The sequence below is a fragment of the Apodemus sylvaticus genome, chromosome 11 (assembly GCF_947179515.1).
Source record: "Apodemus sylvaticus chromosome 11, mApoSyl1.1, whole genome shotgun sequence".
NCBI lineage: Eukaryota > Metazoa > Chordata > Mammalia > Rodentia > Muridae > Apodemus > Apodemus sylvaticus.
Genome location: NC_067482.1, coordinates 19519842 through 19591930, shown reverse-complemented (window position 1 = coordinate 19591930; position 72089 = coordinate 19519842). Strand labels below are relative to the sequence as shown.

The 72089-nt window shown below is 40.3% G+C and overlaps 1 non-coding gene across 1 annotated transcript; it reads left to right on the top strand.

Annotated features, from left to right (window-relative positions):
- The first annotated feature begins 30626 nt into the window (after nt 1-30626).
- On the top strand, nt 30627-30758 carry LOC127696897 (small nucleolar RNA SNORA17). Its single transcript, XR_007980345.1, has one exon. It is a non-coding gene; the product is annotated as a small nucleolar RNA SNORA17 (small nucleolar RNA).
- The last annotated feature ends 41331 nt before the right edge of the window (nt 30759-72089 follow it).

Sequence of the window (72089 nt, the reverse complement as noted above, 5' to 3'; positions counted from 1 at the left end):
CACACACACACACACACACACACACACACACACACACATACACTCACACTGTGTGCAAGATTCAAGAATAAAAGCAAATTTTGGCTGTAATCACAGCACTTGGGAGGCTGAAGCAGGAGGGCTGCAAGTTTTGAACGTCAAACTAAGCTACATAGCAAAGTCCATCTCAGGAAAGAAGGAAGGAAGGAAGGAAGAAGGGAGGGAGGAAGGAAGGTGGGAAGGAAGGAGGAACGGAGAGACAGAGGGAGGGAGGGAAGTGGGGACGGAGGGAGAGAGGGACTGAAGAAGAGAGGGAGGAGGGGGGACTGAGGGAGGGAGAGAAGGAACAGTAGCAGAGGAAGAGAGGGAGGAAGGGAGGAAGGGAGGTTGGGAAGATGTTTTTGTTGGTAAAGGGTCTGCCACATATGCCTGAGGAACTGAATTCAGATGCCCAGCGGAATAGATCTGAGTGGAATGTTTTAGATCTAATAGATCTAATTTAATGTTAGATTTAGATCTATCTAGATCTAATAGAATGTTATAGATCTGAGCGGAAAAGTTTTTCCAATGGAAATGTTACAGCTCTGAGGTCGGAGTTTCCCCGAGGCCAAGTGTTCCAGCTCTAACGGGAAAGGCTTTCTCAATGGAAGTGTTAGGGCTCAGGGGAGAGGTATCCTGGCAGAATGGAGCCAAGAAATATCACGAGGTCACACTGCACAACAAACTTCACGTGAGAGATTGATTTAGAGAGACGTAAGGTAGCATCTCTGCTTCAGATAGAAGCAGGATACTGGGCAGGAGACTGGCTTAGATGAGGGTTTTGTGGGAGGAGTTTTCCAGGGTGGGGATTGGTGAGATTTCAAGTCCAGGGCTTGAACCAAGCCGAGGCATAAGTGGGTTTTCCTGCTCAGGGATTGGTGAGTTTGGGTCAGGTATTTTCATCTGCAAGTGGGCTCAGACCTCTTCCCCTATACACCCAGCACTCATAAAACTCAGGTCAGTCTGTAGCCCTAGTTCTAAGAGGGCAGTGGAGACACCTGTGTCTCAGGAGCTCACTGACGGGCTAGCCTAGGCAAACCAGCACGCTCCAGGTTCAACGAAGAGACCAGATGCTGTCCCAGAAAATTAAGGTGTCCAACAATTGAGGCAGCTACTCGGTGTTGACTTCTACCCTACGCACGCACATGCCACACAGACACAGATATGCACACACACGCACACGCACGCACACGCACGCACGCGCATGCACGCACACGCACGCACACGCATGCACACTCATGCACACACATGCACAGCACACAAACAAAAAGATAAAAAGGGCTGAGTAAATACCCAAAACATAACAGCGAAAGCACAGACCACCGCAGACAAGGAAAACACTAGTTTAAGGAAAATTTCATAGAAGAAATGGCAGGAGTTGTCAACCTCTCTACCTCCCCGCAAATTACCAGAACAAAACAGTACAATTGAGGGGGTCCACAAACCTTGAAGGCTAAATTGTTTTAATGCTGTTACACTGTGCATGGCTTTGCTCACTGTCACTTCCAATTCTTTTGTGAACTGAGTTAATATTTACATAAAAACCATGTACACGGCTGTAGAGCAAGTGCATTATTAAATAAGGATGAAGAAGCTTAATGAAAACAACTTGCAAATAAAAACTATCAGTAACCAAACCAATGCTGCAAGTGGGTGTTTTAACATTAGGAGATCCACTAATAAGGTTTGTCAAAATAAGAAACAAACATACGACTGTCCGTATGACAGAGAGGCAATCATAAATTAATATGAATTTTGAAATCAGCGACTCTTGTGTTAGTTTTTAAAAGATCTATTTGTCGTCTCCAAAGCCAGCATCTTGCCTAACAGAGAGGTTGAGTGGTGCTCACACTGAAATGAAGAGCAGTCCAAAGAACACCCACTTGGTCTTACGTACTAATCCATTGATGTGGAGCCAATGTAATTAGAGAGAAATATGAGCCACAATCCAAAGGAGAGAATTAAGTTCTTTGTTTACAGAAGAAATGATTGCATATATAGTAGACTCATAATAAAAAGCCTTTCTACAAATAATAAAATATTTTTAAATAAAATTAACACAAAACCAATAACTTCCAAATGTATAAAAATTACCAGTTATCAGGTAATAGTGAAAAAGAACATCCCATTTTCACTAGAAATAAAAAGATAAAACTAAATAGGCACAGACTGGACAATGTGTAAAATCTACAGAAAGAATCTATGAAACACTGTAAGCCATAGGGATTATCAGGAGAAATGGGAAGGCAAATGTTCTTACCAGAGAGATTCAAAAATCATTAAAATATCAATTCTCTCTAATTTTTAAAATGTAACCCAAGTAAAATTCTTTAAAATCCATTTTTTTTAATAATAAGGCAAGGTGATTTTAGAGTTCAGGTATGAGACTAGATAAGAAACAATAGTCAGTAAAAAAAAAAATTAGGAAAAGTCAAACAAAGGCTGGGAGACCCATCAACTAACTAGTAAGCAAACTAACAATTATACAAGATTAATATACAAATAGAAAACTGTACAAACATAACATTTGATTCACATGAACATGTGTACATGAAATTAGTGTACAATAAGAAGGTACCTCAGAACACTAGGAAAGGAGAATATTCGAATAAGAAATAGACAGCTCTATAGGCCTGGAAAACTGGATCCACTCCTCACACCATACACCAACATGAATTCCAACAGAAGCCAGACACATAAATGTGAAATATTAGCCCCTGGGAGCCTGAATTAACTCCAAGTCCATCATAAAAATCAAAGAGAAGTAGCAAATTGGGAAAAATATTGGTAACCAATATTATAAAAATATAATATCATTTATGAACACTGAACTCCCAAGTTTAGGCAAATAAGGCCAATGGTAACAAAAACTGGGCAAAAGATGCATACCAACAGACAAGAGGAAAAAGTTACAGATGTATTGTCCCAAGTAGTGTTCCCCTCAAATTCATGGTCATTCAAAAACCTCAGGATCTGATGCTATTTGAAAGGAGCATGTCTGCAGCTGTGATTAATTAAGATGAGCCACTAATGGGCCCTACAGTCAGCTGGGCCCTACATCCAATGACTGGTGATCCAAGGGGAAGTCTATGTGCAGTCCTCTAAAGGTAACAGTGGCAAGAAGGCCTTCAATAGGGCGTACAGACAACACTGCACCTACTAATCAAGAATTAGAGGATGATAGCCTGAGGACAGCCACCACCAAGGGACATCTAGAAGAAAAAGCCTGCCAGCACCTGGGTGGAAAACTCCCTTCCTGCAGATCAGTCAGACAATAAATCTCTGTTGCTTGAAGACACCAGGTCTGTGGACAACTTGTATGTTAGCTTAGGAAATGAATACATGACCGTAACAATCAAAGAGAGACAAATTCAAATTTTATTTAGAATTCTCTTTACCACTGAAATGTCCTACTTCAATCAATACCACATATTGATAAGTAGCAACTTTCACCCATTGCCACCTCTGAACATAAACTGAAGATGAATTTGAAAAACTTTTTAAGCAGGTATATGCCATCTTTCCTGTCTCTAGATGATAATGGGAATGAATGGAAATCTGCAACTAATAGAAGTGGAGGGTGGCTCTTGAGGATGTGACAGAGACCTGGGATAGGGGAGACACCCAAGAATCAATGACTCACAGCAGTGGGAATTTGGAACCTGAAGAGGCCACTTCCTGTAGCCAGGCAGGAACCCCAGTAGAGCGACAGGGACGCCAACCCACCTATAAAACATTCCTCCACCCAAAATTTATTCTGTTTACAAGCGATGCAGGGACAGAGGTTGGAGCAGAGACTGATGGAATGGCCAGCCAATAATCAGCCCAACTTGAGACCCATACCATGGGCAAGCCCCAATCCCTACACTATTAATGATACTTGCTTATGCTTGCAGACAGGAGTCAAGCACAGCTGTCCTCTGAGAGACTCCACCCAGCGTCTGACTCAGACAGATGCAAACAGTGGATAGAGCTTGGGAACTCTTATAGAAGAATAAGAGCATGGATTAAGGGTCCCAAAAGGGATAGAACTCCACAGGAAGACCAGCAGAGTCAGCTAACCTAGACATTTAGAGCTCTCGGAGACTGACCCACCAACCATGCAAGGACTGGACCTAGCCCCACCCCATACACACATATATAGCACATGTGCAGCTCGGTCATGGGTCCCAAACAACTGGAGTGGGGCTGTCCCAAAATCTGTTGCCTATCTGTGGGATATGTTCCATCTTTGCTGCCTCATCTGGCTTCAGTGGGAGAAGATGCACCCAGCCCTGCAGAGACTTGATGTTCCAGGGTGGGGAGAAAGATTGAAAGAGGGTGTGACCACGAGGAGGAGCAGTGAGAGGACATAAAATTAAAGCAAAACAAAACAAAACAGGTACATGCATCACATCCCATCTATTCTATTCCTAGAACCTTAGAACAAGGGGGTAAAGTGTGCCCAAGCCAACAAATGGTATATTTGTCCATGGTAGGAAGACCAAATATTCATTCTATTAGCCATGGTACATCTGGGAGGGGCTGGGCAATTGGCTATATCCAAGGCAACTCCATTTGCTTCAGCTGTTGAGCTACAGAGTGCATGTTTGAACAACAGAGCACTTTCACAGCACTCATGACACTAGGTTCTAACCTCAGCAACACACACACATATGCGTAATTGGGAAACAAATTACTACTTCAGAATATGTACTGTTGGACAACTGGAGAATGTATGCAAACCAGAAATATAGATGTGGTGTGCATGAATCTGAGAAAGGAAGTGTGAAACCAGGGGTGGTGGCATGTGACTGAACTCTCAGTGAGCCACGAGGCTGAGGCAGGGGGATTGAATTTGAAGCCTGACTGGGAAACTTAGTGAGATTCATCTCAAAACAAAATAGGAGTGTGTGTGTGTGTGTGTGTGTGTGTGTGTGTGTGTGTGTGTGTGAGAGAGAGAGAGAGAGAGAGAGAGAGAGAGAGAGAGAGAGAGAAGGATGATGTGATAAAGCTTTGGTTTTACCACCTCAGGGGTCAATAGATTATTTAAAATGGACAGTGCTCCCAAGAGTGCTTTGTTACTGAAAAGTAGTAAAAAATGATTGTGCTATTTATAAATAAATCTTGTGTTTTGTATTTTAAAAGCAAGTTACTAGGCATGGAAGTTTATGACTGCAATATCAGCACTAAGCTGAGGAAGGAGAAACTAAGTTCAAGTCAAGTCAGTTCCCAAATTAAGTTCGCTCTCTCTGTCTCTCTGTCCCTGTCTCTCTGTTTCTCTCTGTGTCTTTGTCTCTCTGTCTCTCTCTGTCTCTCTGTCTCTCTCTCCCCTCTTGCTCTCAAATATAGAGATTTAACGTATGCTCAGAAGCAGTATTTCTTTCAATTACCTTCTAATACAGTGTCATCTTTGAAATAAATGTGCTCTTGGTCATGAACAGACAATGGGCTCAAGTTCCATTTTTAATAAGAAGCACTCTACAGAGAAAGACCACACTGCAATTGTCTTCAGACGGCCACACCCACCTCCAGACTGTGTGGGTCATAGTGCTATAAATACAACTAAAATTGCAGGCAGCATTTGAGAAGAAAATGCCTTCTCTGGGAATGTTAATTACAAATTTAAACTGATTTTTTTTTTTTGAAAAAGACAACATAGGGGCTGGGAACCTGTTGACTAGTTCCAGGATTGGCTGAAAGTCTCTCACTCTTTTCTAGTATATACTCTGTACATTCTTGAAATCTGCGATTTTGAAGCATAAATCTACCGCCTGGCCAATGCTTCATTTCTCAATAAAAGAAATACCAGTGGTCCATGTTTTAATGTACAGCAATGACGGTCACTTGTGAATGCACACATTCACACATATGTATTGGTTGAGTGTGACCACATTATGGGCAACTTGTTAAGGAAACACCATCTTGCCAGATACTGATAGGTGTATGGTCTGTTACAGTGATGCTGATCACAGAGCCATGGAATAGACTTAGTCTAAATGCTTTCCTAACCTGCCTTCTGTCTCCTCATCATCATTGTGGCTGCCTTCCTCAGTGTATCTCTGCTACCTCTCTATCAAATAATTCTGTGCAGTATTAAAAACATTACTAGCACACAGTTGTGTGTATAGGTATTTCTAAGCTGGCTCCTCCACATCGAATTTGATAAGTCTGAAATCATGGCATCCAAGCAGCTGAAGTCTCACTTGTAGATTCTGCTGAGGAAGAATGGGACCTTAAGCTTCTTCAGGTCATGGGGTAGACATCACTGCAGAGTCTATGTGGTCTGCACCTTGAAAACCAGCAAGTGAGAAAAAGATGGCGTCTTTATTACTTGTCATTTCTGACTTGCAAGAAAGGCCTATTTAATCTCTGTGTGTCTCTCCTCTGTCTCTGTCACTGTCTGTCTCTCTCTCTCTCGGTGCATGGTTATACAATAGTGCAGCACATTAGAGGTCATTCTGTGCTGTATCTGCTGCCATACAAGGGTCACCTTTTACCTCGGATTAATTATTCCAAGATTCTTGATGGGTGCCTCAATCCTGGATAATAGAAAATCCTGCAGGGGCTGGAGACATGGCACAGTGGTTAAGAGCACTGACTGTTCTTCCAAAGGTCCTGAGTTCAAATCCCAGCAGCTACATGGTGGCTCACAACCATCTGTAATGAGATCTGATGCCCTCTTCTGGAGTGTCTAAAGACAGCTACAGTGTACTTACACATAATAAATACATAAATCTTTAACAAAAGAAACAAGAAAGCCTGCATGTGCTTTGTTACACACACAGTTGGATGACTAACTTTCTCCTTCCCATCTAACTGAAGCATCCTATCCCTGTCTTTGGCACACCCCAGTTGCCAACATTATTACTCCCATGCTCTGGTATCACTATTAAAGAAGACACAGATTCAGTAAACACAAACCCCAGATACCACAGTAGTTGTTGTGCTAGCCTATAAGGTTCCATAGCGACCAATGAGTGAGTGGTGTACACAACCGAATCTCATCACATCTCAGGTAGGCTGGAGGAGGATGGCTAGAGACATCTCACTACTCTGAATAGCATGCGCTTTGAAGTTAATGAGTTATTTATTTCTAGGAATTTTCCACTTCACAGTTGTGGACAGTGCTGAGCATGGTCAGATGAAGCTGGGGAAACTGTGACTGTGAGTAAGGGAAAATGCTATATTCTCAAATAAAGATACACTAACCAAAATGCCATGCAGAAGACAGACACCCATTGCCTCCATTGGAATGCCACCTACAAAGCCACACTCTCGTGGTTTGAATATGCTTTGCCCAGGGAGGAGCACTATTTGGAAGTATGGCCTTGTAGGAGTAGGTGTGTCACTGTGTGTGGGGGCTTTAATACCCTTGTCCTAGCTGCCTGGGAGCCAGTATTCTGCTAGCAGCCTTCAGATGAAGATGCAAAACTCTCAGCTCCTTCTGCACCATGCCTTCCTGGATGCTGCCATGCTCCCACCTTGAAGATAATGGACTGAATCTCTGACCCTGTGAGCCAGCCCCAATTAAATGTTGTCCTTATGAGAGTTGCCTTGGTCACAATGTCTGTTCACAGGAGCAAAATCCTAAGACACACACCTACCAACTTTGTCCCTTACCATGTGTTCCCCTTTCTTCTATTATAATACTGAAAAGAAGCTGCAATTTTCCATAATGGACCACTCTCCTTACATCTGTTGACTCAGCAAATGACAACAGTATGGAGGAGCAGATTCGTTTCTAAAGGGAATTGGGCTCCTTGTGAGGACACCAGGCAGTGTTTTCTGTCCCTTTCTTCCAGTATGTATAGATAACATGAGGTGTGAGACTGGACATGTTGAACTTTATAAATGAAGTCCCCACTACTTAGAAGTAGAATCTGGTAGAAGAGTCTTATGAAGAGCAAACCAACAGCTCCTTAACACACCGCCATGGTAGGTGTTTTGCTCGTCGACTCTTCTGTCTATCTTTACTTAACTCATCCTTCAAAGAGAGATTCAGTGGGTCCCCACCACATTATCAGAGTTACAGGTGACTTGCTCTGCCATTTTTGTTATTTTCCTTACATGCTTTCCCTTCTTTAGTTTGGGTCTTCCATTATTGGTTAAGAGTAATAAAGCCTAAACTCTACTTGTCAAAAACATTGCCTGTGAAGATATGTGCTGTGAATGTGGTCCATGCTAGGGCCAACTGGAATAGTTCAAGATTTTAAAAAAATGGTGCATATTTCTCATAAACTCAAAACACAAATTCAAGACCACATAGCTTCTTCCTACCCATTTTTTTTTAGATCATTGGGTTCCCAGAGTAATGAGCCAAATAAGGTATCCCCTAAAATAGTCCTTTACCTGGCCATTTAGTAGCTAACTAAATAAAGCACTGTGGTCAATCCTGAGTTCTGAGATTTCAGTACCAAAGTTCTAGACATTCTTCCAGGCTCGAGATGAACACGCTGTTCCCCAACACCCTGGTCTATAAAACTTTGGACTCTACACTTCTCTCAATTCCAAAACAATAGACTAGGGAGATGATCATATTTTCCAGGCTCTGGATGTCCCCTCTGCTAGGTCATAGTAGTGTCTAAGGAACACAGACAAACATGGATCTAAGAAATGGATCAGGAAGGCTGCTAACAATCACAGTATCTCAGAAGTCCATATGTTTGTATTTCTATACCCACACTCTGTATTCTAAAGGGTAGATTATACTGAGATTTTTGTGACATTAGAAATAGAAATGATCCTTTAAGACTATAGTGAGCTCATGCTTAGAATTGAAATAAGGCACTGTTACTCAACAGAGACCCTGTGCAGAAGTAGCTGTGATCACCCGGACCTGCCCTGTCCTTGTCTCCTGTTACCTCTGCTGTTTTCTCTCTGTGCTACCCTTGGATTGTTCTCTTGGCTGCTCCTCTGGCGTCATCCTGTTCAGTCTCCAACAGTGTTCCAATTCTTGACTTTGGCTAGTTCTCTACTTGTGGACTGGACCTGATACCCGCTCTAGTTTTCCTGGGCTAATCTGGCAAGGCCCACTGTTTTGACCCTGGGTAACCCTATACCACCACAGTGCTTGATGGTATTCTCAAAACTAGCTTTGAGAAACAGGGAGTAGGAGAATGGAGAGAGGGCTCAGCATTTGCTACTCTTCCAGTCCCAGGTTTGATTCCTGTCACCCATGTGGCAACTTACAATAATCTGTAACTCAAGTTTCAGGAACTTCGACATCCTTTTCCAGCCTCTGCAGGCATACTATGTATGTAGTACATAGACATACATGTAGTCAAACGCCCTTAAACATACAATAAAAAAATAAAGACCAAGAAAATACTGAGGGCTTAACCATTTCATACTTTAATATCTCTGCAAACCCTTCCTAATTTTCTTGCCTTTTTTCAGATTTTAAAATAGATATCCTAATCTTTTTTGGTATTTATTTATTTAATATAAATGGGTGCTTTTCTGCCTGTCTGTCTGCACACCAGAAGAGGGCATCAGATCCCACTGGAATGCACTTATATATGGTTGTGAGCCACCACATGAGTGCTGGGAATTGAACCTAGGACCTCTGGAAGAGCCGTCAGTGCCGTTAACCACTGAGCCATCATTCCGGAATATAAATCCTGATATTAAATTCAGTGACTAATTAAGTAACAGAGGAGAAGGAAGCATTATTAGTAAACAAGAGTCAATATAGTTCAATAAATAAATACAATTTTGACTGAGTGCAGGAAGGTACTCATATTAGTGAGTGTTGACCTTTTTTCCTGGGTCACCTATTCAAATGCTACTCCTTTGGAAAGAGATACCCCCAAATTTATCTCACATAAGAGCATTCTTTCATCCTGTCAAGTAGATATACAAGATTAAACATCTCAGTAAATGACAAATTGATTATCCCCAGAGTCACTGTACCCCCAAGTTTGTGCTGTTATTAAGGGAGGCTGTGGCCAACTCCATCTTCCCCAGGAAGATCTTCCCACCCAGCCCTGAGCAGGGATCTGTCAAGCTGCCCCTCAGTTTATGAAAGTGCCTGAGGATACCTAAGCCCCAGCTTATCTACTAGATTCTTGTGGCACAACCAATGTTTATTCTAACAATAAAGACTAAAAATAGAAATGGAGGAGAAACGTTCTTTGACCTAGACTTACCTTCCTAATGGTCATTATTGTAATTAGAAGCAAAGCTTGAAGCCTTCCAGCTGCCAGGATGCTTAATATAGTGGATGTGTCTCTAGATGTCACCAGTTTTTGACGAAATAAGCTTATCCTTTCAAAAACATAGCCAGGGTTTCAGGAAGTCGGCCATGGTCATCTCCGCCTCAAGTGATTTCTAGGGGACCATTCAGTACTTATGAACCATGCTGCAGATCAAACTTGACTGTCTCTTCAACCAATCTGGGTTCCAAATGTTAATTGCAAACCTCTTGCATGTCACATCATGTCATCTCATCTTTTGAGTCTCTGTTCCATTTATTCATCTCTATCTCTATATACATATACATATGTATATATGTATGTCTTCATATATATATATATATATATGAAGCAAGAGAGACAGACAGACAGACAGAGAGAAACATAGATTCCTCAGTTAATTCTCCAAATGTAGGCTAGGTCCCTGACTGCAGTATTTCACAAAACTATTGAATGTGAAAGGGACAAGCGAAACACCCTTTGTCAGATCACAGATCAACCCTCTAGCAGCTTAGCTGCTTTCTCTTGCTACTGCAGAAATGTCTCCCAGTAGTTGATAAGAAAGCATGCTATGCTCACAGAGCTCAGTTCCCTCCGTCCACCTGGCCCCCACTCCCTAAGCTACTGCCTAGAAAGATGCCCTTGAGTTAGACCCTTTCCTGTGCCTTCCAGACTTCTCTCATAAAGCTTAGATCACATGAGTATCCAGTCCCTCCATCCAGAACCCTGCCCCTTATCTTACAGAAGTGAAGAGTCTCTCCCTCCAGGACCTCTGACATGCTATACATGGCGCCTTCCTTCTCCTAATGCTCTCCCTTTTCGGGGCCTCATCATTGCTGCCTCTAGTTGTGGGCTCATAACTTTCCCGATAAAGTTCTTCCAAAGGGTAATTTAGCTTCAGCTTCCATTCTGCGAACCAGAATTCATCTTTTATTAATAGCACATGTTTCATTTCTAACGTAATTAACAGCAGTAACACGTTTGGAGTCTATAGGAACTAAACAACTTATGTGTGGTTACACAGTGGGACTGTTGTTTTGTTGTGGTTGATATTTATATGTCTCCAAGTATTGTTTTGTAACTCTTAAAATTATAGAACAAAGGGCTATCAAGATGGCTAGGTGGGTAAACAAAGGTATTTGCTACTGACCTTGGTGACTTAAGTTTGTTCCTGGGAACCCACATGGTAGAAATAAAGAACCAATTTTATCAAGCTGTATTTGACATCCACACATGTGCCATGACATAAGTATACATAAAATACATAAATACATAAAAAATAAGTGTAATAAGATTTGTTTTAATTACAGATAGGAATACTTGACGCCTTAAAAGTTTCTCCATTCCCATCAAATATAGTCAAAGATAAGAGTATCCATTGCCTCCCAGAGAAATCCTAGCTCTAGAGAGCTCACAGCACCTGGCATTCTGACCAGTGGGACCCCACAGGATGGAACAGCACTTAATAGCTTATTTCTCAAGTTTTACGGTACTGGCCTTTAAACACTGCATGAGATACCCACAATGTCTCCAAAATTCATGAGTGATGTGATTATTACACTAATTTTTCAAGGGAAAAAAATCTAGAAAAAAAAAAGTACATTCAACTCTCAAAAGAGAACAAAAACCATCAGAATTTGGGGCACACACATTCAGATTTAAAATGACCTCACAATATTTCCTAGAAGGTAGGTGTGTATCCTACTTTGCAGTAGGATAACTTAAGAACCTACTGACAATCTTCCTATAATATTGTGTACCCGTTTTTTTTTTTTTTAAAGTGTGCCTCTGTTCTTCTAGAAACCCAAAGCCCCAGCAGTTCATGAAGGGAAGTTCTCTTATTTAAACTATTAAATTTCTAAAATTGTAAGATATTCTAGTGAAGTACTAGAACTACTCCCACTACTGTCATTTATAGAGAAAATAATTAATGAATATGTGATCTCCTTTTCATGTCGCAGGTACTGCAGCAGGAGCTGCTTCTGTAATGTGGCCAGAAGAGAGTAAATCCTGGTGTCTGGCAGGCACATAGCCTGAGAAATGAAAGGTGTCTGTCGTTTTACCTCAGCTTAACAAAAGTTGATCAAAAGTCTAGTTCTTCTTTTCATCTTATAGACAGAAATGAGAGTGTAGCAAAATTAGATGAGCATGTGCGTTTATGTGTATGCATATGCGTGTGTGTGTGTGTGTGTGTGTGTGTGTGAGAGAGAGAGAGAGAGAGATGGCCAAAGCAGGATACCAGGTGTATTCCTCTATCTCCACCTTGTTGCCTTGAGTCAGCATCTCTCACTGAACTTTACTGGCTTTCATGATCTTCATATATCTGTTCCCCAGCGCCAGGGTTACTAGCACATACTCTGCTTTTCATGTGGGCCGTGTAGATTTGAACTGAGATCCTTACGCTTGTCGGGCAGGCACTTTTAACAACCTAGCCATCTCTGCAACCCTCATCTTAAATGTTCTAAGTCATGCAAGCGAGTCTTTAAGGCAAAAGCCCCTACTACTCCTAATACAAACCCATGACTGTTGAGAATACATAGCATGACTTTCTTCGGATAGTGCCTGTGAAGACATCAAAGATAAACACACAGTGTTCAGTCTTTCTAAATCTTCTCTGAATATGTACAAAATTGAGTAAGGTGTGAGACAAGTATGTCTCCGCTTAAGAAATCTCCTTCTTTATCTTTTGATTCCTCAGTTACAGTTCTGCAGACTCTTGCCTTCCTGCACTAACAAACACTCTGGCAGTCACATTTTATTTATTTTGCACTGTTTTTAAAATTTTTTAAATATGCGTATCATTAAGTATTTTGGTGTTTCATAATGGCGCCTTTTAAAACTGAAGATTAAAATGTTCTTCCAAGGTGGAGTTAGCCTCAGCAAACAAAAACTCAAATTATAGACCACACAGTTAAATTTGAAATTCAGATGAACAATAAATAATTTTTTAGTATAAGTATGTCTATGCCATGTTTGGTGCATACTCGCTTTGAAAACAGACCCAGTCTTCTGGAGCTCAGATTACTGGATGCCTTGTATTTTAACTGGCAACTCTGGTCTCAGGACACAGGCTTAAATCACGAAGCCGCTACTTTCATTCTGTGTACTGGTCATTTCAGGGCACTGCGAGAAATGAACACTTGTTCCAGTCTGTTTGGAAGTTTTGGGGGCACACCGCTTCAATTGCTGCACAGCTTGCTGGGTCCCCTATAGTTATTTGCCATTACGGAGATTTGCAGCATATGTGGCCCTTGATCTGAACTGTAGTCAACTCAAAAACCTGTCTGTGATACTCTGTTATTTTCTGCTGTGCTGAAGCCAAGGTAATTATGGATTTCTCTAGAGGAAAACACATCCATTGATTTTAAGTTGTTTGGGAGAAGGTTAATTTAATGTAAGTTTCCTCCTGCTGCAATGACTGCTACTTTCTTTGACTCTACACAACAGTGGGGGGAGCAAACAAAAACGTCTTTTGTTGAGAAGTTAGTGGCGTTTTTCCTTTTGGGTTTGTTTAGCTTTAAGGAGGCAATTTTGGGAGAGGGGTTGGTGGGAAGCAGGGGAAGCTGGTGGAAACTGGAAGCAAAGTTTTATAACCTTAGGTCACTGGGCTTCTGAGGGGCAGGTTAACTTTTGGTTTGGGGATTTTTGCCCTCAAGAGCCCATCTGAGCCATCCACCACAGGCTAGACAGAAACATGAACACCCTTCTGTCACTCCGCTGATGTTGGCTCTCGAGCCTTCCTCAAACCATCTCCACAGGAAAGTATAATATTTGAACTTTTCACTCTTGGTTTCTTTTATTAGACAGCAGTGAAAGTAATCCTTGTACTAGATGCTGAAGAGAAAGATGTAAACCCCACTATTTATTCACCTTTGTGTCGTCCTATCCTGTTTAACAAAGTTTCTTTAAGGGATTCTTTTCTCTTGTCTGTTGTCAAAACATATTTAAAGAAGTCAACGATAAGGAAAATAGAAAGGATGGGTTGAGGAAGACCACCCAGGGAAAATGTTTTTATATGCTGTTAAATACTTTCCAGTCTTTAAACTCGGGTTTACTTATGACATGACAGACTAGAACTGAATCTCCCAAAACTTGAGAGAGACAGAGACAGAGACAGACAGAGAGAGAGAGAGACAGAGACAGAGAAGAAACTAACAAACCTGCATGCAGTCTTCTCACAGAAGTTGTAGAGAAATCTATATTTTATAACATTTCAGTTACATCTTAAAATGTTTTTCCATAAATACATATGTTTGACAACAGGGATTTATTTTAAGAAGGAAGCCTGTAATTAAATCTGTGTTCTCCTCTTTCCTGATCCTCTAGAGTCAAAGCAGTATCCAAATGCCAGAGAACCTCAGTGCACAGCAGCCAAACTGGGGCCGTCAAAAGCTGTTGTAGACTTTGTTTTCTAGAGCCGTGCTGAGAGTCCAATAAACTGAGCAGAAGATACAGCGATGTCTCCTATCACGCTCAGCCTCACACACATGGAGCTCATTCCGCTATCAGCATCACCTGGGTGCTGTTAATCCCCTGCCCCTAAAATGAAACGGCAGAAATATAGTAGGAGAGAGTGATAAATAAGTCCACAAATAATTTTTTGTTTTGTTAGTAATGTCTATATTGTTGATGTGTATATACACCACACACACACACACACACACACACACTTAGCAAACAAAAGATTAGTTTTCTCAGATTGAGTAAAGTTAGGAAAATTATCAAAGTCAATAGACACCAAACTGTGAAGTACAAATTATAATGGGATTTTTACAGTCAAAGGCTGAAGTTCTGGGAATTTTATAGTTCAAATCTAAGATGTATCCCCCTCTTCCCCAGTGTATTTGAGACAGTTTGAAAGGAACCTGTATCTCTAATTGGTATATAACAAGCGAACAGTGAGTGGCTGTCCCTTTATGATCACAATGACACAGCCTACAATAACTCAGAGAACACTCCTGGTGTACCTGAGCTCAGTCGCCTGCCCATTCCTCTGTCCTGTTTTCACTGTAAGACTGACACAGAAATTGTTGCACAGTTCAGGTCTGTGAAGAAAGCTGGACAGAAGTTCATAAAGTGAAGGAAGAGGAGATGAATACTTACACTTTGAAAATGGCCCTAACGGGCCCTCTTCCATCTTACTACTGGCCCTGAGTTACGATGGTCTGGCTAAGGCGTTTAATCGCAACGTTAGTTCTTGTGTGAAGAGATGCCACAGAGAAAATAAACTGTGGATTTTATATTTAGTTAAAATTCTGCTTTTATAAGATTACAACGCTGGCCCCTGAGAAAGCCACATACCAGACCTCTCTGAGCCTGTCCATTTAAATAGCTTCAGGTTACGTAGAATTAAATAAATAATAATCCTTATTTCCTTCTTGAAAAATGTATGAATAGTCTGGAAAATGGATGGAGGGTAAATTTTTATTTATATTTATTTATTTGTTTATTTGTTTTGTTCTTTTGAGACAGGATTTCTCTCTGTGGTTCTTGTTGTCCTGGAACTTGCTCTGCAAACCAGGCTGGCCTTGAACTCAGAGATCCATGCTGGGATTAAAGGTCTACACCATCACACCATGATTGAAGGGAGGTTTTTTTTTCCTTTTTTTTTTAATTGTAATACATTTAATTTTATTTTATGTATATTTCACATTTTTAAATTTATTTCTTTACACTCCATATTTTATTGTCCCCCCTGCCCCATACACCCTGTCTGTTCTTTTTTTGTTTTATTGATATATTTTTTATTTACATTTCAAATGTTTTCTCCTTTTCTGGGTCCCCACTCCCCGCAAGTCCCATAAGCCCTCTTCCCTCCCCCTGTTCCTCCATCTACCCCTTCCCGCTTCCCTGTTCTGGAATTCCCCTATACTCTTACACTGAGTCTTTCCAGAACCAGGGGCCACTCCTCCATTCTTTTTGGACATCATTTAATATGTGGATTATGTCTTGGGTATTCCATGTTTCTAGGCTAATATCCACTTATCAGTGAGTGCATACCATGATTGGTCTTTTGAGACTGGGTTACCTCACTTAGTATGATGTTCTCCAGCTCCATCCATTTGTTTAAGAATTTCATGAATTCATTGTTTCTAATGGCTGAATAGTACTCCATTGTGTAAATATATCACATTTTTTGTATCCATTCCTCTGTTGAAGGACACCTGGGTTCTTTCCAGCTTCTGGCTACTACAAATAGGGCTGCTATGAACATAGTGGAACATGTGTCCTTATTGCATGCTGAAGAATCCTCTGGGTATATGCCCAGGAGTGGTATAACAGGGTCCTCAGGAAGTGTCATGCCCAGTTTTCTGAGAAACTGCCAGACTGATTTCCAAAGTGGTTGCACCATCTTGCAATCCCACCAGCAGTGGAGGAGTGTTCCTCTTTCTCCACATCCCCGTCAACACCTGCTGTCTCCTGAGTTTTTGACCTTAGCCATTCTGACTGGTGTGACAGGTGAAATCTCAGGGTTGTTTTGATTTGCATTTCCCTAATGATTAATGATGTTGAACATTCCCTCTGTCTGTTCTATATCCCATATCTCCTCCCCACCCCCTGTCTGCATGTGGATGTCCCCACCCCTCAGCCCACCTGACCTCTAAACTCCTTGGGGACTCCAGTCTTTTGAGGGTTAGGTGCATCATCTCTGAATGAACACAGACCCGGCAGTCCTTAACTGTATATATGTTGGGGGCCTCATATCAACTGATGTATGCTGCCTGGTTGGTGGTCCAGTGTTTGAGAGATCTCGGGGGTCCAGATTAATTGAGACTGCTGGATCTCCTACAGGATTGCCCTTCTCCTCAGCTTCTTTCAGCCTTTCCCTAATTAAACAACAGGGGTCAGCTACTTCTGTCCATTGGTTGGTTGCAAATATCTGCATCTGACTCTTTCTGCTGCTTGTTGCGTCGTCCAGAGTGTGGTCATGCTAGGTCCCTTTTTGTGAGTGCTCCATAGCCTAAGTAATAGTGTCAGGCCTTGGGACCTCCCCTTGAGCTGGATCCCACTTTGGGCCTGTGGCTGGACCTTCTTTTACTCAGCTTCTCCCCATTTCCATCCCTGTAATTCTTTCAGACAGGAACACTTGGGTCAGAGTTGTGATTGTGGGATGGCTCCCCTCTCCTTCATTTGATGCCCTGTCTTCCTGTTGGAGGTGGGCTCTGTAAGTTCCCTCCTCCTACTGTCGGGCATTTCATCTAAAGTTCCTCCCTTTGAGTCCTGAGAGTCTTTCACCTCCTAGGTCTCTCCAGGAAGGGAGTTTTTACCAAGCATGTTTTTATCACTAATTTGTCAGTCTGTAATTACTATATGTACTATCTAATTTTTAAATGTCTTTTGTTTATTTATCAGTTGAAGCTGTACTGTTTTTCTCAATGGGTGAAACATACTCCCATAATTTTGTTTTATAATCTGTCCCTGCCTCGCATGGTATGTGGTAAAGACTGAAGGAATGCAGTTCAAGCCACACATAGGGGCAAAGACCTGTAGACTCTAAGAGGGTTAGCATGTTTCAGGTCAGCCTGAGCTACATAGCAAGTTCCAGGCGCTCCAGGGCTATGTAGCAAGACCCTGCCTCATGGAGGGGGGTGAGGCTTAAGTGATTTAATAAACAATTTATTAATCAGTCCCTTTCACCACTGTCTCCAAAGCACTTGACTTCTAAATTGCTATAAACAAGGCTGTCCGCTACTCCTGGGTCTCTGCCCATAGAGGCCAATGGCTCTGGAACTATTCAGATTTAAATTAAGTCATAGACCTATACCGGAAAGTCTGCACTTTCAAACCCACTACCCAGCCGGAACACTCACTACTTCCTGCTTTCTACAGAAGGGTCTCAGCCCATAGCACATTAATAAAGAGGACAAGCCTCCTAAGGAGCTTTGAAAGTCATCAGCCCTGACAAATCTCCACCTGTCTTTATCAGAAAAGTGTTATGTAGATTTCCAAGAGCAGGGTGGTGCTCTCAAAGGGGCTCTTTGCTAATTTTCCCATGATGCATTGCAGGCTGCAGGTTAAACGATGTAGCCTCTATTCTTAGACTATTCCCAAGATTCCACTCACTACCTAAAAGCCTCTTCCTTAGCATCTATCTACTTTCCTCTTGTTTATTTGCATTGAAATGTAGACAAGGTGGGCCAGTCATCTTTCCCCTCAGCACTGCCCCGTAAGCTTTAACAGAAATATTTGTAAGTTTAAAGGGGTTTTTAGAAGTTGTTTTTACAACTTGTTTCTGTTACCAGATTCTGATGGGGTCACAAGCAGAGCCACAAATGATCCTTGTTCCCATTGACATGTGAAATTGTTCTGGGAGACGGAACAATTTCTATCTAAAGCAGTTTAACGACGACATAACTCAGTACCGTCTATAACTCCATGCTGGAGTCAGGAACGTGGAGGGAAATTTGGAGAGGCATTCTGCAAATGTAAAGAGTGGAGAGAATGTGAACAATCCTGTAAAGGGCTACTGAGGCGGAAGTGAGGAGATTCAACAGGGGGTGCATCCGTTAAGGGAGGGAGAAACAGAAATGGATGAGTGTGGAGAGCGCCCAACAGGCTTCAGCAACTGGACCTGCTGGATCAAGAGTTCCTCTGATGGCCATCTCTAGCACTGGGCTGTGCCATCAGGCTGTGAGAGCAGCTGGATAAAGTGAGAGCTGCTACAAGCTCGACAGGAAAAAGAGGAAAGACTTTGAAGAGCACGTGGAAAAAGAGGAACCTGAAGGCAGGAAACCCAGTTAGGAAACCCAGTAATCTAAGAGGACTATGAAGGCCTGGAGTTGGCTGGTACTGGGAATAAATGAGAACCTGTAGCTTTATAAAGGTGGGAGGATGGGGGCAGGCCAATCCAGCAAAAGTATAAAATGCAGTAAGAGTCACGAACTGGCCTAATTCTCCTTACAAAACCCTAGAACACATGGGTCTTCCTGTAGCCACCCCAATTGCCACCAGTTCCCCCTCTCCATCCTATTAAAATCTGTTCATAATATTGTGAACCCCCACAACTGAGAAACTGTGTGTTTTTTTTTTTTCAGATTTCCAAGTGAATGCCACATAAAACCTCACTCCTGCAACACTGACAATGTGGCTTTTGATAGGCCAAGTTCACAATCTGTCTAGTCAGAAAGTGTCCAAGATAATGGTCTATCGGCTTCACATTCTCACCACGTGCCCCATTTATTCACAGCGCCATTAAAAATGTTCACTGTTCACTCCTGAAACCAACCTGCTATTGTAGGTTCCAGTGATGGGATCAATTATATGACTGCTTAAACCTCAAAGCTTTTCCTCACTAATGTCCTTACCAGCGTACATAAATAGGCAGGTCTTTTCTCGCTGGTTGAAGTAAACGCCTATGTTGTTCAAACCAGCATACTGTACATTCCTGTGTGATTTTATGTGTTTGATCATTGGACAGATGGAATATCTGCTTTTCACATTGGTATCAATTGAACGTGGGCAGTGCAAACTCTGCCCAAAGCCGACCTGTTTTGTTGGGCAGAAGTCATGGCTCCCTGCCCTGAGACAGCGCATTTCTTGGAAATGCTCATAGGATCTTCAGTTTCCCTTTTTGAGGTGTACAAGGAAAATATTGCCCTGGGGAAATATCAAAGGATTTCCTGACACTAGCCAAAGAAACAGGTGCATGCATATTTGGTGTGATAAAAATGGGATCTACAGCAGTGGCCATGATCCAAGGACATCAATTCCCCCCGCTCTGCAATTTCAGTGGTCCACTCAAAGAATTTCTATGTTCCATAATCACAGTTGCCATAATAAATTTGAATGTCTTTGTCTGGAATTCCAGTTCCTTCACAATCTGGCCTCAACCGACCTTTCCAATCATTTTGTGCACTACACCCATTTAAGATGTGCCAAGCTAAGCCAGTTACTGCTCCTCAGCCCAAGCCCTGCCTTTGTCTATACGCCTCGCTCACTACCCTGTAATCCAAAGGTCCTGAAAGTTGTGTTCCTTTAGTAATTTATGAAGACATTTCCACCCTTAACAGAAGCCAGCTTTGCCCCTCTTCCCTCGTGGTCCCTTGTATACATTTCTTCAATGCTACTTCCAATTTCCCTCTAGAGTCATGGCCAGTAATTTTACCTCCAGACTCTACTTCTGGGCAATCTGTGCCTGATTTGTCTTTGAGTGCTGCCACCCTCTGGTACCTATGACATGGTGGAAAATAGTCTTAGACGATTTAAGTTTATATCCAATTCTACTTCACCATGCTCAAGTGGCTTAACTTTTCTGGCTATTAATTCTTAAATTGAAATGCTTTCTAAAGATGTGATAAGGGCATAAAACCTATTTTCTGATCCACACAAGATTAGTTTAATGAACTTTGTAATATAGATTAATATTAACATATTACAAATTAATATTAATTAATATTGTAATAGATTAATTTAGATCTCAATGCCAAAAGAGCTGCTACAGGAAACAAATTTTGGCTTTGCCGGAGAGATGATTTACTTCACTGTACACCATCACACAATTGGACAGTTAACTTCACAATCAGGTCACCCTGACTTGGTCTTGATCATGGTCAAAGGACAATTTTAAAAGAAGGCAAACGATCACTCTTTGCAGATGATATGCTATTGTCTATGACAAATCTACATACATACTATTACATGCGAGATCCCAAAAATCTAACCAGAAAATGTCTCAAAATAATGAACACTTTCAGTTAACTGGGAAGATAAAAATCAGCTTAGAAACATCAATAACATTTCTGTACTCCAACAAAAACCACTGAGAAAGAGAACTGGATTCACCCCCATTAACAGTAGCATCAAAGACAATAAGATATTTTGAAATAAACTTAACCAAGGAGATAAAAAAAATCTCTACAATGAAAACTTCAGATCTCTGAAGAAAGACATTGAGAAAAACACTAGAAGATGTCTTGGTAAAATTAATACTGAGAAAATGGCCATCCTATAAGAACCAAGTTAAATATTCAAAACAATCCTAATCAAATCACCCACAATACTCTACATACTTTAATTAAAAAAAAAACTTTCAAAAATTCATATGGAACCAGAAAGACCCATGATAGCCAAAGTCTTCCTCATAAAGAAGAGGGATTAGCATGCTAAATTTCAAGATGTATTACTATATTATAATGCTACAGCAATAACATGGTAGTCACACAAGAACAAGTATGTAGAACAATGGAGTAAAACTGAAGGACAATGGATAAGTGCACAGAACTTCAGTCATATGATATTTGATAGAGGCCCAAACATGCATTGGACAAAAGACAGATGATTCAACAAATGTAAAATCTGGATGGATGTCCATATAACGGAATGAATAATTCACTCCATGTGGGCCAGTGAAACCAGTTTGGAAGCTGAAATACTAAGTTGCTAGAAGTAAAAAGAAAAAAAAAAAAAACAGACACTCCTCTGCAAGGTACAGGTGTAAGGAAGGTCTGAATAAGTCTCCATTTGCCGTGGAATTAAAGGCAGCAGTTGGCAGAAGGGACTTCATAAAGCTTAAAAACTGCTGCATACTTAAGGAAACAATCAAATGAGTAAAGAATAACCATGCATAGGAGAGAATCTTTGCCAGCTGAACGTCTGATAGAGAATTAATATTTGGAATATATAAAAATTTCAAAAAGTAAAAATACAACCCTAAACAATCTAAAAATTATTCTAAATGGAGAGTTCTTCAAAGAATAAATTAAAATCACTAATAAATATTTCAAAATGCTTTCACCATTCTTAGCAATTAGGAAAATTCAAATGGCATTGACTTTGAGATTTAATCTCACCTTAGTCAGAACAGAATGAGGATAATGATGATAAGAATGCAGGAAAAGGGAAACCTACCTTCTCTGTTGCGAATTGTTCTAGTCACTCTGTAAATCTGCGCCTTCAAAAAGCTAAAAAGTAAATCTACTCTATGATCCAGCTAGAACTCTCGTTGGCATGTCCAGAGCACACAGCATCCTACGCCATGGACACATGTTCAGCCATGTTCATTTCTGTTCTGCTCATAATAGTGAGGAATAGAAATGACCTAAATGTCCATCAACTGACAAATAGATGATGAAAATGTAGCACACCTCCTATGGAAGAAAACAAAATCATGAAATTTTCAGATAAATGGCAACAGACTATGTATATGATGTATATGTACATGAACATGTATATGTATATGTGTGTGTTTTATAAATAAATTATATAGATTGAATAGATTATAGATTAAAAAGATTTTGTTGAGTGGAGTCCAGACCAAGACAGAAAAATGACACACATTCTCTGTCATTTCTACTGCCTAGCTCCAAATCTTCAGATACGACTATCAACTTGGAATAATCACAGAAACCAGGGAAGAAGATTGGGACCATCACATGTTAGTGGTATGTGTGGGAAAGGGTGCTCTACAAAGGGTAGTAGCAGGACACAAGTGATATGAAGGGAGAAATGAAAAATGGAGAGGGGGACTTTAATTAGGGTATGGGTGAGGTCAGTACAGCAGGAGAGGGTATGAGAAAAGTCAAATAACACTGGAATGCTCGAAAGACATAAGAAATCATTTTACATTTACATTCACCTACAATTACATATAATAATTGCATATAATAAATATAAATATATATGTATATTTAAATAAAATCACACAACTTGGGGTAATAATCCTGTTTCCAAAATCCATAGACCACCTAACAAATTTCCCAATGCCAGGCCTGAGAATCAACCTTTCAAGTTGTTGGTCAGGGAAGTCTAAGACCCCCATGGCAATATAACCTATTGACATTGCCTTTGCTTGCATCCAAGTACTTGAAGTCTCTAATGCTGAAGATAACATGTGCTTCTGTCACAGTATAAAGCAGTAATAATACATACAAGCAAATAACTGAAAATATTATGAAAAAACACAGAAACATGGAGAAAGGGGTCAGTTGTTTAAAAAAAATATATATGCTCCACTATGTTCATAGCAGCCCTATTTATAACAGCCAGAAGTTGGAAAAAACCCAGATGCCCCTCAACGGAGGAATGGATACAGAAAATGTGGTATATATATATACACAATGGAGTACTATTCAGCCATTAGAAACAGTGAATTCATGAAATTCTTAGACAAATGGATGGAGCTGGAGAACATCATCCTAAGTGAGGTAACCCAGTCTCAAAAGAACACTTAGGGTATGCACTCATTGATAAGCAGATATTAGCCTAGAAGTTTGGAATACCCAAGACACAATCCACATATCAAATGATGTCCAAGAAGAAGGAAGGAGAGGCCCCTGGTCCTGGAAAGGCTCAGTGCAGCAGTGTAGGGGAGTACCAGAACAGGGAAGTGGGAAGGGGTAGATGGGGGAACAGGGGGAAGAGAGGGGGTTTATGGGACTTTCAGGGAGGGGGGATCCAGGAAAGGGGAAATCATTTGAAATGTAAATAAAGAATATAGCCAATAAAAAAATAAAAAAATAAAATCTGATAGAATTTTCCACTAAAAAAAAATTAAAAAACCAAATTTAAAGAAAACCATCAGTTTTGAAAAATGTTCCCCTCATGCAGTCTTAACTTTCCTCACAGTATCATCTCTGAACTTCAGAGCTCCTACATACCCTACTGGAAAACTGGCATACAGCTGGAGAAATTTCTCAGGTAGACATGTCCACCTTTGATTTTTTTTTTTAACAAAGATTCCATCTACAAAATTCATCCTCCAGAATTGTTCAATCTAGTTACAGAAAAAGTAAAAATAATGTCAGAAAATTTAAAGCACATTTATGCTTTTGTTTGAGGACAGTGTTCACACCAATCCTGGGCCACATGTGGCTGGTGGGCTGGAGGATGAACACATCTGTCTTGGGTTCTGAGACTTTTTTCCCTTCTTAGTATTGCTACCTGGAAACTAGCCTATAGTAACATCAGAGGAACCACAAAGGGACATCCAACTTGTCTCAGAGCCTCCTGCCTCTGAATGGTGCTGATAATTTTCAAGCCACAGTGCCACTGGAGGTATATATCTGAGATATCCTATTCTACCCAGCAAAATTCCTCTAGAATCCATGTCAACTCAACTTCCCAATCACCGCTCCCAATTGGCAACAGGAACAGTCCATGCCTGTGGCTTAGCTACCAGTTGTATGAGTAATGACTTTTATGATGCCACAGGCTGCTGAGTCCAAACAATATGGGCTGGTAAAAGAGCCCAGCCTCCACTGAAATTCACCCACCCACCCACAAACAGCACGTGAGCCTCACAGAGGGGAACTGAGGGCAGTGCTGCTTCATCAATACCAAGGCTAACGAGGTAAACCAACAAGGGAATCTAGAACTCTGTATGTTCTTTCTAAATGCAAAATGGCGAAGTGGACCAGGGACTTTCCAAAGTTTGTGTTGCCTGCCTCTGCTTCTGGCATGGGCTTTCTAAAGGTGTCATACCACATACTTGAGACCAGTTCTCTTTCCATTGCTAGTAGTATCAACCAGGACTTTCCTTGCAGCTGTCTGCTTGCCTTATGACATAGGCTATAATGCTGGGTCCAATGGGAGAGATACAGAAAGAGAGCTCAAGGTTAGAGCCTCTTTGACTACATTTCTATGGTCATTTCTAGGGTTTTTATTCCTGATATGGTCAACAACAAATGGCCTCTCTTTCCTCTGCTATGGCAGTCCTCTTATTCTGTTTCAGAGACGTTCAAGAACCATGAAGTACTGAAGCGATGAAGTACTATATGCTTTGATATGGCCACACATGTTAGGATCTCTCCTATGAGATTTGTGGATATATTTATATGTTCGCTTATGTGTGTATGCATGGGCATGTATAGGCCAGAAGTGTCAACATCTGTTGTCTTCCTCTCAACTCTTCACTTTATTTTCTAAGACAGGGTCTCTCATTGAGTCTGGAGCTTACTCTTTAGGTAGGTTGGATAGACAGCAAGACCCTGAGATTTGCCCATCTCTGTCCTCCAGTGCTGGGATTAGCAGTACAAGCTGCTGCATCAGGCTTTTTGCCTCAATATTAAGGATCTAAACTCAGGTCCTAATGCTTGCACTACTTGAGCCATTGTTACAGTCCTGCTATGAGATTTTTTTGACACAGGAATGTCCAGTCTAACACCTTAAAGTAAGAATATTGCATTATACCTAGAATATCCAGTTCGAGTTTCCCCCTTTCCCCTGATAGACCTAATATTACAGTTTTTCAGTGATAGAGATTGGATTAGGAATTGGGGTTGAGCCTTGGCATGACTAGTCAGGTGAAAGGGTTTATTTATGCTCTTTGTACTTAGACATAACACAACTACTGGAAATAATGTGTTATGTACATTGATTGATAACATTTCTGAAGTTCTTAGAATTTATACAGTTATTCCTAGAAAAAGTCTGAACCCAGCAAAGTAACAACTTGTACTTTGAGAAAGAAGGGATGCAAGTAGCTAAACATAACATCCTAACACTATGGCTTTGGGTAAGATGCTATGTAAGAAATCTGAGGACAAGTACCCAGCAATATGTGAGGGGGGTAGTTTATGATGGAGATAAGAAAAAAGAATGGGAAGAATGAGAAGAAAGGAGAGGCCACCAGTATGAAATCTGCAATCAGTTCATCAGCTGAAGACCATTCTCATTCCATCTTCTAAACAGTGACCATGCAATATTTGATACATGGAATTTAAAAGAATAACATAGCCTATACTTATATTTGCAGTCCTCCTTTAGGTAGAAAGCCCCATCCCACAGAGCTAACCCAATCCATTTTCCTGAGAACAGTTGCTTGGCCCCATCCTAGCCTGGGAACCTGTGCATGCCCTCCAACTCCACCAATCCCTGCTGCATGCACTTTGTCCCTTCTCTAGGCAGACATGAGACTTGCCTATCAACTACATCATCCCTGCTCTCGAGGAGTGCTCCTCTCCATGAAGGAGAACTTGGCCCATACCTGCTACACCACCTGTTCCTGAGACTTATCTGGGATCTATTCATCCCTCACATACCTTCCCCCTCCTTTCTAGGTAGAGATGCTGGGCTGACATCATTAACTCCATAAGCACCAAGATGAGATCAATAATCTAAACAGACTCATAACAAAGAGATTGGAACAATACAAATTCTTCTAACAACAAACAAAACAAAAAACAAAACAACAAAAAACTGGCCCAGATGGATTCACAATGAAATTCCAACAGACTTTCAAAAATCTACAACCAACACTTCTTAAGTTATTTAAAAATAGAAATAGAAGGATCACTTCCAAACTCATTCTATGAAGCCAGTATTTCTCTAATACAAGAAAATCAGGTAAGTACACACACCATAAAAGCTAGACTAATATTCCTGATGTACATACCAAAAAGATTAAGTTTTATCCCAAAAAGCCAGGATGATGCAACATACATTAGTTTATAATAATTATAATATTTTATAGTAATTATATAATTATTTTATAATAAATACAGTAAGTGATATAAATGGACCTAAAGAAAAAAAACCATGTGGTTACTCAAAATATGCTGAAAAGGTTTTTTGACAAATATAACATGTTTTATGATAAAAGTCCTAGAGAGAGTTTGACTTAAGGGAAATATACATTAACATAATAAAGCTTGTATATGACAAACTCACAACCAAGATCATCCTAAATGAAGAAAATCTCAAAGAAACCCAATGAAATCAGAAATGAGATAGAGCTACCCATGTCCTTACTCTTCTTCAATACAATACTTAAAGCACTAACTAGAACAATGATGCAAGATGGAAATTAAAGGAATACAAATAGGAAAAATTATTCCTATTAGCAGACAATATATTATACATAAAAGATCCCTGAGTTTCCACAAGAAAACATCTAGAAATGGCAATAACTTCATCAAAGTGGGAGCATAGCAACTCAACTTACAAAATTCAGCAGTATAATAAAGAAATCATTGACATCGTCCTGTCTACAGAAGACACAAAGTCAATAAATATCTTGGAATAAGCCTAACTCAGGAGGTGAAAGATCTCTACAATCAAAATCCAAAATCTCTGAAGGAAAATCAAGAAACAATTGGAAAACAGAAAGGTATGCCATGTTCATGGATCTGAAAAATTACTATTTAAAAAATGACCATCCAACAAAAGCAATTTACAAAGTCAATGGGATCTCAATCTAAATGCCCTCAACATTTCACACAGAAATTTAAAAAAACGATTTAAAGTTAATATAGAACCAGAAAAGACTTCAGAGAGGCAAAGCTATCCTTAGACTAAAGAAGACTGGAGAAATTAGCATTCCAGATTTTAAGATATATTGTAGACCTTTGGTAATTAAAAGTCAATAACATATTTTGGCACAAATATAAATTTGTATAACAATGAAATAAATAGAAGACCTAAACTTGTACACACACACACACACACACACACACACACACAATTATTCCTCTTAAGATGTCAACACTCTCCACTGTCTAACAAAAATCCCAGTACTAAACATAAAGAACTTTCATTCAAGTTGTTGTTTAGGATAGTCCAGCTGACTTCCAAAACTATAGAAGCTGTTGCTGCTGCCTTTGGTTGTCTGTCAAAGGGTGAAGGTAAGTCCATATTGCACACACATACACATAGGACAAAGGACTCAGATGATTCAAAGTAGACCTAACCTGAATGCCTCATTCATGTGGTCTATCTTCCATAGTACTAGAAAGTAATATTCAGGTTGCCAAGGAAGGGATGCAATCAATAGTCCTGTATATCCACCTGCGGTTCCTATGAACCACAAGAACCATCACGGCAAGAGATTCCTAAGGTACAATTCCTATTTTGGTGATAACCAACAGCTTTCTAATTGGATGTATGACAAACTCAACAGAAAGGAAACCATGCCTGGTACTGAAAGCTAGACAGTTACCTGTTATAAGTGAAATTATGGACCTTAGAACAGAAACTACTACTGCCAATTTAGTACTTGAGCATAATTCCTAACTATATTCCAAAATGCATCCTTATACTCACAGATAAGTATAGCTCTCATTCCTTATCAAGGGAACATTTCTGTGTAGCATTGGAAATTGTAACTTTTGTTTGTCAGATCTAATTGTCATCTCGGAGGGGTACTGCTAAATAAACTAACCTTTTCTAGCTCTTTCTGAACTTTGTCTGGCTGGTTCAACTCAGCTGCTCTCTGGATAAAAATCTCAGAAGGCTCTGCAATTCACAGAGGTTGCTCATTACAGCCATGCAAAGCAGTAGGCCATCTCCAGAAAACTTACCTGCATGCCTTCAGTCATTCCTAGATAGCCCCTGACAACAGACACACCCTTAATACCACCGCCTCTCCAAGTTGACTGATTCAAACAGGCTTCATTTGGCTTTTGTCTGAATTACTATGCTTGACCTCAAACTATCTCTGGCAATCTGTTCTTATCTTATGACTCTTTATTCCTTATTCTCTGGCTCATTCTGTCTTCACATGCAACCTGTCTCTGTAAAATTGTACCAGTAAAAACTGGTAAAAACTTCTCTGTCTCTCTCTCTTTCTCTCTCTCTCTCTCTCTCTCTCTCTCTCTCTCTCTCTCTCTCTCTCTCTCGTGTGTGTGTGTGTGTGTGTGTTTCTCCTTTTCCCTCTTCCCCTCTTCCCAACCCCTCCCCTCTCCCTCTGTGTCCCTCTCCCTGAACTGCTCTCTTAAATAGCTTCTCTTTCCTGTCTGTTCTCATGAGACTTGGGTGTATCCTACTTCCAACTCATCCTGTCAAATCTTTCTCTGATTCATCACTTTGTCTGTCCCTCGGGTAGACATCACTTTCAAACATGGTGCTGACTTCTAAAAACTAATTTTACCTTTATTGTTTGGGATTAAAAGTGTGTTCTAAGGATGAGCCTCTTGTCAGGAGCCATCTAGGGAAGAATAAAGGCATGCAAGTAAGTTTTCCTGAGATGGCCCACTGCTTTGCATGCCTGCAATGGCTAAGCTCTGAATTGCAGAGCCTTCAGAGATTTTGTTTTTATTCCAGGAATGCTTCTTGCTACTGATATGCCTTTCCTGTCACTGTTACATAGACTAACGATTCCTGGGCATTAGCACACCCTATTGGGAAGATTTTCTGCAGATCCATGTAGATGTGCTAACATGTACTAATGCTGTGTAGAGAAATTGATGATTTCATAATCCCTGATAATGAATTTATAGAATTCCTAAATTCATACACATAATCTCCAGTGCTCTGAAAAGCTGCAAATGGGGCTCTCTAACTTTTGTGTGTCATGGGCTAGTTACACTAGGATAAGAAATCAGGCTTGAAACAGACTTACAACCAAAAAAAAAAAACATTCATTCTAGGTCAGGTCTATCTAAGGATGAAGTCACAGGTGTGCACTATGATAATGAAGGTCATGTGAAGCTGTTGCTTTGAATTTATAATGAGTTTATAGAATGACACACTGCTTTGAACTTAGTATCTACATCCTCTGTAACTCCCCTTTTATGTAACATTTTTTTCTATGAGATAATTTTCTAAAGAACTTTTGTCTTAAAAGGTACAAAAAGGCTAGAGAGAAGGAATAAAGTGTGGCTTGGGGGGCTCTGTCCCCCATTTGGTATACACATATACCTAATGTATATCAATATATGTTAGTTTGTCTATACATATATGTGTAGGTATATTTGTATGTAATATAAATATGCATGAACACTTGTGGAGTAATGAGACAGGTAGTTGGGCCCAAATAGGATGTGTGTGTCTATGTATGTGTGCTTGAATTCGCCCTTTCTTCATCTTCTTTGCTCTCTGGTTCACAAAGAGTTAACAAGCTCCAAGCCTCTCACCTGCGCAGTGAGGGGCTCCCATGCCAAGAGACCAGAGCACTAGCAATTAGGCTCCTCCTAATTCCAGGCTGCTGCCAGCAAAAGTTTATTACCAGAAGCCTACTGCTTTTAGTCTCACACTAGCAAAGAGTTAAGAAAGGCAAATATTATTATAAGTAAGCAATTTTAGCCCCTGCAAAACTATGGGTTTTCCCCCTAAAATCTGCTGATCCTACACAATGCTATTTTCCTCAGTACCTGGTGTTGGGCTGGTTCCTGACAGTCAGTATTCCAGCCAGATCATACAGACAGACCTAGGTCTTTGATTGTGATTCCTTGTCAAAACAGCCATGTTGCTGGATTTAAATTCCTATACAGGATATTATAACAGAAAACTACAACTTGATACAATGCAGAGATTAACAGATAGTGGGAGGAATGACTATATCTACAACATAACCCCTATTTCTAAGGCCCAGGGATCATGGGAGTGGGGTGTAGAAAGATAGCAAGAGCAAAATGACAAAGAAGTCTGCTGTGTGATAGTGTCTCTAGTAATGGTTCTTTAAATAGAAAAGCTCAGACCAAAGGCACAGAGAATACCATCAATATCATAGAAAAAATTCCCTAGTCTAAGGAAAGCAATGTCTATCAAGATATAAGAGACACTGCTCCTAGAAGCATGGCAAGTATGGCTTCTGTGTCACATGAGCATCAGTAGGTGGCAGAGAGGAGAAAGGCTATGTCTGTTCTCAGTGTTCTGACCTTTGAACATCTGAAAGATTAGTAGCCTAACATTTCCTGAGAAAAGCGAGCCTCATGTAGACAACAGTTCTAAGACATAGAACAGGCTCCCAAGTTAGGAAGCAACCCAGAGACTACCTGGGACCACAGCCCCAGGTGGAAGACAACCACAAAACTGGCACCATGGGGCCCAGACAGGGAGCCATGGAGATAACCCCTGCCCAGTGTCATAATGCATCCCAATTCTGAGACCACTCCAGAGATGACCCCAGATATGCAGAGATCCCAGCCACCACTAAGAGGAGCAAGTAACTGGTGGAGAAATGGAAAAAGGAGAGACATGGAAGGATGTGGGCACAATGAAGAAAGGCAGAACTGGAGACTCAGAGGTAGTGAGGAACAGCCTGATTTGAGTAGGTAGCAATGCTGTGAGGGACCATGGTGGGGTGCTGCTACCTGGGGCCATGTCTGAGTCCATGACTTTGCATCAGCCAGAAGTCTGTTACCACCAAAGGCCAGATGGACATTCCTGATCTGGGCTGCTACAGGGGACATGCTGGTGTCTGAAGGCTGTGCAGAACTGGCTCCACTCCTAACCTGGGCATTGTGGGAGAGCTGGCCCTGGGAACTTGAGAGCAGGAGAGCTGACCCCACTCCTAGCCAGCTATACTCAGGAGAGCAGGCTGCTTGTTTCCTTTGTGGTGGCCTGCATGGAGGAGAAAGAAATACACCTCCATCCCCACCACTATCTGCTGCATGTGGAAGATCTGGCCCTTGGGTCACGAGAGCAGGAGAGCTGTCTCTGCCTTTTACCAGGCACAGCACTCAGGAGTGCAGCCCTGCACCTTCTCCTGGACAGCTCCATAAAGCTGACCCCAAGGGCATGACCATGGGAGAGGTGGCCCCACTATTTGTTTGCCATGTGGTGACATGGGTGAGGAAGAGACAGCCCCCACTTCTTATCCATTGCCACCTATAATAAACAGGAGAGTTTGCCCTGATGGAGTCATGAGAGAAGAGACATCTCTGCCCATGACCTGCAGCAGCACTGGAGAGAGCAGGCCCTGCATCTCACCTGCATAGTACAGTAGAGCTGGCTCTGGATGTGGGGTTCACAAGTGAGTGGCCCAAAGGTGTGTGCATGAGAAAGCTGGCCCTGCCTCTTGTGGTAGAGATCCCCTCCCCTCCCTTTTGCTCTGGCCAACAACTGCAAGGGTAGTGAGGGGAGAGCTGGCTCCAGTGGGGTCATGAGAGCAGGAGAACTGCCCCTACTCCCTCATCACTACAGCCCTCAGGAGAGCAGGCCCTACACCTCACCCAGGCTGCACAAAAGAGCTGAGCCTGATGGCAGGGTATTTGGTGAACAGGCTCTGAGGGAGTGAGTATGGGGGAGCTGGTCCTACAACTTGCCTACCTTTTGGCTACGTGGCCAAAGGAGACATGCCCACCCTAACCCTTGCCCATGGGAGGTAGGAAAGCTGGCCCTGGAATCTTGAGAGCAGGAGAGCTGTCCCAGCCCCTCATCTGTTGCAGTACTTGGGAGAGCAGGCTCTGTACTTTGCCTGAGCAGCACACTAGAGCTGGCCCTGTACATAGGGTTTGCTGGAGAGCCCACATCAAAACATGAGAGGAGGGGAGTCAGCAGGCTTTCAAGCTCAGATACCTGTCAGGCCTAGATCAAGGGCTTTGAATTTGTCCACCCCACCGCCTACCCCATAAATGAACTTCTGCAGTACACACAGGAGCCAGTCCTACAGATCTAAAACAGGACCTACATAACACAGGGCAACAACAGGATATCCAAAAGGAGTCCAGTGAGGTTCCAGTAATAAGTAGCAGAAGCCAGAGGCCTCATACCAGACCGACGAGTAATTGCAATGCACATTTGCAAGCAAAGAAATGTGGGCAAGAGGGTATACTGTGGGACATACTGTGCCACACTACAGCTTCCATAATGAGAATGGTTTTTTGTTGGTTATGAGGGACATTGTAAAGATGGAAGGTGGGTATGAAGGGAGGGGAAATAAGTGGAATTGGAGGTATATGATGTGAAATCCACAAAAAACAGGGGTTTTTTGAAGTTTTTTAAAAAGACATGAAATATGTACAACACCAAATAAGACCATAACTCTTAACATCATATAATAGTGAAGATATGTCCAGAGCAAAGAAAGGATTTTATAAGCAGTATGAGAAAGAACAATTCCTGTACAAAAGCAGAGTCATCAGAACAACAGCAAAGTTTCCAGTGGTGGCCATGAAAGCCATACCCAAGATATAATCTACATATTAAATGATGTCTAAGAGGAACAGAGGAGTGGCCCCTGGTTCTGGAAAGACTCAGTGCAGCAGTATAGGGGAATACCAGAACAGGGAAGCAGGAAGGGGTGGATGGGGGAATAGGGGGAGGGAAGAGGGCTTATGGGACTTTCAGGGAGTGGAGAGCCAGAAAAGGGGAAATCATTTGAAATGTAAATAAAAAACATATCGACTATAAATAAATAAATAAAATCCATTTTCTATAAGTTATAAAGGAACAAAGATGCCAGCTCACACTACTATACCCAGCAAAACTATCAGTCATAATCAAAGGAGAAAGGGAAGTTTCCCATGTTAAGAACATATTTAAGGAATTTATGACGACTAAGCCAGCTTGACAGAAGATGCAAGAAAGAACATTTAGCTGTTTAAAAAAAAAGGTAAGCAACAGTGGCCAGCACTTCTGGGGGTACATAGACAATCCATGTGCCACTGTCATAGTGCATAGTTATGAGTGACAGGGCATGGAAAGTGGGAAGTCTCTACCCAGGAAAGGAAGAGCTGGGGGGTAGCTCAGCAGTAGGATGCTTGCCTAGCAAGCATGAGATTTTGGGTGTGATCACCATGTTTGAAAAAAGTGAAAAGAAGGGAGTTCTAGTGTGTGTGCTTTTATTCCCAACTTTGAGGGGAAAAAAATCAAGAATTCTGCTAAGAGTTCTATTAAAGTATATTTTTATGTGTTCAAAATATTTTTTAGTGAAATTTAGTGGATTAACCTAAGGCAGCTACCTTCCACATGTGTGAAGTGCATATCTATGAATGTTTACATGTCTTTGACCTCTTTCACACATCTGCTCAGCCAACCTAAAAATAGCACAAGAATAAAATAGATATCTGCACTGCCCTGATGTTTAAGAGAACTAAGTTTCATGGTTCCCTTTGCCAATAATATCTTCACATCAGACTTGTATTGACGCTCACAAAGAAATTAGTGGATTAACCTAAGGCAGCTACCTTCCACATGTGTGAAGTGCATATCTATGAATGTTTACATGTCTTTGACCTCTTTCACACATCTGCTCAGCCAACCTAAAAATAGCACAAGAATAAAATAGATATCTGCACTGCCCTGATGTTTAAGAGAACTAAGTTTCATGGTTCCCTTTGCCAATAATATCTTCACATCAGACTTGTATTGACGCTCACGAAGATATTAGGGGTTTCTCTTCCACTCTCCTTTTATCTCTAGCAGGTATCTAACACTGTCAGACCACTTTTGTTAGGTGACTTTGCCTGCTAGGAGGAGTAGCATTGGAAACTGGTGCCTGCCTGGACCTCCTCGTAAGTTGAGCTAAGATACCAGGAATGTGCGTTGGAAGCTGCAGTGTGCTGAGCCAGTCCTGGAACTGGAGTCAACTTGTCTTCAAAAGGCAGAAAGCACGTTTGCTTCCAAATTCATGAGCTTTTTCACATTTAGCTTCCAAAGTCTCATTACAGTGACTCCTTTTGGAAAGCAAACTGCTGAACAATAAGCAACTCACCAGCCTCAGGAGACTAAGAAAAGTGTGAAAAGGTGCTCTGGCTTAGCCAAAGTGCAGTGGCTTGTTTCTCATAATCTACCAAAGAGTTAGAAATAGATGAAAAGTTCCCGTCTGTGCTTCAGAAGCACACGAAGAATAATGCAATGACATTTCTATTATACTGTTTCCGATGTTAAGAATTTCGACCTCTTTTTCCTTCCCTACTAGCAAACATGGCCTTTCTAAATCTATGTGCTGTCTAAATCTCATTAGATTGCCTCTTGTTTAACATGCATTATAGTCTCTGAAAACTGAACCTTCCAGGGTAGTTATTAGATGGAATTGGGCTGTGGGTTTCCTGGCATCTCTGTTCAAAACAGTACTGTTACTTTGAGAGGTGCTATTGGGAAAGATTGTATCCCTTTTGTAGGAATCTTTAAGACCTTTCTGGCATTTGCTGCAACTCTAAAGATAAGTGCTAGTCTGGATGTTCCTGCCTTTCTCCTCTGTATCCCTCCCTCAATCTGTCCACCTCTTTCCTTTCCTATTTCCCCCTTTCTCTTGCGTTTCTCCTCTTCCCTCCTTCTTCCTTCTTTTCCTCCTTCCTTTGCCTTCTCTTCTCATCTCTCCTTTCTCTTCCTGTCTCTCCCTTCCCTCCTCCCTCTCTTTCTCTCCTATTTTCTCTGTATTCCTGTATTTCTTTTTTCAAGCACTCATTATATACCCATTATTTGCAAGGTATTATGTGAGGTTCTGAAAAAGTACAGATGAATAAGTCATAATCCCACAATGTCAGCCATGATGGTCATTATCATAATTATGTACAACATAATAATGGCACAATAAAAGTACAGCTAATATAAAGACCTCAGAAGCCAGAGTGCCTGTGAGACATGCTCCAGGGGGCTTCATTAGAACTCTGGTTCTCTTTGTCTGATTTCCATGAGGATCAGTTAACCCCAAACTTCCTGGGAATTCTCTCCAAGATTAATTGGTCCCCAGGGCTAGATGAGAAATCAATAGCTGTAATGTCTCTAAAATTCTCTTACAACCAAATCTCTCCATTCTCTTTCTCACATTACCTCACACATTCCAAGGCATTTGATCTCAACCCAGAGGCCACTGTCCCCCCCTTTATTCATTCAGTGCCTCACAGCAGGCAAGAGGAGGAGGAAGACAGAAAACTTTTCAGTGGAAGCATCAAGCTGTCAGCCTGCTTCTGCCATCCCTCTGACCTGCTAATCCCCACCACAGCACACTTACCACCAAATGCCAGGGAGGGAGAGAAAACACAGCACACAAGAGGCTTCTCTAATTAAAAGCAAAACTCCTCAGCGCACGCACAACTTCCACACAATACAAAGGACACTGTGGGGCCACTGCCCCAAAGACCTCACAGCCAGGTTCCAGCAAGGGGAAGCAAAAATGCACATAGTGACAACTGTGCATTAGTCACGAGGGCCATATCGGGCACACCCTACGCTCTTCTGGTCAACCTTCAGATCTTCACTTCCACCTGCAATGCACCCATGTGCACACAGGATGATGACTCCAACCATTTTCCAGTAAAGAAAATGGAAGTGCCGGACAACTGCAGGTGTCAGAAGTAGAAAGCCATCTCAAGTAGCAGTAATTTGTTTTCAGACTCCATAGTTTTTTAATTTTTACTACATTCGGACCCCAGCTTCCTCTCCCTCCACTACTCCCACCAGCCCTCAGTCCCCAGACCCATTCCTTCCCCCCTCAGATTCCCTCCCATTGTTTATCTCCCCTAGAAAAGATCAGGTTTCCCAAGGACATCAACTGAACATGGCAGAGTCCCTGTTCTTAGACCCTGGGCATAACTATTGGCCAGATGAATGTGATATCATGTGCTTACTGAGTGTGTATAGTGTGTTAGCAAGTTAAAGAGCAAAATCTACCTTCTAATACTTCTTTTAGTACCTGAAGGTTCTAGTTCTAGAACCAGCCTTCACTTGCTCTGGCTAAGGAATACTCTTTTACATTGGTTACTTTGTGGCCATGATGCCATTTCATGCCCATCAGCATGAGATATGGCGGTGACCCTGCCCCAGATACTCTCCATTTTATTGCCATGTGGCAAATTTATTTGTTCCTAGGTAACCTTAAGTCTCTGAAAGATGATTTTGCAGCTTCTAATTTTTGCTTCTCAATTCAATATTCACTTTACTACAGCAGCCTTCCACAATACCAACAGAATCTAAAGAGGCCCCTGCATTGGCACTTTTAAATTTTTATTTTGGGCAAGGAAAATTTTGTAGGGACCATTCGAGGCATATGTAGGACATCTTTTAAAGAAAACATTTAATAATACACTGCCTTCTTGCACATATACACAAAGAGACTGAAGACTCCTAAGAATCAGTTGCATATCAGGTACGATGTAGGTCCCCACAGTGAAACCAAACTCTGTTAGCATTTTTGAGAAAAATATAGCATGCTAAAATGCTATCTGACAGTGTTTCTGGCATTCCAACTTTCTTTGGTGACTAAGTTTGGGTCTTGTGGGAGTTCATTATCTGTCAACAGAGACACTTGATAAATATGTGCCTAGCCTGGCGATCTGGGAGTTAAACCCTGCTGCACATTCCACAAGGTTTGGTACCACCCCCCACGACAAATTTGGCTATAAAGTCTGTGAGGTAGCCTCCTCCTGGAAGTCAGCTTTTCTAGTAATATAATAATTGATTAAGCATGTATTGTGGTGCATTTAATAACCGAGTGCCTTGATTTTCAGAACAAATGCTTGCTATTAAACCTGAATTGAATGTAATGTGTGCCAGGCTGCCAAAATCCAATGGGAACCCAAATGATTGTCCCCTCTATTGGAAATGATATCTGGCCTTTGATGGGATAGCCAGGTAAAATTACACACACACACACACACAAACGCAAAATACTCATACATACACTCATACTCACACATACTCACAGCACACACTCTCACACACATACACTCACACAAACACACACACACACACACACACACAACTCAGCAGGCAAGCATTTTGAGGTTCAGTGGCAACTTAGGAGGTGGTCTCTAGTGGACTTCCCTTTCCTTACAGAAGCAGAAATGACTGCCACATTCCAAACCAGAGGCCCAGTGCACTGTTCTTAAAGGCAGCTAATCGCAAATCCAATGCTCATAAAATGGGGATAAATTAGTTACATGTGTGGTGAAAAGGTTTTAGAATCCACAAATAATCCAGGAAACAACTAACACTTTCTATTATAATCATGTGGAAAGGTTGTACATTGTAAAAGCTGCCAACACAGAAAATGTGCTGGGCACCCTGTCTTCATATGTACTTCTCAGAAAAAATGGAAACAGTTAATGCAATTCAAAGATTTACATAGTTATTTATGTGTGTTATGTATGTATGTATGTATGTATGTATGTATGTGTACATGCATGCATGTACTGGTAGAGGCCAGAACAGAGTACCAAATAGCCTGGAGCTGGAGTCTGGGCTGTCAGAGCATTCCTAATGGGTCAGAGTCCAGGACATCACTGGAGAAATCATCTGAACAAGCGTTTGGGAGAGGCAAAAGCAAGAGGTGATTTTTTTGTTGTTGTTGTCTAAATCAACTGAATTTTTCATGTTCACATGAATACATTTGCACAGACTAACAGCCAGCACTTTGATATAAGACAAACACAATGAAACAGATAAAAATACCAATTCCCCTGAGAATGCACGCCTGGTGGGTGTTTCATCTAGCCTTCTTACATAAGCCACATCGATGGTTTTGATGAAGATTTCCAGTTTCTGGGTTTTTCAAATGGCATTTAAAAATCTTTAATGAAGTAAAACGCATGATAAAGCCTCCCAAATCACCATGGTTACAGTCTTTTCCAAATACTTTGATGAGCATAATGTGACATCATTTTTAGCTGTTTCTTTTTAAAGTTGTTCCAAAATATTTCACTTAATTTCCATATAAGTAAATACCTGTTGTCTGACACCCTCCATGCTTTGCTGCTTTGCAGAAATATTTGAGTTATATAATTATAGTAATGAATACAATTGGTGTGACCAAGAACATTCAAGATTGCAATTCAAAGTGGGTTCCCTGAATAAAGGACACCAGTCCTTAGCAATCTATAGGGCTCATACTCTACAAAGACCATTAGAGGTGCTTATTAATTAATTAAAATGGTTTAAACTAAAATTTACTAATTTTCCTAGTTTTCTTTCTGTTGATGTGGAGGAAAAGGTTTATTTCCTCTTATAGGCTGTAAATGTTTTATTTCCTGCAATGAAGGTATGAGATCAGAGCGGCACTCACACTGTGCAAATACACAAACAGGCCTGGAAGTTTCTATCCTACCTAACAATCTAATCTTCCAAGCTCACTGGTTCAATCTGACTTCTCTTGGCTTCTCACTCAGTTTCTCTGCTTGGCCTCACACTAACACCGGTAAGATGTTCTGATCTTCTGGTTCCTCATTCTCTCGCTTGTTCTGTCTTCACCTGTGTCTGACTTGCTCTCTGTGCAACCTGTCTCTGTAAAACTGCCACATACACACACACACACACACACACACACACACACACACGCACACGCACACGCACACGCACACGCACACGCACACGCACACGCACATGCACTGCCCACCCTCCCCCACTCTTTGCTCTGCTCCTAAGTAGCCTGCTCTTAAGTAGCCTTTCTTTCCTCTGCTGTTCCCCTGTTAGTTGGACATATCCTATCTCTGACTCATAATGTCAAATCTTTCTCTGATTTGTCACTTTGTCTGCCCATCAATTAGATATCACTTTCAAACATGGGTGCTTCCTTCTACAAACTAACCTTACATTTATCGTTAGGGATTAACAATGTGCTAAGGCAGCCTTATTTATAATAGCCAGAAGCTGGAAAGAATCCAGATGTCCCTCAAAGGAGGAATGGATACAGAAAATGTGGTATATTTACACAATGGAATACTACTCAGCAATTAGAAACAATGAATTCACAAAATTTTTAGGCAAATGGTTTGATCTGGAAAATATCATCCTAAGTGAGGTAACCCAATCACAAAAGAATACACATGGAATGCAATCTCTGATAAGTGGATATTAATTAGCCCAGAAGCTCTGAATACTCAAGGCACAAATCGCATAACAAATGACTCCCATGAAGAAGTATGGAGAGGGTCCTGATCCTGGAAAGGATTGATCTAGCATTGGAGGGGAATATAAGGACAGAGAAAAAGGAGGGAGGTGATTGGAGAATGGATGGAGAGAAGAAGGTTTATGGGACATATGGGGAGGGGGGATCTGGGAAAGGAGAAATCATTTGGAATGTAAACAAAGAATATAGAAAAATAAAAATATTAAAAAAAAGAACAATGTGCTAAGGCTAGCTCTATATTCCATATGGATCAATAAGTTTTCACAGAAGGAAGGCAGGACAAGAACTCAGGCAAACAGGAACTCTAGTGAAACAGAACCTTGAAGCAGAAACCATGGCAGGGGCTAGAGATGCTATTTTCTGGCTTACTACATAACTTATGCTCAGTTAGCTTTCTTATGCAGCCTTGGATTCCCGCAAGTGCCCCTCCCCCACAGCCTAGGGATGGTACTGACCACAGCGGGCTGGTTCCTTCTACATCAGTTAGAAAAATGCCCCCCCCCCACACACACACACATGTTCACAGTCAATCCTCTAGTTGTCACCCCCTTAGATGATTATAGGTGGTGTCAAAAGCTAGCCAAAGCTAACTAGGAGACCAATAAAACCAGTCTTAACTATGTTAAGAAGTTGGTATGGTGTTATCTAAGGTAGAATGTGATTGTTTTCTGTTTAATTTGCTTGTAAATTTTTCCAACATGAGAATTAAAACAGATTCTCTGTGTATTAAACTTTGAAGGGAGAGGAAGCTTGTGACAAAGGAGAAAGAAATTCTTAAATGTTAAAAACAAACAGGGAGATAGAGAGATGGCTTAGGAGTTAAGAGCCCTTGCTGCTTTTCCAGAAGCCCTGAATTACATTCCTAGCATCCACATGGCAGCTCACAGTCAGAATTCCAGGATCAAGCACCCTATCTCCCTCCCTCAGCCTCCAAAACTGCTGAGAGCACAAGTTTTCTGCCTTCATGCCTAACTGTAAATGATTTTATTCAAGCATAGAAAACAAAATACAGAAAGATGATTAGAGTGTTGGTGTTTTAGTATTCACTATCTTTGTTTAAAATATTTCTTAATTACAAGTTTTTTCATCTTTTAGCTTCTCATGGTAGCTGCATCTATAACACAGGTTGGGTTTGCAAATCCTGAATCTTTAACAATCAGCCCCTCCTCTCTGGCTTGGATTCTCTGGCATAGATAGAATAATTTATCCCCCTCTCCTCTCCAAGACTATAGTCTCTTGAAACCCATGTTACAAGAAAAAAGAATTCATGATCCAAAAGAAAGCTTTCAAGTTCCAAGGAGCTGTCAGAGCTTGCCCAGTTCAAAGAGGCCCAGAGCTCTTCCGTTGACCATACCATCTTCCTGTGGGCTCTACTTCCCTTGACAGATATTTCTTTGTTCTTTATCATGCTCAACTGTTTTGAAAAAAAATCTAAGAGATTCAGAAATATTTAACCATTTTAGGTAGCCAGTCTGGTAGATAACTGCCTGCAAGACAGAAATGAAAAATTCAAAAAAGCAATTGTGAATCATTCCAACTTTCTGTATGCCTAAGGAGGTTTGAGAGTGGAGTGAAAACCAACAAACTGACTGGGGGGGGGGAACAGCTAACAAGTGGAAAGGGGTCTTGACTGGACTCTGTCCTCAATAGGCCTTCCATTCCCAGGCACGCAGTGGCCTTCTGAGACACACGTCCACAGAGCCAAGGAAGACGGCTATCAGAGATCATCGTTGGAATCGCACTTCATGCTCAAAGACCCTGTGACCTGCAGGGCTTACCCAGACCTCCTCCTCAGGTTTTTGGTCTGAAGGTGGGCTGCTCTTATACTAAAGTCAGATGAGTAGCCAAGATTTTGTATTCAAAACCCAGAAATCCCCGGGAGCACACACACAAGACCACTAACAGCATGAGAGTCGTTATGGGAAGAAAGCAAGCACGCTGTGGACTAATTTCCATGCCATTTGTAGTCTGGCTAGGATCACCAAGTAATGTTCCAAATGAGCCTGGGAATAGTGACCTGAACAGAGAGGTCAACAAGTGACAAGTGCCAGTGTTCCCTTTCCTGGTGTCCATCTTCTCAGCATCACCCCAAAGTCACGGTGCCTCCCTTTCTGACGCAGTAGACCTGCGGACATTTGTCTTCAACCACTGAGGAGAAATGGTATGAACACAGCCGCAGTCACTGCTCCCTGACCCTGTCCTTTCTGCCACGTTCTCCAAGGCACTCGTCCCTAAAGACATTTTATTTTCAATTAAGTTGTTGTTACCTAAGAGACTCATTCTCCTTACACTCATGATCTATTAGTTGTTTAAACATGTTCTTTCCTTCTGATTCCCAGTGAAGCCTGAGTCCTTTAATAATTTAAAGTCCTACTTTAGTCTGCTTTCTCAGTGACAATAAACAGTCAGTCCCTGGCTACAGATGTGTCTCTTCAGTGTGCACCGCTCCACACAGGCACTGACAAGATTTCCACAAGCTTTCTGTGACTGCAGCTATAGCCAAGCCAGAGCCAAGTGCAGGCGCAGTGCAACCCTATGCTATTGGCTGATGGGTTTGTCTGTACTGGCTTAGGAAGGCTCACTGCATCTTACCACCGTGCTCCAAGTTCACCACTGCAGAGACACCAAAACCTTGATATGACAAAAGCAACTGAACCAGCTTGTGTTTCTCCTTTTGGGGACTATAGCTTTTAAATCACTGAGACGATTCCCTCGAAATCTCATATTTAGTCTTACCTTTACTTATTGAGTTACAGACTCAGGAAAGTGGGTGATTTTTAAAAATCTAGAGAGGCATTAAACTCTAAGCTGTAGAGTGTTTATGAGAATAAACAACTTCCTACATGGATGTAGATATGTGTATACGTAGAAATGTGTGTGTGTGTGCCAGCATACATGAATGTATTTCAGAGAAGTGGAAAAGTGCCACAAGAATGTCAGATAGGAGAAACTTTGGGGGCTGAATGTTACACAGTTCAGAGTGGGTATATATTTTATGAAATTCTCAATTAACTAACATTTTTAAAGAATGTACAAAAGGACATCAGTATCTGAAAGCTGGAGCAATGGGCATCTTGTTCTGTTCCTCCCATGATTGTTCTCACTGGCTCTACTGACCTTTCAAGAACCTCTGGGCTGTTCTCTTCTTAATACATCTCTGTTGTGTAATATCTCATGATTGAATTCCCCGGATGGATTTCCCCTGGAATGTTCTAGATGGTCAATTTCTTAAGGAATCTATTCCTCAATGTTATCGCTACACAGGAGCACTTGTCTTTTTCAAAATATGTTCTTATAAATCACCTGGGGGACCTGACTGTCACTAGTTGCTTTCCATCTGTAATGTCATCAATCAAGAACACCTGTCACCACCTGAGGCCATGCCTGGTCACATTTCCTTCTGTGCCCTCACAGATTTCCTTCAATCTCTTACTTACATGGGAAGATGGCAGAGGGGCCTTTCATGAGATTTCCTGCCACAGATAAACTCAGGCTGGGCGGTGGTGGCGCATGCCCTTAATCCCAGCATTTGGAAAGCTGGATCTCTGTGAGTTCAAGGACAACCTGGACAGAGTAAGTTCAAGGACAGTCAAAGCTACCCAGAAAACCACAAACAAACAAGCAACCCAGTTTCATCAATGAAGAGTGTGTTCATTTCTTTATGAGTTTCCCTTTGTCCTGCCTAGATTGCTCTGAATTATTGGTAAACATTTTGCTTGCGGTTTCTTTGCTTCATTATCTTAAATGGAAATTTAAAATGAATAGTAAAGAGGGTTGATTTTTTCCCTTATGAATCTGAAAGTAATGAAAATAAACTTAGGACATTTATGTTTCTTTGTTACCTGTGGGAACCAAGCAGGGTGATGAAGACTATATCTAATATTGTTATGGGATTCTAACATGGATATAAACTATGACTAAAATATTCATGTTTGGCAGCTTTTGAATGTGGTTTTTGCACTTGTGGCTAAAAATAAATAATTTCTATATCTTATACTATGAAATGTAATATATATAATATGTAGATATGTATTTCAAAGGTATTTCCTTAAAGGTTAAAAAAAAAAAAAGAATTGGGGCTGGAGAGATAGCTCAGCGGTTAAGAGCACTGACTGCTCTTCCGAAGGTCCTGAGTTCAAATCCCAGCAACCACATGGTGGCTCACAACCATCCGTAAAGAGATCTGACGCCCTCTTCTGGTGCGTCTGAAGACAGCTAAAGTGTACTTACATATAATAAATCTTAAAAAAAAAAAAAAAAAAAAAAAAAAGAATTTCCAAAAGAGCTAGGGAGGAGTATAAATGTATAAAATACACTAAGTATCCTCAAACCTAAGTCATTTAGGGTGAACATTTAAACATTATTTTAGAAAAATCAGTAGTAGAGGCAAGTAATAAATGACATCCTATCAACTCCTTCAGCCTGGAGGAGAGGGACCCTTGTCAGGCACTGCTTAGCATCTCCTGTGATGTGAGCCTTAGAGAGAAAAGCTAGATTTGTATTTCTGGCCTCAGAATTGTAGCTTCTTCTGAGAACACATCCACACTTGTTTTAAAGGAAGCTGGATGATACTCGTTTCCAACTGTACCCACGATACGTACTCCAAGTCAATGAAATTATCCTCTGTTAATATTTCTGCTAGCTCTTACATCTTCTCTTCCTCAAACTTTTATTACTTAGATACTGTCTTAGTTAGGGTTTCTCTTACTGTGAAGAGCAGAACAACAGCGTTTAACGGGGGGCTGGCTTATGGTTCAGAGGTCTAGTCCCCTGTCATCATGGTGGGAAGCATGGTAACACACGGAGAGCCATGGTGCTGGAGAGGTGTCTGAGAGTTCTACATCTGGAAGCACAGGCAGTAGGAAGAGAGGGACTCGAGGCCTGGCCTGCGCATTAGAAAGCCCGAAGCCCTCCTGCAGTGGCACAACACACTTCCTCCAACAAGGCCACACCTACTCCAAGAAGACCACAACTATTAATCCTGTCAAGAAGGACTGGAGAGATGGCTCAGCAGTTAAGAGCAATGACTGCTCTTCCAAAGGTCCTGAGTTCAATTCCCAGCAACCACATAGTAGCTCACAACTATCTGTAATGGGATCTGATGCCCTCTTCTGGTTTATTCATATACATAAAATAAATAAAGTTTTTGAAAACCCTGTCAAGAAGGACTACTTCCTAATGGCCAAGCACTCAAATACATGAGCATGTGGTGGCCATCCCCTATTCAAATTACCACAGACGCTTAAACAATTGTCTGACACAGTTTCCATGGCATTACCTGGTATAATGTCTGTAATTTTCCTCATCCTATTCTCCCAGTGTTTTGAATAGTATTGATCTTGGTGTGTGTGAAGATGCAGATGAAGATGCTATTATCTCCCCTCATTAATAATGTTTTGTTGTGTTCAAGTCTTCATCCATATCTCAGGCTTTAATTAGAACCAAGTCTCCACGTTGAAAAGACACACATTTTCCACTGCCTCCACAAAAGAATTCTGTTATTAATTAGTATATTTTATTAATATATATTAAATAATAAAATAAATAAATTGGCAGAGACTTACTTTATGCTCCCCATTTAACTCTATAATTAACTGTTTTGGTGTATCTATATTTAAAACCCTTACTCACTGGCCAAAAATCAATTTTTTCTTGCTTAGAAAAAAAAGGAAGGATATTAATTGGAACCAGTTAATTAAACTTACTATGCTAATATTATATCAAATGTTAAGATATACAACAAATGAGTTTTGAGAAACTCTACATAAGCCAGAATTCTGCCTAGGTTGAAATAACTTTGATTCTATTGACTCTTGTTAAAGATACATCCAGATACAAGCTGTATCTTGTTAAAGATACATCCAGAAATCAATCCTTCTTATCCAAATTATACAACGCCAACTTGTCTTTAATTCCAACAGCATCTATAATAGCCAAATGGTAGAGTCCAAAGAGACCTCTCTAGAGGTATATGTTATAGACTAAAAATTTCAAGGCAGACTAAATTTGCTAAAAATAAACTTTTAAAAGATACACATTTAGCAAGGTTTGTGTTCAAAATAGGACATAAAGAGATGGGGTAGTTGAGTAGGTTAGTAATGACTTGCATTATAAACATGTGGTCTCATGTTGGGCTGCCATCTTACAAAAGCCAGGCATGATTTCTTACCTGTTATCTAACCCTCATAGTGCTAAAAGGGGAATTGTCATCAATAAATAGTCTTACTCAATTGTTAACTCTATGTGTAACAATTTATTTACTGAGGAGGCAAGAGATCCCAGTGGTGCAATACTGGCAAATCTGTTATGGAGTAACCAGCTGCTTTTTGAAAATTGAATTTCATACTCTCAACAAGAGAGGATTCACATCTGCTATTGTAAATCCACTAAAAACAAAGAGAGATCATGGGCTTTTATAGTGAAGCAGCTGCTGTTGTTTTTCTGCGTGTAGCCCTCAACTACCTTCTAAGCATCTGTAATTATTCTCACGGGTCAATGCTGCTTCCAGCTTTGGTCAGCAAAACTTATTTTTACTGCAACTACAGGGACTGGGAATCACAACCAGTCAAATCACTGAGAATGAATGGGTGTCCAGAACAAATCAATGATGATTCTTGGTCAAGCTGTGGACAAGACATCTCTACCATCTCCCCTAAGGCTCAGGGAACATTGTGGAAGAAAGGATAGAAAGAATTTAAGAACTGGGGGATTTGGGAAGGGAAGAAGTATAGAACACAGACTGTCCATTTCCTTTACATACATTCAGTTTCATGATTATCAAAACAAGAGGATAAATACAATTATTTACCATGAGAGTAATAGTAATTTAGACATAAAGAAGTCAAATTTCTCTAAAATTTGAATTTGAAAATTGAATCTCATAATATTATAACTATGGAATTATATTGGCCAGAATATGTTCTAAAATTAGAAAATACTATTTCACGTAATTTCTACATTAAACAAAATATTTCAGAGCCCAAATAGCTGTCGACAGAGAGAGGAATATTAAGTCAATCTGGTTAAAGAGGAAAATTGTTTGGTATTTAAGATGCCTGATGCCCCTAATTTCTACTTTAACACTTTTTGGCCATTCTTGATTATTTTAACTCTAGGCATAACATTCGTATTGCATCATGCTATATTAATCATCTATTAGAATGTTATATCGGATACAAAGAGCAGAATTAAACAGAAGCCTACATCATAATGGCTGCTAAATTTGATATGACCTGGGGATTTCTTCCTTGATGGCTTTATCAACTTTTCTCCTGAAGATTACTCTCCTGACTCCCCAGCTCATTCTTTGTCAGACCCTGGGGAATGAACCCTCCTAGAGCCACTGAACACAGAAGAGCATTTTGCCTCCCTGTGTGCAGCTAGATTTGGCCAACAAGGGAAGCTGTGAACTAGTGTTCCCAGAGAAAAAGGAAAGCTGTGTCTGTGAAGCATGAGGTGGAGAGGGAGAATGCTGCAGGCCAAGAGTCAGATTGTACTGGGTTAGTGTTAGGCCCTTTGAGAGATAGTCATTGTCCACTCCATGTCAGATCTAACATACTTATACATAGAAGACTGTTACGATGAATTCTCAGCAGACCATTACCTCCCATCAATCCAAACCTTCAAATGCCATAACTATCCCCCATTTTGCTATAACTTACCCACCTAGAATATCCAGTGCATTGGTAAATATCTTGATTTATTATTTTCTTTGTTTTGTGCCTATTAAGTTGTGTTTTCTGATGACAACATCACTCGCTTCCGCCGTCTTCGTCTTCTTTGTCTTCTTCTTCTTCGTCTTCTTCTTCTTTGTCTTCTTCTTCTTCTTCTATCTTCCTCTTCTATTGTCTATTTTGTGTTGCCTAAAAATCATATCTTTTAACACTGTAAGATCATCGTGTATATAATGTCCTATAGTATGCATTTGAATTCTTATTGCATTGTATTTTATATAATTGGAGCTTACCCTGGCCTTTGTTGATTTTAGATGTTAGTTTTTGCCCTATGCATAAACTTACCTGGAATCAGCAAACCTTGTCCATACCTCCAGAGCACATCTGCAGCCTATCTATGACATGGCAAGAAAATGTAGGTGCTATTTGTTTTTAACCACTAAAGATTTGAGGGAGAGTTATGGTTACTAGCTGAAATACTCCCCAAAATGGTCTAGTTATAATCACTACCCTAATAGGTATTAGGCATAGGTCTCTCTTTTCACTTCTTTACCTTTGCTTCTTGGAGAAAAGCTCCAGGTCAGCTGTGTTTCTTTCCTATTCACAATTCTCTAAATGGCAGTTTCTTCTTTGTTGTTGTTGTTGTTGTTGTTGTTGTTCTTCTTCTTCTTCTTCTTCTTCTTCTTCTTCTTCTTCTTCTTCTTCTCTTCCTCCTCCTTTTCCTCCTCCTCCTTCTTCTCTCCTCCTCCTCTTCCTCCTCCTCCTTCCTTTTCCTCCTTCTCTTCAGCCTCTTCCACTGCATCCTTCCTCTTTCATGTGTAGTTCTCATGTGTATCTCTTTTAGACAGGTCTTGTTACATAATCCGAATGGGTCTTGAGCTCACCAAGCCCAGACAGGCCTCAAATGGAAGATCCCCCTGCCTCTGACATTGAGTGCATGGATTATAATTGTGCCTCTATGCCTGGCTTATCTTTGCTTTATTGGTAGATGTTCCTGGCACATTATATTCAAACCAAAATAGTTACTAAAAGGCTGTTTATGTTTTCCTGATTAAAATCAGTTGTATAATTTTTGAATGCTTAACAGAAGTCAATTTTAGTTCTGGGCTAGGACTCAGGGTTGGAGAGACTATTGAGGAGTTTTGTTGTTGAAATGTCTGTTTCTTTGATTGTTTGTTTGTTTGTTTAGAGTGTTCAGACTCTCTTAATATACCAATATAATAAGAAAAACAAAATGAATGGATAATTGTTAGAACAAGTGGAATGTTTCTTTCATTGAATGTAAATACTCTTTATAGGTCTGTGTGATACAAGTTTTTCCAGGTCTTACCAACTTGATAGCATGTTAATTTTAATGCCTTACTTTATAAAGAACCTTATCTTTCTTCGTGTTTGCATGTTTGTGTTAGAGAATCCCTTAGCTATACTGTTACAACACCCTGCACAGATCTTCCTTCTCTCTCATGCACTCAGCAGGGTCCACTGCAGACAAACTTGATTAAGACTGCTTTAACTTTGAAACTATGGATCCTAATGGCTGTACTAACACTGTTAACTCCAATCTTTCTGGTTTTACCCACCTCCATCTACCACATTTGAGCAGAGGAGGAGAGAAAAATATTCCTCATTGATTGCATCTATGCAGCCAAAGAAAAGTTTGAATCAGTCATGTCATACCCAAAGCTAAAGAGTTACAACAGACACCTTATTGTCTTCTTCATCTCATCCTCATTTTAAAATTTCTTCTGGCAACCAACTGCCTTCCATAATCATCATGTCATACAAATAGAATTCCAAGACCACACACTCTATTAGCTCATTAGGTCTTCCATTGTTTGCTCGAATCTCAGTGGTAGGTGTGACTCAGGCTCAAAGCAGGATAGGAATCCCTCTTGCCCTCTACTGCTGTTAGGAGGGCTTAAACATGCAGGTACTGTTGACCTCATGCAGATGCTATCCTTTCATCTTTATTTCCTTACCAAATGATCAGATCATCATAGACAGGGATAGATCAGAGTCCTTTCCAATATCTCATTAATGGCTTTAGTCATCATCCCTGTGTACTTCAACTATGAAGGAAGAAAGAAGCTCAAATAACCTCCCACATACCCACTCTCCAGAAAACCAGCCATGCTGGTCTAGTGTCTGGCAAGTGCAACATGTGATACCTATCTTATGATGAAACAAGAGAACGTCTACCCACTGACCCACTACTTCAGATTCAAGGGTTATTAAAGCAGCAAAGGTGGAAAAAGAAAAGGCTCTACAATGAAGCAGGAGTGACTGGTTCAAGTTGTGCGGTGTCCCAAAAATTTACACACACACACACACACACACACACACACACGAAGACAGTACCAAGACACTGTACCAAGCTCGCTTCTTTCTATAAACTCTTCTGTCTCTTCCTAGGCAGTGTCTGAGGCTCTCATATGATAGCAAATCACACACTCATAATTTCAGATGCTTTAGCTTCTGTTCACCATATCAAAGTACTCATATCTTGGTGACGATTCCCATTATAGCAACATTACAGGAGCGGAGGTGGGGGGGGGGAGATTTTCCTAACTCTCAGTCGGCCTTCTTTCTACCTTTTGCTCCCCAATGTTCAAGAATTTATGGTCAAAATAAAACAAAAAGTTTAAGTTTTTTAAAAATGGTGGAAGGAGGGGATGGTAGAGAGGGCTCAGTAGATAAGAACACCTGCAGCTTTTCTAGAGAACCTGGGTTCCATTCCCAGAACCCACACCAATCAGGAAGCTCACAGTCGCCTGTAACACCAGGTCCAAAGGGTCTGACACCTTTTCTGACCTCTTTGGGTACTGCATATAGTGCACAGAAACTCGTGCAGGGACACATACATACATACCCATAAATTAAAAAATAAATATATAAACCTAAAACAATGAAAGAAGAAGAAAACCTTTTCAATGAACTGAAAGACTAACAGTGTTTTTAAAATATGTTTTAGTTCTATGGCCTCAATTTATTGGGAGAACTTTGGGCTCCCACTGACTGAGGGGCTTGTTGAGGTCATATCTAGAGATAGACATAGATATCCATGTCACTGGATATCATCTTCAGATGACCTGCATCTGTGCATTTTGAAGCTCATTCCAGTTATTAATATGGCCACTTCAACAATCACCGCAGATGTTTACAGAACCTCCTGTAGAAACTAAATAAAGATGTAGTCTTGGGCTGTCTCTTTGACTCTTGTTCCCTAACCTGAAAGCCAAACAAAAAGAAGCCAAACAGGACTTATTAATATTCAGATAGGCATAAATCTATAACAGTTATGGGAGTGTTTCTGTGCATTTTCCATTCCAAATGGTTGACATTAGTTATCTATGGATTCTTAGGACATGCCTAAGAAATAAACACAATATCACCACATTATCTTAAGCCATTCAGGTGGCTGCAAGAAAATATTATAGACGGGTTGCTTATAAAAAAAAAACAGATCAAGATACTAGTGGGCCATTCATCTGCCTAAAAGATAAGAAAAACTCATTCTATTTAAAATTGTAAGAATCACATCAAATTATAAACTAAAGTACCTTACTAAGAATAAATGGTATGGAAGATATTCTTAGCTTTATGGGGTTCTCGTTTTGGTTAGAAGCCTAAAACATTCTATTAAAAATTGCTAATAGAATATGTCTAATTATCCATAAAGAAGAGGCATATGCCAGCAAGACATGCATTTCCTATATCACTATATTAAAATAGTGTATGTCTTTACAGAAACTTAAAAAAAGACAGACATTATAAGCAAATAAACAGGAACCAGGAAAACTTAGAAATAAGGCAAATAAAGAAAAGAAAGATTTGAAGAGAGCTGATAGAACACAGGAAAGAATTAGAAATGATATTAACTGTTTTTAAAGAATTAAATGCATTGAAAACAGAAATGAGTAAACACATGGTAAATATCTTAGAAACTAAAGAATGGGGAACCTCTTCAAGAAAAATAGCTGTGGAAGAAAGGTAGAGTTCGACATGGACACATAAACACAAAATTGAATTTGAAGGAAAAAATATTGAATATAATAACACCAAAAAATAAATAGAAAAAATTCCCAAAACAAAATAAATTAAAAACTGTATACTGAAAAGACATTGTTCACATCTGGTGAAACCAACTCCCATCAGAAATAACCAGAATGTTCTGCTAAAGCTATTGAACTTGCAGGGAAAAGGTGAGAATATCATTATATTTTACTACAAATTATAAATTCCAGACAACTATGCATACTAAATATAAACTTTTAAAGGAAATAAACTGTTTTATAGCAATTTAAGTTAGTATTCAAATACAAATCCCAAATCTTTTAGGAATAGTCAAGAATCCAGGCATTATTATGCCTGAGTAATCTACTAAAGAAGCTTCAACTAAAGGGTACAAAAGACTAAAAACCTGGGCTGGAGAGATGGCCCAGCAGTTCAGAGCATGGGACTGCACTTGCAAAGGGCCCAAGTTTGGTACCCAGCACCCAGACTATAACTGCGGTTCCAGAGAATCCGACCTCTCTGATGGCCATGGGCACCTGTACTCACATGCATACACCCACATACAGAACCCAAAGGCTCCTGGGATGGCGTTTAGAAAATTTACAGACCAATTTTATGATATTCTGGCTAGTGACAATAGAGATAATATGAATATCAATGCTGCTGATAACAACCAAAGTCCATGAATGTAAATATGCTTGGATTTATGCGTTTATTTTTATATGACTAAGAGACTCTGATGAGTTAATACAGGAAGACACTAAGCACCAAATTCATTCCTTTTGTAAGTAGGAAAACAAAAGAAGCAGGTGTGTATCATGTCTTTCTATATAAACTTTAAGCAAATACTTGATAAGGGGGGTTTCAACTAAAAGAAACATTCCAAAGGAAAATTGCTTTCATGTAAACTAAAGTAGGTATTGTAGACAATGGCCACCAACATGACACAAGGGCTACCAAACACTGTCAGAATTATGCTTAAAAACAAGGAAACACCTATTAAGTAGCCTCATAAATGTGTTTGTATTTGTGTGTGTGTATGTGTGTGTGCACATGCATGCACACACGCAGACATATCCTAAATGTTATTATTAGATTATTTTCATTAATTTTATTAAACCACTAATGGTTTAATAAAACCCATTAGTTTTTATTTTTATTTCATTTTATTAATGGTTTAATAAAATTATTAATAATTTAATTTTAATTGTTATAAATAATTTAAATTTGCAAATAATACTTATCAAACTATTGATAAAATTGACGGAGAGGTATGCTAGATGACACTTCAGGGATGCAAGTATCAAAACTCAGGTAATAGAAAACAAAGAAATATAAATCTGGTGTCTCCAATTAAAACATTTATAAAGGGATGGACTAAAAAATGCTATAAACCCAGCACCATGCATCAATTTTATTTGGATCCCAACTCAAGTAAGTAAAAGGCTTTCTGATGTTTAGCACTGTTTAAATTAACTTTTGTTTTTCCTTCAATTTTTATTTATACATATATGTTGCATTTTATTTATGAATCATATATATATATATGTATATATATATATGATTTCTTATATTTTTATCCCAGCCAATAAACATAAAATTGGTTACTTGCCTGATTACACTGAGAAATGACAGGCAAGATAATACATGAAAGAGAAACCCAACACATCATAACAGTAAGCAAGAATAACCCCACATCCGAGCTGCACAGTGACCCATTGGAATAGCTGCCAGAGTTAGTCTCACTTTACAGAAGAGAAATGGGGGACTGGAGAGATGGCTCAGTGGTTAAGAGCACTGACTGCTCAGTTCAAATCCCAACACCCACACGGTGGCTCACAACCATCTGTAACGAGGCCTGACACCCCCTGGAATGTCTGAAGACAGCCACAGTGTGCTTGCATATAATAAATAAATCTTTTTTAAAAGAAGAAGAGGAGGAGGGGGAGGCGGAGGAGGAGGAAGAGGAGAAACGGGGACAGCTCTACATTTCGGAACGTACCCTGGATGGATGCGTTAATGGTACAATGCAGCTCACGAGTCAATCCAACTGGCTTCATGGTCCGTGTGTGTTACAGCTCGTTATATTTTCCATGAGAAAAGCGAACCATACTTTCCTTCCACACACGTTACAGCACGGCACTTGTTACTGTAACTAACTTAGGCTCAGCTCTGCTCACCTCTCCTCTGTGACTGGCCTAAGCTCCCTCTTTAGTTCTACAACAAAGGAATTAGCAGCCAAAGGACTTCCAAGGGATGTTTTTAAGCTTTATTTTTATTACTTTAAGTTATGTGCATATCTGTATGTCCATGTCTGGGTATGTGCATGTGCATGCAGGTACCACGGGAGGTCAGAAGCCTCAGATTCCCTTCAGGGAGGAGTAAAGGCAGTTGTGAGTCCTGCCACATGGGTTCTGGGAACTGATTTGGGTCCTCTTAGTCATCTCTTCAACCCTGGAAAGTTTTAATCAATGAGTGAATGAGGAGGCGGACAGATTGTAGGAGCCAGAGGATCAGGGAGTTTGTTGTGAGATTGTGTCTCCTAGCAACATAAGCATCTATACCCATAAAATCTCACTAACGTGACTGCCCAAACATGAGCTGAACAAGGATGACACCAACAAACCTGCCAACTGGATGGAGAGAAGCCCAAAAGGTCTCAGCCCTACAAAAAGATAGGCAACAGAGTAAAGCTGGGAGCAGAAGAGGTAGTCCTCCCCAGGGAGAGTTGGTCCTCCCAGGGAGGGGATAGGAGAGGTGGTCCTCCCATGGAGGGGATAGGAGAGGTGGTCCTCCCCAGGGAGAGGATAGGAGAGGTGATCCTCCCCAAGGAGGGGATAGGAGAGGTGGTCCTCCCATGGAGGGGATAGGAGAGGTGGTCCTCCCCAGGGAGAGGATAGGAGAGGTAGTCCTCCCCAAGGAGGGGATAGGAGAGGTGGTCCTTCCCAGGGATAGGATAGGAGAGGTGGTCCTCCCCAAGGAGGGGATAGGAGAGGTAGTCCTCCCCGGGGAGGGGATAGGAGAGGTAGTCCTCCCCGGGGAGGGGATAGGAGAGGTGATCCTCCCCAAGGAGGGGATAGGAGAGGTGGTTCTCCCAAGGAAAGAGCATACCCATTGGCTGTCTAGTGTTAAAAGGTCAGCCATGAACAAATACATACAAGTGACATATGGACTCAACAGGCTATATTTTGGAATATATATTGTGGTGGTTTGAATATTTCCGGCCCAGGGAATGGCACTATTAAGAGGTGTGGCCTTGTTGGAGGAAGTGTGTCACAGAGGGGCCAAGCTTTGAGACCCTCCTCCTAGCTGCCCCTGAGACAGTTTCTCTGGACTACAATCAAATCAGGATGTAAGGCATCATCCACTAAATGATGAGTTTTTCTCTTATAGTTTTGGTTGTGAGCCTAGCCCTTTCAATGGCCGAGCCATCTCTCCATCCCAGCATGAGTTTTTCCTCATTGACTATTTTTGTTGTAAACTGTTTAGAGATATTGGTTGGAGTCTGAAAAAAGAACACATAAAATTGGGGCTATAAAGTGAATATGAAATGGAATGCCTGCTTTGAATAATCTACAGCATTCAAAGATACTTTGTGTCTGGCCATGCCTGGCTGTCTTTATACCATGGCCATGGTGGGAAACTAGGAATTCTTTTCATTTATAAATGCTGTTCACAGTTTCTATACTGTGGCTGTTATAACCCACAAATTCATATTTTCAAATCTTGATCCTTAAACTTACAGTATGAGGAGGCAGATGCTTTAAAGATAATTAATAAAGGCAGGGCCCTCATGAATGGGATTTATATCCTTATTAAAAAAAAAAAAAAAAGGAGTCTCCAGTTGTGTGCAGGTGGCGCCTTCCATCAGTTAGGAAACTGGCATTCACCAAACACAGCATCTGTTGGCGCCTTGGTCTTAGCCTCCCCAGCCTCCACCAGGAAGTTTATGCTGCATTCTAGCCTCTCGATTTAAGGATTTTTTTTGTTACAGCAGCCCAGACAGACCCAGACAGCAATGAATTCTTCTTGCTACTGATCTCAATTGAATTTAGTTTGCCGGAGGCTGAAACAAAACCAACAGTCCATGAAAACCAGGAACTAACTGTGCTTTTAAAGCTCCACATTCCCAGAAGGTGGCGCTATAATGAATATAGCCATGTACAGACTCCTGACACAGTGACCGAAGCGAGAAGTTTGGTCTTGTCCTGAATTATTTTTTATACATTAGTTCTCTTACTATACATCAAAGTCAATAGGTTTTTGCTTGTTTGTTTGTTTGTTTCAAAAACTTAGACTCATGCCTAGAAAAATGGATATTTTTGTTTGTTTCCTTTGGTTTTTCGAGACAGGGTTTCTCTGTGTAGCCCTGGCTGTCCTGGAACTCACTCTGTAGACCAGGCTAGCCTCGAACTCAGAAATCTGCCTGCCACCCCAGTGTTGGGATTAAAGGTGTGCACCACCACTGCCCGGATATTCTTTTTAAAGTACTGCAGTGACTGACTTTCTCCAGGGCTGGCTATCAGAGGCTAAGACTGGGGCACACCAAGGGGAGCTAGGAAGGAAATCAAAGCCTTGCATAAGGAGCTGTGGGAAGCCTCAGCACCCAATCCAGTGACAACGCTACCGGTGTGCAGCAGACATTTATCAAACAGCATATGTCTGTCCTTAGAGATAATTTTTGGAAATTATGAAATGTTTATCTCATGGCTAAAATGTATCGTTTTAAACGTGACCATGTTTTGGGTATGATTTGTTAGCAGAGCCTTGCCTCTGCTCCCGTTTCTTCCTATAAATTCAAGTGTACATGTGGAAAGTGTGAATGGATGCTTTGGTTGTTAAGGCCTCCTTTTGGCTATCTAATAAGAAACGCTTTTTATTTTCTTCCAATTTCTTCTTGTTAAAGGGAAGATCCTATTGAGAGAGGAGAGGACCTACCAGAAGTGCAGAGGAGAGCCAAGGTGGCCTCAGTTTCCCTTTCTGTCTTCAGGATAGCACAACATTGTCTGAACAGCTAGGAATACCATGCTGGCTTCACGTTACTTGAAGAGGTTCATTTCCCATGAAGCTGATAAAAATCTAACCTTCTCAGCTTCTCACCCACACAGCCCCATCCTAAACCCCTATGGAGAGCTTGTCTAAACTTGTCTCAAACTTACAAAATGGGTATAGGTGAGAATTTTAGGGCTTCTGGCTAAGATTTGCAGACAGATTTATTTCATTGTAGTCCGGTCCGGTTCAGTCAGTTCCGGTTAAGTCATCGGCAGCGAGGTTTCACATAGTCAAGGTGACTGTGCCTGACCCTGTAAGACCCTCCATACCTCATTACATCCTCATTCGCAGTGTTCCCATAGCAGACCTTTGAGGTGCTTGCTGTGCTCACACTGTAAATAGAACGCAGCAACCACAACTCCCGCCTATTCCTCTGACGTTTTATCTTCTGCTTTGCCTGTGTAGCACGCCCTGCCTCAGTTGCATTCCCCCAATTGTTTTGAGAGCATCCATTTGTTCTTTGTTCTTTCCTCCAGGTCACCTGTACGAAACCTAATGTGTTGGTGTTGGTGTTATTGATTTGACAGAAAAAAAAATAAGACAAAAATAACAAAGCTTGTATGTCACCACTTACAGATCAGCAACGACACAGTAATGACTCATCGACTCAAAAAAATATATACAATTAATCATGCAACAAAAAGGCACTAACATTTTATATCTCACATTTAAATGGCACATGAGGGGTTTTACACAAATGTCACAAAATATTCCGAAATTTTGTATGACTTTTCTAATAAATTCTGAAGATGAAATTTTCACAAACAAAATCTAAGAACACATCAAAACGACTATCCACCATGATCATGTAGGCTTCATCCCAGGGATATAGGGATAGTTCAATATACAGAAATCCATCAATGTAATCCACTACATAAACTCAAAGAAAAAAAACATGATCATTTCTCTAGATGGGGAGAAAGCATTTGACAAAATCTAAACCCCCTTCTTAATAAAAGTCTTGGAAAGATGAGAAATTCAAGGCCCATACCTAAACATAGTAAAAGCAATATACAGCAAACCAGTAGCTAACATCAAACTGAATGGAGAAAACATGAAAAAATCCCACTAAAATCAGGAACTAGACAAGGCTGCCCTCTCTCTCCCTATCTATTCAATATAGTACTCAAAGTCATAGCCAGTGCAATTAGACAACAAAAGGAGGTACAATGGATACAAATTGGAGAGGAAGAAGTCAAAATATTAGTATTTGCAGATGATATGATAGTATACTTAAGTGACCCCAAAAATTCCACCAGAGAACTCCAAAACCTGACAAAGAACTTCAGCAAAGTGGCTAGATATAAAATTAACTCAAACAAATCAATAGACTTCCTATACTCACAGGACAAACAGGCTGAGACAGAAATTAGTCAAGCAACAACCTTCACAATAGTCACAAATAATATTACATACCTTGGTGTGACACTAACCAAGCAAGTGAAAGATCTGTATGACAAAAAATTCAAGTCATTGAAGAAAGAAATTGAAGAACTCAGAAGATGGAAAGATCTCCCATGCTAGTGGATTGACAGGATTAATACAATAAAAATGGCCATCTTGCCAAAAGCAATCTACAGATTCAATGCAATCCCCATCAAAATTTCAACTCAATTCTTCATAGAGTTAGAAAGAGCAATCTGAAAATTTTTCTGGAATAACAAAAAACCCAGGATAGTAAAAACTCTTTTCAACAATAAAAGAACTTCTGGGGGAAATCACCATTCCTGACCTCAAGTCTAAGTGGATTAAGGACTTCCACATAAAACCAGATACACTGAAACTAATAAAAGAGAAAGTGGGGAAGAGCCTAAAACACATGGGCAGAGGGGAAATTTTCCTGACTAGAACACCAATAGCGTATGCTCTAAGACCAAGAATTGACAAATGGGACCTCATAAAATTGCAAAGCTTCTGTAAGGCAAAGAACACTGTCAATAGGACAAAACAGCAACCAACAGATTGAGAAAAGATCTTTACCAACCCTATATCAGATAAAGGGCTAATGTCCAATATATACAAAGAATTCAAGAAGTTAGATTCCAGACAATCAAATAACCCTATTAAAAATTGGGTACAGAGCTAAACAAAGAATTCTCAACTAAGTAATACCAAATGGCTGAGAAATGCCTAAAGAAATGTTCAACATCCTTAGTCATCAGGGAAATGCAAATCAAAACAACCCTGAGATTCCACCACACACCAGTCAGAATGGCTAAGATCAAAAACTGAGATGACAGCAGATGCTGGTGAGGATGTGAGGAAAGAGGAACACTTCTCCATTGTTGGTGGGATTGCAAGCTGGTACAACCACTCTGGAAATCAGTCTGGTGGTTCCTTAGAAAATTGGACATAGTATTACCTGAGGACCCATCTATACCACTCCTGGGCATATACCCAAAAGATACTTCAACATATAACAAGGACATAAGCTCTACTCTATTCATAGCAGCCTTATTTATAATGGCCAGTATCTGAAAAGAACCCAGATGTCCCTCAACACAGGAATGGATACAGAAAATGTGGTACATTTACACAATGGAGTATTACTCAGCTATTAAAAACAATGAATTCATGAAATTCTTAGGCAAATGGATGGAACTATAAAATATCATCCTGAGTGAGGTAACCCAATCACAAAAGAACACACATGGTGTATACTCACTGATAAGTAGATATTAGTCCAGAAGCTAAGAATAGCCAAGATACAATTCACAGACACATGAAGCTCAAGAAGAAGAAGAAAGACCAAAGTGTTGCTTCTTTGGTCCTTCTTAGAAGGGGGAACAAAATATCCACGAGAGGAGACAAACTCCAGTGACAAACTATGGAGCAGAGACTGAAGGAAATGCCATCCAGAGAGTGCTCCACCTGGAGATCTACTCCATATACAGTTACCAAACCTAAACACTATTGTGGATGCCAAGAAGTGCATGATTACAGGAGTTTGATATAGCTGTTTCCTGAGAGGCTCTTTCAGAGTCTGACAAATAAATAGTTGGATGCTCACAGCAAATCATTGGAGTAAGCATCGGGTCACCAATGAAGGTGTTAGAGAAAGGACTAAAGGAGCTGAAGGGGTTGCAGCCCCAAAAGAGAAACAACAATATCAACGAACCAGACCACCTCAGAGTTCCCAGGGACTAAACCACCAGCCAACGAGTACACATGGAGGGACCCATGGGACCAGCTGCATATGTAGCAGAGGGTGGTCTTGTTGGACATCAATGGGAGGAGAAGCCCTTGTTCCTATGAAGGCTTGATGCCCCAGTGTAGGGGCATGCCAGGATGGGGAAGCAGGAGTGGGTGGGGAAACACCCTCCTAGAAGCAGGGGGAGGGTGGATGGAATAGGGGGTTTTCAGAGGGGAAACTAGGAAAGGGGATAACATTTGAAATGCAAATACAGAAAATATCTAATAAAAAATGAGACCTGAAAAAACAAAAACAATAAAACAAAAACAAAACAAACAAAAAAAAGAAATCAGAAGTCATAATAGAGTAGAGTGATAAGTGATGAATTCAAGCCTGACTTTTATACCCTCTGGTCTTTCTGCAGCACTTCCTAAAAGATACAAAGCAATTTACATGGTAGTAAAATATCTGTTTCTTCTCACATGAGGCCAGCCAAATTTTCTTTTTGATTTTTTTTTGTTAGGCTGTCATTTTTGTTACACAACAGTGTAAAAACAAAACCACTGTGGAAATGCAAGGCATCAAAGGGTTTGTGAAATATTGTGGAAGGATTAAATTGAATAAAAACTGTAAATATGTCTAGGAAGCATATAGGCACTATTATTATTTCATGGAACTTTTTGATGAAATTGCTAGTTATAAACTAATTGCATGCTGTTTTATTTCTGTTCCAGTAAACATGTGGAAGTCCTATCATAAATTTCATAATTATCTAGATATTGCTCTTCTACAGTGAATAAGCATGGGCAATTCAGTATTGTTGGAAGTCACAAGTGTTCCAGTAAGTTGTTTTCAGCAATGGTTTCCTGCTCCTTCTGTCAGATTTGCTACCACAAGAAGCAGCATCAACTGACTGATCTAATTATACCTCTTCTAACCATCCCAAAGAACATTCTGAAAAGGGTGCTAAATGCAGCATGATGCAATTGGAAATGTTGTCATATTTATTCAATTAATAAGGGTTATAAAAGCAGATACCATTAAACCTTGTGTATGGGTAAAATCCTGTTAAAGTTCTAAATAATAATCATTCAAAATTGTAGTATCTAAATGAATGAACCCAACTAATGAAACAATGTTTGAAAGGTTTTTTTTTAACTATCTTCAATAGAGATTATTTTGATATTATGAACATTTATATCATTGTTAAAAAAAAAAAGTCTTTGAAGCAGACCTTGGGCACAAACTCCACAGCCAATCTCACAACACCCAGAGGAAGCTCTACTGCCAGGTGCTCTAACACAACCAGGATCAGAGGTGAGGAGATAAGGAGGACCCAACATCTGTCCCAACACCAGGAGTAACTGGGATCACTGGGAGCCAGGCACACAGGCACTCTGCCAGACCAGTAGCATGGGTTCTTCTGGTCTGTCTGGGCTGGTACCCTGAGCAGACATTGAGCACAAACTTCCGCAGCCAGTCCTACACAATACAAAAATTAAATCAGGACCAAATAGATCATCTAAACAGTCCCATTACCCTGAAAGAAATAGAAGGGGTCATAGAAAGCTTTCCAACCAAAAAAAAAAAAAAAAAAAAAAAAAAAAAAAAAAAAAGCACAGGACCAGATGGCTCCAGTGCAGAATTCTATCAGACCGTCAAAGAAGACCTAACACCAATACTCTTCAAACTATTCCACAAAATAGAAACAGAAGGAACACTACCCAATTCCTTCTATGAAGCCACAATTACGCTGATACCAAAAGCACAAAGATCCAACAAAGAAAGAGAACTTCAGACCAATTTCCCTTATGAACATCGATGCAAAAATACTCAATAAAATTCTTGCCAACCGAATTCAAGAACACATAAAAACGATCATCCACCATGATCAAGTAGGCTTTATTCCAGGAATGCAGGGTTGGTTAAATATATGGAAATCCATCAATGAAATCCACGACATAAAAAAGCTCAATGAAAAAAACCACATGGTCATTTCATTGGATGCTGAAAAAGCATTTGACAAAATTCAGCATCCTTTCATGCTTAATCTTGGAAAGAACAGGAATTCAAGGCCCACACCTAAACATAGCAAAAGCAATATACAGCATACCGGTAGCCAGCATCAAACTAAATGGAGAGAAACTTGAAGCAATACCACTAAAATCAGGGACTAGACAGGGCTTCCTCCTTTCTCCTTATCTTTTCAATACTGTACTTGAGATACTAGCTCAGTCAATTAGACAACATAAGGAGGTCAAAGGGATACAAATTGGAAAGGAAGAAGTCAAACTATCATTATTTGCAGATGATATGATAGTCTACCTGAGTGACCCCAAAAAACTCCACTAGAGAACTCCTACAGCTGATAAACAACTTCAGCAAAGTGGCAGGTTATAAAATCAACTCAAGCAAATCAGTAGACTTCCTATACTCAAAGGATAAGTAGGCTGAGAAAGAAATTAGGGAACTGACACCCTTCACAATAGCCACAAACACAAAGGTATAAAGTACCTTAGGGTGACTCTTACCAAACATGTCAAAGATCTGTATGACAAGAACTTCAAGACTCTGAAGAAGGAAATGGAAGAAGACCTCAAAAAATGGAAAAACCACCCATGCTCATGGATCGGCAGGATCAATATAGTTTAAATGGCCATTTTGCCAAAAGCAATATACAAATTCAATGCAATACCAATCAAAATCCCAACTCAATTCTTCATAGAGTTAGAAAGACCAATTCTCAAATTCATCTGGAATAACAAAAAACCCAGGATAGCTAAAACTATTCTCAACAACAAAAGAACTTCTGGGGGAATCAGTATCCCTGACCTCAAGTAACACTACAGAGCAATAGTGTTAAAAACTGCATGGTATTGGTACAGTGACAGGCAGGCAAATCAATGGAACAGGATTGAAGATCCAGAAATGAACCCACACACCTATGGCCACTTGATCCTCGACAAAGGGGCTGAAAACATCCAATGGAGAAAAGATAGCCTTTTCAACAAATGATGCTGGTTCAACTGGAGGTCTGCATGCAGAAGAATGCAAATTGATGCATCCTTGTCTCCTTGTACTAAGCTCAACTCCAAGTGGATCAAGGACCTCCATATAAAGCCAGACCCTCTGAAGCTAATAGAAAAGAAACTGGGGAAGACCCTTGAGGACATCGGTATAGGGGGAAAGTTCTTGAACAGAACACCAATAGCGTATGCTCTAAGATCAAGAATTGACAAATGGGACCTCATAAAATTATAAAGTTTCTGTAAGGCAAAGGACACCATCAAAAGGAAAAATCAGCAACCAACAAATTGGGAAAAGATCTTCACCAACCCTACATCAGATAGAGGGCTAATATCCAATATATACAAAGAACTCAAGAAGTTAGACCCTGCCGGGCAGTGGTAGCACACACCTTTAATCCCAGCACTTGGGAGGCAGAGGCAAGTGGATTTCTGAGTTCGAGGCCAGCCTGGTCTACAGAGTGAGTTCCAGGACAGCCAGGGCTATACAGAGAAACCCTGTCTCAAGAAAAAAAAAGTTAGACCCCAGAAAACCAAATAACCCTATTAAAAAATGGGGTAAAAAAGGTAAAAAAAAAAAAAAAAAAAAAAAAGAATTTTCACCTGAAGAACTTTGGATGGCAGAGAAACATCTTAAAAAATGCTTCATTAGTCATCAGGGAAATGCAAATCAAAACAACCCTGAGATTTCACCTTACACCAGTCAGAATGGCTAAGATTAAAAATTCAGGAGACAGCAGGTATTGGCGAGGATGTGGAAAAGAGGAACACTCCTCCACTGCTGGTGGGATTGCAAATTGGTACAACCACTCTGGAAATCAGTCTGGCTGTTCCTCACTAATGCACTCACTAATAAGTAGATATTAGCCTGGAAAACTGGAATACCCAAAACATAATCCACACATCAAATGAGGTACAAGAAGAACGGAGGAGTGGCCCCTGGTTCTGGAAAGACTCAGTGTAGCAGTATAAGGCAAAACCAGAACAGGGAAGTGGGAAGGGGTGGGTGGGAGAATAGGGGGAGGGAAGGGGGCTTATGTGACTTTCAGGGAGTGGGGGACCAGAAAAGGGGAAATCATTTGAAATGTAAATAAAAAATATATCAAATGAAAAAAAAGAAATAGAAGAGAACATGGGTCAACAGGTAGAAGCACAAAAATCCCTTAAAGAAAGACAAGAGAATATGGATCAAAAGGTAGAAACCCTTAAAGAGGAAACACAAAAATCTCTTGAAGAAATACGGGAGAATATGGGTCAACAGGTTGAAGCCCTTAAAGAGGCAATACAAAAATCCCATAGGGAATTATAGGAGAACATGGGTCACATGCAGAAACCTATAAAGAGGAATCACAAAAATCCCTAAAAGAAACACAGGAGAACATGGATCAACAGGTAGAAGCCCTTAAAGAGGTAACACAAAAATTCCTTAAAGAATTTCAGGACAAAACAAACGAACAAGTGAAGGAACTGAACAAAACTGTCCAGGATCTAAACCTGGAAATAGAATCAACAAAGAAATCACAAAGTGAGACATCTCTGAAAATAGAAAACCTTGGAAAGAATTCAGGAGTCATAAATGCAAGCATCAACAACAGAATACAAGAGATAGAAGAAAGAATCTTGGATGCTGAAGATTCCATAGAAATCATTGACTCAACAGTCAAAGAAAATGTAAAGTGCAAAAAGTTTGTAATCCAAAACATTCAGGAACTCCAGGACACAATGAGAAGACCAAACCTAAGGATTATAGGAATAGAAGAAAGCGAGGATTTACATCTTAAAGGCCCAATAAATATCTTCAACAAAATTATAGAAGAAAACTTCCCTAACCTAAAGAAAGAGATGCCCATGAACATACAGGAAGCCTACAGAACTCCAAACAAATTGGACCAGAGCAGAAACTCCTCCCATCACATAATAATTAAAACACCAAATGCACTAAACAAAGAAAGAATATTAAAAGCAGTGAGAGAAAAGGATCAAGTAACATATAAAGGCAGACCTATCAGAATTACAACAGACTTCTCACCAGAGATTATGAAAGCCAGAAGAGTCTGGGCAGTATCATACAGACCCTAAGAGAACATAAAGGTCAGCCCAGACTACTATACCCAGCAAAACTTTCAATTACCATAGATGGTGTAAACAAGACATTCTATGACAAAAGCAAATTTACACAGTATCTCTCCACAAATCCAGCTCTGCAAAGGATAACGGGTGGAAAATACCAACACAAGACAGTGAACCACACTGTAGAAAAATCAATAAGGTAATCTTTCATCAAACCCAATAGAAGATAGCTACACAACCAGAATGTCAACTTTAACTAAGAAGATAACAGTAAGTAACAATTACTTTTCCTTAATATCTCTTAATATCAATGGTCTCAATTCCCCTATAAAAAGACATAAACTAATGGACTGGATACGTAAACAGGACCCAACATTTTGCAACGATCATCCACCATGATCAAGTAGGCTTTATCCCGGGAATGCAGGGTTGGTTCAATATACGGAAATCCATCAATACAATCCACTACATAAACAAACTCAAAGAACAAAACCACATGGTCATTTCATTGGATGCTGAAAAAGCATTTGACAAAATTCAGCATCCCTTCATGCTTAAAGTCTTGGAGAGAACAGGAATTCAAGGCCCATACCTAAACATAGTAAAAGCAATATACAGCAAACCGGTAGCCAGCATCAAACTAAATGGAGAGAAACTTGAAGCAATCCCACTGAAATCAGGGACCAGACAAGGCTGCCCCCTTTCTCCTTATCTTTTCAATATTGTACTTGAGGTACTAGCTCGGGCAATTCGACAACATAAGGAGGTCAAAGGGATACAAATTGGAAAGGAAGAAGTCAAACTATCATTATTTGCAGACGACATGATCGTCTACCTAAGTGACCCAAAAAACTCCACTAGAGAGCTCCTACAGCTGATAAACAACTTCAGCAAAGTGGCAGGTTATAAAATCAACTCCAGCAAATCAGTGGCCTTCCTATACTCAAAGGATAAGCAGGCTGAGAAAGAAATTAGGGAAATGACCCCCTTCACAATAGCCACAAACAGTATAAAGTATCTTGGGGTGACTCTTACCAAACATGTGAAAGATCTGTATGACAAGAACTTCAAGACTCTGAAGAAGGAAATGGAAGAAGACCTCAAAAAATGGGAAAACCTCCCATGCTCATGGATCGGTAGAATCAATATAGTTAAAATGGCCATTTTGCCTAAAGCACTATACAGATTCAATGCAATACCCATCAAAATCCCAACTCAATTCTTCACAGAGTTAGAAAGAGCAATTATCAAATTCATCTGGAACAACAAAAAACCCAGGATAGCTAAAACTATTCTCAGCAACAAAAGAAAATCTGGGGGAATCAGTATCCCTGACCTCAAGCAATACTACAGAGCAATAGTGTTAAAAACTGCATGGTATTGGTACAGTGACAGGCAGGAGGATCAGTGGAACAGGATTGAAGATCCAGAAATGAACCCACACACCTATGGCCACTTGATCCTCGACAAAGAGGCTGAAAACATCCAATGGAAAAAGGATAGCCTTTTCAACAAATGGTGCTGGTTCAACTGGAGGTCAACATGCAGAAGAATGAGAATTGATCCATCCTTGTCTCCTTGTACTAAGCTCAAATCCAAATGGATCAAGGACCTCCACATAAAGCCAGACACTCTGAAGCTAATAGAAAAGAAACTGGGGAAGACCCTTGAGGACATCGGTACAGGGAGAAAGTTTCTCAACAGAACACCAATAGCGTTTGCTCTAAGAGCAAGAATTGACAAATGGGACCTCATAAGGTTACAGAGTTTCTGTAAGGCAAAGGACACCATCAAGAGGACAGATCGGCAACCAACAAATTGGGAAAAGATCTTCACCAATCCTACATCAGATAGAGGGCTAATATCCAATATATATAAAGAACTCAAGAAGTTAGACTCCAGAAAACCGAACAACCCTATTAAAAAATGGGGTACAGAGTTAAACAAAGAATTCTCACCTGAAGAACTTCGGATGGCAGAGAAGCATCTTAAAAAATGCTCAACTTCATTAGTCATTAGGGAAATGCAAATCAAAACAACCCTAAGATTTCATCTTACACCAGTCAGAATGGCTAAGATTAAAAATTCAGGAGACAGCAGGTGTTGGAGAGGGTGTGGAGAAAGAGGAACACTCCTCCACTGCTGGTGGGGTTGCAAATTGGTACAACCACTCTGGAAATCAGTCTGGCGGGTCCTCCGAAAACTGGGCACCTCACTTCCAGAAGATCCTGCTATACCACTCCTGGGCATATATCCAGAGGATTCCCCACCATGTAATAAGGATACATGCTCTACTATGTTCATAGCAGCCCTATTTATAACTGCCAGATGCTGGAAAGAACCCAGGTATCTCTCAACAGAAGAGTGGATGCAAAAAATGTGGTATATCTACACAATGGAGTACTATTCAGCCATTAGAAACAATGAATTCATGAAATTCTTAGGCAAATGGATGGAGCTAGAGAACATCATATTAAGTGAGGTAACCCAGACTCAAAAGGTGAATCATGGTATGCACTCACTAATAAGTGGTTATTAACCTAGAAAACTGGAATACCCAAAACATAATCCACACATCAAATGAGATACAAAAAGAAAGGAGGAGTGGCCCCTGGTTCTGGAAAGACTCAGTGAAACAGTATTCGGCAAAACCAGAACGGGGAAGTGGGAAGGGGTGGGAGGGAGGACAGTGGAAGAGAAGGGACTTTCGGGGAGTGGGGGGACTAGAAAAGGGGAAATCATTTGAAATGTAAATAAATAATATCGAATAAAAAAAATTACTGAACAAAATCCTGGCCAACTGAATCCAAGCATGCATCAGAACTATAATTCACCATGATCAGGTAGGCTTCATCCCAGCGATGCAGGGATGATTCAATATACAGGAATCTGTAAATATAATTCACTACATAAACAAACTAAAGGAAAAAAAAACACATGGTCATTTCATTAGATGCTGAAATGGCTTTTGAAAAAATTCAGCATCCCTTCATGATAAAAAGGGATAAAAAGTCTTGAAGAGATCGGGAATCCAAGGCCCATACCTAAACATAGTGAAAGCAATATACTGCAAACCGGTAGCCAACATGAAACTAAATAGAGAGAAACTTGAGGCAATCCCACTAAAATCGGGGACCAGACAAGGCTGCCCACTCTCTCCCTATCTATTCAATATAGTACTTGAAGTCCTAGCCAGAGCAATCAGGTAGCAAAAAGAGGTCAAAGGAATACAAATTGGAAAGGAAGAAGTCAAACTATCACTATTTGCAGATGATATGATAGTATACTTAAGCAACCCCAAGACTCCCACCAAAGAACTCCTAAAGCTGATAAACAACTTCAGCAAAGTGTCTGGACATAAAATTAACTCAAGCAAATCAGTAGCCTTCCTCTACTCAAAGGATAAACAAGATGAGAAAGAAATTAGGGAAATGACACCCTTCACAATAGTCCCAAATAATAGTTCATACCTAGGTGTGACTGTGACAAAGAAGTGAAGGGTCTATATGACAAGAACTTTAAGCCTCTGAAGAAAGAAATCTAAGAAAGTCTCAGAAGTTGGAAAGATCTCCCATGTTCATGGATTGGCAGCATCAATATAATAAAAATGGCCATCTTGCCAAAAGCAGTCTATAGCTTCAATGCAATTCCCATCAAAATTCCAAATGAATTCTTCATAGATCTAGAAAGAGCAATTCTCAAATTCATCTGGAATAACAAAAAACTCAGGATAGCAAAAACTATTCTCCACAACAAAAGATATTCTGGGGGAATCACCATCCCTGATCTGCTCTACTACAGAGTGATAGTGATAAAAACTGTTTGGTATTGGTATGCAGACAGGCAGGGAGATCAATGGAATAGAATTGAAGACCCAGAAAAGAACCCACACATGTACAGTCACTTGATATTTGACAAAGGAGCTAAAAAAAAATCCAGTGGGAAAAAAACAGCATTTTTAACAAATAGTGCTTTATCAACTGGAGGTCTGAATGCAGAAAAATGCAAATTGACCCATTCTTATCTCCTTGTACAAAGCTCAAGTCCAAGTGGATCAAAGATTTACACATAAAATCAGACACACTGACGCTTATAGAGGAGAAAGTGGGGACAAACCTTGAACACATGGGCACAGGGGAATAGTTTCTGAACAGAACACCAATGGCTTATGCTCTAAGAACAAGAATCGACAAATCAGACCTCATAAAACTGCAAAGCTTCTATAAGGCAAAGGACATAGTCAATAGGACAAAACGGCAACCAACAAATTGGGAAAAGATCTTTACTAACCCTACATCTGAGAGAGGGCTAATAGCTAATGCATACAAAGAACTCAAGAAGTTAGTCTTCAGAGAATCAAATAACCCTATTAAAAATTGGGGTACAGAGCTAAACAGGGAATTCTCAACTGAGGAAACTCAAAGGGCTCTAAAACACCTAAAGAAATGTTCAGTATCCTTAGTTATCAGGGAAATGCAAATCAAAACAACACTGAGATTCCACCTTACACCAGTCAGAATGGCTAAGATGAAAAACTCAGGGGACAGCAGATGCTGGAGAGGATGTGGGGGAAAAGGATCACTTCTCCATTGTTAGTGGGATTGTAAACTGGTAAAAACACTCTGGAAATCAGTTTGGCAATTCCTTAGAAAATTAGATATAGTACTAACTGTGGACCCAGCTATACCACTCCTGGGCATATACCCAGAAAGTGCTCCTACATGTAATAAGGACACATGCTCCACTATGTTCATAGCTGCCTTATTTATAATAGCCAGAAGCTGGAAAGAACCCAGATGTCCCTCAACAGAGGAATGGATATAGAAACTGGTATATATACACAATGGAGTACTATTCAGCTATTAAAAACAATGAATTCATGAAATTCTTAGGCAAATGGATGGAACTAGAAAGTGTCATCCTGAGTGAGGTAACTCAGTCACAAAAGAATGCACATTGTATGTACTCACTAATAAGTGGATGCTAGTCCAAAAGCTCAAAATAAACAAGCTACAATTCACCCAGCACAGGAAGCTCAAGAAGAAGGAAGACTTAAGTGAGGGTGCTATGGTTCTTCTGAGAAAGGGAACAAAATACTCACAGGAGTAACAAGGGAGGCAATGTGTGGAGCAGAGTCTGAAGTAAAGGCCACCCAGCGAGTGCCCTACCTGGGGATTCATCCTATAAACAGTCAGCAAACCCCGACACTTCGACGAGAAACGTGTACCAAAAGGAGCATGCCATGGCTGTCTCCAGAGGGGCCCTGCCAGAGCCTTACAAATACAGAGGCAGAAACTAGCAACCAAATTTGGACTGAGCTTGAGGTCCTCAATGGAGGATCTGGAGGGTGGTCTGGAGGAGCTGAAGGGGTTTATAGCCCCACGGGAAGAACAATGACTTCGGACACCCAGACACCCCAAGACTCCCAGGGACTGAACCATCAACCAAGGGGTATACATGGTTCCAGCCAAAAATGTGGCAGAGGAAGGCCTTGTTGGCATCAGTGGGAGGAGTGGTCTTTGGTCAGGTAAAGGCTCAATAGAGGCCCCAACAAAGGGAAATGGATGGGGGTGGGGAGGAAAGAAGTTGGTGGGGAGGTGAGACTGTGTTGGATAGAGGGACATATACATGGAGGCAGGGGGTGGGAGGAGGTAGGGAATCGTTGGGAAAGGGGGCTTTTGGGAGGGGGAAATTAGGAAAGGTCTTACCATTGGCAATGTAAATGAAGAAGATACTCAATAAAAAATATTAATCAGAAAAAAAAAGGAAAGAGATAACCATGAATATACAAGAAGCCTACCGAACTCCAAATAGACGGGACCAGAAAAGAAATTCCTCCTATCGCATAATAATCAAAACACGAAATGCACTAAACAAAGAAAGAATATTAAAAGCAGTAAGGGGGAAAGGTCAAGTAAAATATAAAGGGCTATCAGAATTACATCAGACTTCTCACAGAGACTATGAAAGCTAGAAGATCTTGGGCAGATGTCATATAGACACTAAGAGAACACAAATGCCAGCCCAGCCTATACCCAGTAAAATGCTCAATTACCATAGACAAAGAAAACAAGATATTCCATGACAAAACCAAATTTACACAGTATCTTTCCCCAAATCCAGCCCTACAAAGGTTAATAGATGGAAAACACCAACATGAGGAGGGAAACTACATCCTAGAAAAAGCAAGAAAGTAATCTTTCAACAAACCCACACAAACATAATTCTACCTCTAACAACAAAAATAACAAGAAGTAACAATCACTTTTCCTTAATATCTCTTAATATGGAAATATTAACAACATATCCTAATTGATTAAAATTCAAAAATATGAGGAATTAGAAATTTGTTGGCTGTCACCCAGTGGTCTCTCAAATTTGGTAATTGGAGAAATATGTCCAACATTGTACAATCCATATACACTTTCTGTTTGTTTGTCCATGACAGTGTCTTGCTGTGTACCACATAATCGTCTTGAAATCATGCTTCTCCTATCCCGGTCTCTCTATTAGTAGGATTGTTAATTTGATGTTTTTATACTACACTATGATTTTCTGAACAGTTTACATATTTTAAAACTACTTATACAGCCAAAAGAAATGTAGACAATTAATTTGGAAGATGGCTTGTAAGACAACAACAAAAAGTGAGACTAAATGTTTTGCTTGATAAATATAATTATTGTATGAATTTTGAAGATGACTTTGTAAGTTATTCTTTTTCTGAGATGAATGCTTTTCAAAATTATCATAGCCAATGAACCAGAATCTTACCCTTACCTAATGTCTGTGCCACCCTCTAAGCAGTACCATTGTTCACTGAAACAGTTGAATGACTTCATGGATAGACCATCTTAATATACACACTATTTCTTAAATGAATGTAACCTGTTCCCTGTGGGCTGAGAATGATGACAATCACTCAAGTCAAATACCTTTGACCATAGCAGGAAATCTGTATCCAAATAATTGTGTCTACAATTCATTCCTTGGCACAGCAGAACTGTCAACTCTTAGCTTAGCTACTATGGAAGTAAAATCCTTTGGTGGTGTGAGGGACATTAAAGTACAGACTTATTACAATGAACTGCAATTTCTATAAATTGTTCTTGTTTTGGATTTGTACCACAGTAAGAGCCAAGATTTTAAGCTCTACTCAAAACAAAACAAACAAATGAACAAAAAGACTTCATCTTTTTATGTTCATTTAATATATGTCCATCATTTTTATGATTGGTATAAAATATATATTGTGTTAAATATAAGAAAAAATAAATATAAAAAAATTTTAAAAATCTAACTTTTCATAGTATTGAAACCATAAATCTATTATAATTACACAACTATGTTTCATAACTATGAAAATCCCATTACTGGACATGTAAAATTAGAGAGAAGTGTTAAAAGTAGTGAGAACTTACCATATAGATGAGAAAATTAAGAACCAAGGACAATGAAATATGTGTTTATAATTTGACCATGAAT